Source organism: Squalius cephalus (assembly GCF_949319135.1).
Source record: "Squalius cephalus genome assembly, contig: scaffold_67, whole genome shotgun sequence".
NCBI classification, from domain to species: Eukaryota; Metazoa; Chordata; class Actinopteri; order Cypriniformes; family Leuciscidae; genus Squalius; species Squalius cephalus.
Window position 1 is genome coordinate 219,739 of NW_027645789.1, and position 72,089 is coordinate 291,827.

At 38.1% G+C, this 72,089-nt stretch overlaps 1 protein-coding gene across 1 annotated transcript; it reads right to left on the reverse strand.

The window, feature by feature from the left end:
• Positions 1-12,655: 12,655 nt before the first annotated feature.
• LOC307154251 (mycocerosic acid synthase-like polyketide synthase) lies at positions 12,656-37,964 on the reverse strand (the record flags this gene model as incomplete). Its single annotated transcript, XM_079899023.1, has 6 exons — positions 12,656-18,217; positions 18,315-18,496; positions 23,534-23,740; positions 25,354-25,514; positions 37,662-37,815; positions 37,907-37,964. 6 exons carry the CDS (start codon positions 37,962-37,964, stop codon positions 12,656-12,658), a joined length of 6,324 nt encoding a protein of 2,107 aa, XP_079755149.1.
• Positions 37,965-72,089: the final 34,125 nt, after the last annotated feature.

A 72,089-nucleotide genomic window follows, 5' to 3' on the forward strand; every position in this document is an offset into this window, starting at 1 on the left:
CATGCTTTCAATATGGAACTAGGCAAAGCTAGACAGACTTTCTTCTCAAATATTATAAACAGCAATTTAAACAACACACGCACTCTTTTTGCTACTGTAGAGAGACTGACAAACCCCCCAAGCCAGATTCCCAGTGAAATGCTCTCAGACAACAAGTGCAGTAAGTTTGCTTCTTTCTTCTCTGAGAAAATAATATCAGAAAGGTGATCAGCACATCCTTGAGTTGCACTGGGGTGAGACAGATCAAACCACCTGAGAAAGTAGTTACTATGTCTGACTTCAAAGAAATTGATGGCAAAATTTTGGAAGAAACCGTACAGCACCTTAAAACATCAACATGCGCTCTTGACACACTCCCCACATCATTTTTCAAAAGTGTGTTAAACAGTTTAGAAGCAGATCTTCTAGAAGTGGTAAATGCTTCACTTCTCTCTGAGAGTTTTCCAAACTCCCTGAAAACTGCAGTTGTCAAGCCCCTCCTGAAAAAGAACAATCTGGATAAGACCATATTAAGCAACTATAGGCCGATCTCAAATCTTCCTTTCATAGGCAAGATCATTGAAAAAGTTGTCTTCAATCAGCTGAACAAATTCTTATGCTCGAATGGATACTTTGACAATTTTCAATCTGGTTTCCGACCGCACCACAGCACAGAGACAGCGCTCATAAAGATAATAAACGATATTCGCTTAAATACTGATTCCATGACATGCGGAGTCCCTCAAGGCTCAATTCTTGTGCCACTCCTGTTCAACCTGTATATGCTCCCAATGAGCCAAATAATGCGAAAGAACCAAATTCCTTACCACAGCTATGCAGACGACACACAGATTTACTTAGCCCTATCGCCTAACGATTACAGCCCCATTGACTCCCTGTGCCAATGCATTGATGAAGTCAACAGTTGGATGTGTCAAAACTTTATTCAGTTAAACAAAGACAAAACTGAAGTCATTGCGTTCGGAAACAAAGATGAAGTTCTCAAGGTGAATGCATACTCTAGGGGTCAAACAACTAAAAATCAAGTCAGGAATCTTGGTGTGACACTAGAGTCAGACCTTAGTTTCAGTAGTCATGTCAAAGCAATAACTAAATCAGCATACTATCATCTGAAAAATATTGCAAGAATTATATGCTTTGTTTCCAGACAAGACTTAGAGAAACTTGTTCATGCTTTCATCACCAGCAGGGTGGATTATTGTAATGGACTCCTCACTGGCCTTCCCAAAAAGACCATAAGACAGTTGCAGCTCATACAGAACGCTGCCGCCAGGATTCTGAGCAGAACCAGAAAATATGAACATATCACACCAGTCCTCAGGTCTTTACACTGGCTCCCAGTTAAATTTAGGATTGATTTTAAGGTATTATTACTGGTATATAAATCATTCAATGGCCTTGGACCTCAATACATTGCAGATATGCTCACTGAATATAAACCCAACAGATCACTCAGATCACTAGGATCATATCAGCTAGAAATACCAAGGGTTCACTCAAAGCATGGCGAGTCCGCTTTTAGCTATTATGCCAGCTGCAACTGGAACCAGCTTCCAGAGGAGATCAGACGTGCTCCTACAATAGTCACTTTCAAATTCAGACTCAAAACACATCTGTTTAGCTATGCATTTAATGAATGAGCACTGTGCTAGTGTTCGTCTGACTGTTTGCACTGTACTGTATTTTATTTTTTATTTTTCTAAACTGTTTTAATTATTCTTATTTCTTTTTATTATTTTAATTTGTTCTATGTAAAGCACTTTGAATTGCCATTGTGTATGAAATGTGCTATATAAATAAACTTGCCTTGCCTTGCCTTGCCATATGGCGTAATTTAGATATATTTTTAAGATGGAAAAATGCAGTTTTACAGATACTAGACACGTGTTAGTTAGAAAGAAAGAAAGAACTATTAGTTAGAAAGAAAGAAAGATTAGTTAGAAAGAAAGAAAGAAAGAAAGACAGAAAGATTAGTTAGAAAGACAGAAAATTAGAAAGAAAAAAGATTAGTTAGAAAGATTAGTTAAAAAGAAAGAAAAAAGAAAGAAAGACAGATGCATTAGTTAGAAAGAAAGAAAGATTAGTTAGAAAAAAGATTAGTTAGAAAGATAAGTTTGAAAGAAAGAAAGAAAAAAAGAGAAAGACAGATAGATTAGTTAGAAAGAAAGAAAGATTAGTTAGAAAGAAAGAAAGAAAGAAAGAAAGAAAAAAGATTAGTTAGAAAGAAAGAAAGAAAGAGAAAGAAAGAAAGAAATATAAATTAGAAGAAAAAACTGCTATTAAACTGTGTGTGTGACAGGCTGTGGGATGGGGTTTGGCCAAGGAAAAATTTTCAGTAAAAATTTTTTACTTTGTTTATGACCGTCAAATACTTGAATATAAGGGACTCTGTTGAGGTTTCATTGAACATTGATTTAAAATTCTTTCACTCAAACTAATCCCCTCCCTTTTTGCCTGTGAAAGCCGGTTGCCGTGGAATTTTCATGGAAGGAAATGCCACAGGAGAAGAGGAAAGCGAGGGGGCGTTGCGGCTAAACTTAAAGGTGTTATAGGACATCTGGGAAAATGCTAACTTTAGCCTGATAGCAGTAAAGCGTACGTCCCACACTCCCTGCAAATCGCCGTCCAAAGCCACGTCTCCTGTTAAGCATAAACGCACACAGCCCAGAAGACCGGAGACAATGTCATGTGTCATTCATCGTGAGAAAACTTTAAAGAACAGTTAGTAACACTACAATGCCAAACATAAACACATTTTTAAAAACAGAATTAGATTCGGTTTCTTTAGCTAGCAAAACTTGTCAGTGTGTAATAATATTTATTGCATGGTAAGGGTTTCGATGCGGGTCTGCTTGTTGTTGCTGTTTGCCTGCAATTCTTGCTGTGTCTGACAGCGTACGTGAACGCGGCGGATGGTGTATGATGTGTGTGTGTGCACAGTGTGTATGCAAACACACATTGACTGACAGGGAACACATGCTATAGGACCGTTCGGACCGAACGATACGATTGAACGAACATTCTATTGTCCTACGCCTTCCACAGACTAAATATATTTATAAAAATATATGTAGACCGCTTAACAGAGTGATTGGTATCAGGATATGAAGAGACTTTCAACCAGCATAACAAAACATGTTTCTGCAGAGAATCACCTACGGCACCTTTAAGTTAAGTTAGTGCATCAGCTGAAATTCCGTCATGGCCTGGATCGTTTCAGCTCAGCCCTGGATCCGATCGCTTTGTTATGCAGCGCTCACTTGAAGTGGCTTATCAATGGATTTTACCTGTGACCCAGGTGTAGCATCTGGACCAATCAGACACACAAATTATTCATTATATTTCATGAATAATCCAGCAAACTCACTCTCCCAACAAAGGTCTATGAAACTTCCCCCAAAACTAACATCCCAAACGAAGCTAACACACTGGCAAAACCCGGTGTCCAGTTACAGGACACATTAAGACTGAGAAGACTTTTTATGACCCCAAAAGGAATTTTTATGACCCCAAAAGGAATTTTTATGACCCCAAAAGGAATTTTATGACCCCAGAAAGCTGTGTCTCTCTCTTAATTCTTGCTGAAAAGGAGAAATAAACCCTTTTAATCCTATATATTCTATATATAACCATTTGATAAATGTATAAACATGTATCTAATTTTCCCATCTCATGGTCTTCCTTTTATGCGGTTTGGCCTATGTATTCTTTTAAACTCTTTTGGATTAATGTTTCAGACTTGCATACTATGATAACCAAGATCATGTTTAGTCTCTATTAACTCCAATGTTCTTCCCCATTTGTTAATTTACATTAGATTTTGCTAAATTTGTGACTCATTAGTATTATAAGAAGCTTGTGTTAAACTTCCAATCAAATGACGTTCAAAGGCCTGCTTGAACAAAAGGTCGTAAAGAAATTCCCTCCAAAGGGAACAACTTCTTATTGGCTCAGAACCAATATGGTTCTACATAGATGTGAGGGTGTGACATCTTCACGCTTTAAAAATCACTGATCACAAGATCACGCCTCTTAATCTCATAGTCTCTTACTCTCGTAGTCCCTTTCTGAAATGCTGACGTGAAGATGATGCTGAACTAGAAGTTTCTAAGGACCCCCAAGCTTGTGCCAGGCTGCGGCCTTGTCTTTCCATTCACCAAAGATACCCTGACTTCCACTGGTTCTCACACATCAAGACCACATCAGCAAAGATCAACTGGAGCCTCAACAGATTGCATCAGGACAGTTTAATTCAAATGGGCGAGACGTGCAAGTATCAAACTTAGTCTCATTATTTGATACATTAAGTATCCTGCCTCCGTGCACTCTTTATTTATTTATTTATTTTTCTCATGCGCACTCGCGCAGGGCCGGCCCGCGGCATAGGCGGAATAGGCAAATGCTAGGGGCGCCACTCATCCATGGGGCGCCAGAATGAGTGAACGAGTGAATTTTTTAAAACTTTTTTTTATTTTTTATAATACTATTTTAAAACCATTAATTCGAAATACTACCAAATAAAGCAAAAAAAGTCAGGCACATCAATCTTCCCCCGCCCAGCGAGTGCTTGAAGTGCATCAGAAACAGAGCGCATGCGCGATAAGTTGTTGGTAATTTGTTGTGTAGCGTGCGTGACTTTTTAAGGGGGGGGGGTGTGTGATATATTATTACAATTTAAAATAATTGGTTTTCAATTTATTATTCTTTAAATTATCAATTATTTCTGTGATGCAAAGCTGAATTTTCAGGATCATTACTACAGTCTTTAGTGTGACATCCAGTCTATCACATGATCCTTTAGAAATCATTCTAATATTCTGATTTATTATGAGTGTTGGAAACAGTTCTGCTGCCTAATAAATTTGATGAATAAAAGGTTAAAAAGAACTGCATTTATTCAAAATAATAAAAAAAATATTTTCTAATAATATAAATCTTCTTTACTATCACTTTTTATGAATTTAACACATCCTTGCTGAATAAAAGTATTGATTTATTTAAAAAAAAGAATGAAAAAAAATTACTGACCCCAAATTACTGACCAGTAGTGTATATTGTTGTTATAAAAGATTTCTATTTTTAAAAAATATGCTTCTTTTTTTCTTTTTTTTTTACTTTTTATTCATCAAAGTATCCTAAAAAAATGTCACAGGTTATGAAAAAATTGTCACAGTGTGAGACTGTGTTTTGTGTTTATTGTATTGTATTAGTGTTGTTCCCTGAGTTTCCACCAGATGTCTCTTCCCCTCACTGTCATATGTATCATGAACTGCATTTCCCATACTCCTGTCTGTTAATCATTGATCATTTGTCACCAGCTGTTTCCCAGTAACCTGCATATATAAGCTGTGTCTTTGTGTGTGTCTTTTGCTGGTTCATTGTTTGATGTCACTGGTTGTTCTGTTGCCTTCTCTGTGTCACCTGTTTGGATTATCATTTTGTGTACGGCTGTGAGTTTTATGTTTTTATTAAACACTGTTAACCTGCAAATCCTTCTCCTCATTTGATACCGTGACAGAATGAACCAGCCATTAAGGAAGGAGCGTGTTATCAGCCACAGGAGTTATTTGTAGCCGGAGTTATTTTTGTATCACTGCTATGGATCTGACACAGGAGAGCAACTTGGAGCGGGTGAGAGAAGCACTGAGTACCAGGGTGGCGGATTTGCAACAACAGCTCCTGTTGTTGCAGAGTGGTTCCGTGTCGCCCACACCATCCATTTCCCCCAACCCCACGGAGTCGAGTGGTCAGCCGGAGCCTAGCACAGACTTCCCTGAGAGATACGCTGGTGAGCCTAAGTTATGTGAAAACTTTATTAATCAGTGTTCTCTGCATCTAGATATGCATCACAGGACTTTCGAAACTGAGGAATCAAAAGTAGCGTTCGTGCTACTGCTGCTGACCGGTCCAGCAGCCACATGGGGAACAGAGGTGTGGGAGAGACGGGACCCATGCTGTGCCTCTTTCAAGGCACTTACCGGGGAGATGATTCGGGTCTTTTCCAAGACTAAGGTGAATTCTTTTCGGAGGTCAGGGAGGAGACCCCGTCCAAGCAATTTTTTGAGGGGAGGTAGTGCGCACCGGTCGTTGTGTGTTGGGACTCTGGGCCTGCGGGAATACACACCCGAGTCATATCACAAGATGGCTGCCACACCTGAGCCTCTTCACAAGATGGCTGCCACACCTGAGCCTCTTCACAAGATGGCTGCCACACCCGAGCCAATTATGGATGTAGCGAGTGCTAGAGACATGATTGTTTCACTCTTTCCCGAGCGTCGGCCACGAGAGAGGGAGATGGAGAGGAGACCCAAGCCTATTCACAAGATGGCTGCCGCACCAGAGCCACTTCACAAGATGGCTGCCGCACCAGAGCCACTTCACAGGATGGCTGCCTCACCTTTCTCTCCTATCCATGCCAGAACCCAGCGTCTGAGGTCTAGTCTGGCAGAGACTCCATTAAGGTCAGTGCGGAGGGCTGGCCTTCCAACCCCGGTGCCGGTTTTCACGAGGGCCACTGCCAAGCCTGCACCCGTCCTCAAAATGGCCGCCGCCAAGCCAGCAGCAGTACCCAAGATGGCTGTCACTATGCCTGCACCTATTTTTCAGACTGCTGGGGTTATACCTGCCCCTACACTCCAGATGGCTGTTGTCTCAGCGTCACCTGTTCTAAGGAGGGCTATCATCACGCCTGCACCTGTTCTCAGGAAGGCACCAGAGGTATGTTCATTGGACTCAGTATTTCCTGTGTTTACCATGGCTCTGTGGTGTGTGTGGTCTGCTTTCTGCTCTTCTGTTCAGCAAGATGTCTCTCAAGCCCATGAACCTGAATCGGCCGTTCAGTCTGAATCGGAGTCTCTTGAACTTCCTGTCACGGCTGAGAGGTCTGAGCCTGAGTCTCTTGCACTTCCTGTCACGACGGAGAGGTCTGAACCTGAGTCTACTGTACTTCCTGTCACGACTGAAAGTCTCTCCGTCCTGCCCAAGATGGATGACTCCGAGGTCTCTGAACTCTCTGCCTGGCCCAAGATGGCCGATCCTGAGCTCCCTGAACTCTCTGCCCGGCCCAAGATGGCCGTCCCCGAGCTCCTTGAACTCTCTGCCTGGCCCGAGATGGCCGACCCCAAGCTAGTTGAACTGTCTGCCCTAGCTAACCTGGCCCATAGGGCCTCTTGTGCTTCTTTGCCCAGGTTCCTGTTACCGCCAGCACCACCATGGGTTGCAGCTCGGCTCTGGTGTCTGGAGATGCCTGCAGCACCACCCTGGTCTCCAGCGCCGTTCTGGTCTCTGGTCCCGCCTGCGGCCCCGCCCTGGCTCCCTGCACCGCCTGCGGCCCCGCCCTGGCTCCCTGCACCGCCTGCGGCCCCGCCCTGGCTCCCTGCACCGCCTGCGGCCCCGCCCTGGGGTTCTAGACCCTCCATCCCTCCCCCAGATCCACCTCCGTTCCTCCACCCACCTGAACTTTTGTGCTTGGTCTTATGGAGTGTCTGGAAGCCATTCCTTTTAGGGGGGAGTACTGTCACAGTGTGAGACTGTGTTTTGTGTTTATTGTATTGTATTAGTGTTGTTCCCTGAGTTGCCACCAGATGTCTCTTCCCCTCACTGTCATATGTATCATGAACTGCATTTCCCATACTCCTGTCTGTTAATCATTGATCATTTGTCACCAGCTGTTTCCCATTAACCTGCATATATAAGCTGTGTCTTTGTGTGTGTTTTTTGCTGGTTCATTGTTTGATGTCACTGGTTGTTCTGTTGCCTTCTCTGTGTCACCTGTTTGGATTATCATTTTGTGTACGGCTGTGAGTTTTATGTTTTTATTAAACACTGTTAAAACCCCTTACCTGACAGGGATCACTGGTGATCCCAGATTATTTTAGTTCAAAATATGTTTGAGCTTATATATCTCAATATTAATAACAGTCTGGTTAATTTTGAGTCTTGAACTATAAACTCTCAAGGGTTGGCTTTCTAAATGTATGTGTGTTATGTTTCTATTCAGAATTACTTATGAGCAGTAACCTTTTTATTTTGGGCATTTCATGTATGCAGCACTTGCCAAAATTAGGGGTGATGAGCAAGGGGTTAACCTGCAAATCCTTCTCCTCATTTGATACCGTGACAAAAATATTAAGCAGCAGAACTGTTTCCAACTTTGATAATGAATCCTCATATTAGAATGATTTCTGAAGGATCATGTGATAGACTGGAGTAATGATCCTGAAAATTCAGCTTTGCATCACAGAAATAAATGATAATTTAAAGTATAATAAATTGAAAACCAATTATTTTAAATTGTAATAACATATCACAATATCACATTTTTTTCTGTATTTTAGATCAAATAAATGCAAGCTTGATGAGCAGAAGAAACTTCTTTCAAAAACATTAAAAATAGTAAAAATAGTAATGTTTCCAAACTTTTGCACTGCAAAAAATGCTTTCTTAATTAGTATTTTTGTTTTGTTTCCAGTCCAAATATCTAAAAATTCTTACATCAAGAAGCGTTTACTAGAGAAGTAAAATGACATAAGAAATTCTATTTTGTTTTAAGATAAAAAGAAAGTAATTTAAGTAATTTTTGCTTAAAACAAGCAAAATTATCTGCCAATGGGGTAAGAAAAAAAATATTGGTTTCCATTTGAATTAAGATTTTTTTTCTTGTTTTCCATTCGAATTCATATTTTTTTTCTTACCCCATTGGCAGATAATTTTGCTTGTAAAATTTATTTGCCAAAATTAGTAATATTTATTTACAGGTTTATTAAAAATAGCAAAGTTCACATTAAATCTGTATTGTAAAACGCGCTATAAAAGATAATGGGGACTTGACTTGAATGCTAGATGTAATGCTCTTGGTATTTGTGTTTAGGCTGTAATGTGTGTGTGTGTGTGTGTGTGTGTGTGTATATATATATATATATATATATATATATATATATAGGCTAAATAATCATGAACACAATGACGGGGTGAAATGGGCTGTGATGCATGGGGCACGTGGTAAAATCTTGCCTAGGGCAGCAAATTGGTCAGGGCCGGCCCTGCACTCGTGCCTTTTACGAGTTCATCAAACAACTTAGGTGAGTAGGAGTCATGTCATGTTCTCCTCTAATTATTACTTGCACCTCATGCAACATGTTTAGCATATCCTTCTCTGTCAGCATAGGATTTACATGTGATAAATGCAGGGAGATAGTAAAGCTGACGGGGGAAGATTTCAGAACTAGAGACACACATCCAAACTTTAATCGAGGTTAATTGTAAGAGTGCAAGGGCTTTAGATGCTGCTTTGGATGTGACTAGGTTAGTGAACTCTGTACACTGTTCGGTTCCGGCTGAAGTAGAGCCCGTGCAGCAGGGCAACTGGGTGATGGCGAGGCGCTGTAATCGCGGGACAAAACACCGCTCTTCCGTTCCAATTACAACATCAAACAGATTCTCCCCACTCAGTAAAACACCCACTGAGAATCCTGTTGATTGTGCCCTAGTAATTGGTGATTCTATCACACGGAACGTGAAAATAGAGACACCAGCCACCATAGTCACATGTTTGCCGGGATCCAGAGCGCCTGACAACAAAGCAAATTTAAAAGTGCTGGCTAATGCTAATCATAAATTCTCTAAGATTATTATTCACGTCGGCACTAATGATGTTCGACTCCGCCAGTTGCAGATCACTAAAATTAATTTTAAAGGGGTGTGTGAACTCGCAAGTATGATGTCAGACACTGTAATTTGCTTTGGCCCCCTTCCTGTTCGCAGGAGTGATGAGATAGTTAGTAGATTGTCCTCACTCAATGGATGGCTGTCTAAGTGGTGTCCACAAAATAATACAGAATTCATAGAAAATTGGAAAAGTTTTTGGGGCAGACCTGACCTGTTGAAAAGAGATGGTATTCATCCCTCCTGGGATGGTGCTGCTCTTCTCTCTAGTGATATGGCTCATAGTCTTAGAGCTCAAACATGACAATCTGGGGCTCAGGTCAGGAAGCAGACAGACTGGCTAAACCGACCGTCTGTGTTTTTTAACAAGTGGTTTAATCATAGCTAGCTTAAAAGTTTTTGGTACATATCCTAATGACAAAGATGAATTAATGATATTAAGAAGAGGATCTATGACCTCTGGAAGCATCTATTTCAGTAGCTTAGTCGGTATAGGGTCTAACATACATGTTGTCGATTTAGATGATTTAACAAGTTTAACATATTCTTCCTCTTCTATAGCAATGAATGAATAAAAAAATTTCTTCAAGGAGACTACAATGCACTCCCTGATGTGATACTGTAGTAAGGCAAGGCAAGGCAAGGCAAGTTTATTTATATAGCACATTTCATACACAATGGTAATTCAAAGTGCTTTACATACTATTAAAAATAATCAGAAGAAATAAGAATATACAAAACAGTTTAAAATAAAGAAACGAGAAAGAACTAAAAATAATTAAAACAGTTTAGAATAAAGAACAGTTTAAAATAAAGAAACAAGAAAGAGCTAAAAATAATTAAAACAGTTTAGAATAAAGACTAAAATAAGACACAGGATAAACAGTCGGACAAACAGTGACACAGTGCTCATTCATTAAATGCAAAGTTAAACAGATGTGTTTTGAGTCTGGATTTGAATGTGACTACTGTAGGAGCACATCTGATCTCCTCTGGAAGCTGGTTCCAGCTGCGGCTGGCATAATAGCTAAAAGCAGACTCTCCTTGCTTAGAGTGAACTCTTGGAACTTCTAGCTGATGTGATCCTAATGATCTGAGTAATCTGTTGGGTTTGTATTCCGTGAGCATATCTGCAATGTATTGAGGTCCTAGGCCATTAAATGATTTATATACTAGTAATAATACTTTAAAATCAATCCTATAAGTAACTGGCAGCCAGTGTAATGACCTGAGTACTGGTGTGATATGATCATATTTTCTGGTTCTGCTAAGAATCCTGGCTGCAGCGTTCTGTATGAGCTGCAAATGTCTTATGGTCTTTTTGGGAAGGCCAGTGAGGAGTCCATTACAATAATCCACCCTGCTGGTGATGAAAGTAGTAGTAGACGGTTGCATAGTTATAATTTTCTCCCTGATGTTATCAATCTTATAAGTGAAGAAGTTCATAAAGTCATTACTGCTGTGCTGCTTGGAAACTTCTGGGCTTGATGCTTTATTTTTCGTTAGTTTAGCCACTGTTTCAAATAAATATCTAGGGTTTTGTTTATTGGTTCGTTGGTGAGTTTCTTGTTCACGTTTAAGTTAAGGTTTTTACCAAGTCAAGCCAAGTCTTTGTTTATTTTGTATAGAATGCCATCACAGTTGTCACAGATTCACGTTTTTGTAGTTTACACTGAGACAATAACGGTATAATTTTTAAAAACTTGCATTTTGAAACCAGTTTTCAAAAGTTTGTGTTTTCTGGCCACTATAACGCCGTTGTAGTGTAAATGAATGGCTAAAATGCATAAAAAGTCTTCCATTTTTAATTGAAAATGGTTTTGTGTAAACAGCCCCTAAAAAAGCAGACAATTAAACAGTTTAGCATCATTGTATAAAAATAGCTGAAATCAGAATGCAATGGCTAATCAGAACTAGGTATATAGAGAGCTGTAAAAATCATGAATATAATGGAAATGTAAATAAAAGAGATGACTTTCAACATTACATTTATTTATTTCTCAGATATTTGCTTTGGGTAACAAGGTTGCTGCATTTATACCCACACATCATATACTCTATTACAGTCACATCCAATTCCCAATCACAACAGTACTTCACTGTTTATTACTTATTATTAATTATAAGTTACTCCTTTCATTGTAGTTTTACTGATAAATGATCATATCACATTGACATCTCATTTTGTACTACTGATTCAGCATTTGTTTTGTAAAATATTATGATATTAGTTTTTATTACAGAAAGTCTCAATTTATCCATAAAGTACAACCATTGAATAATCCATTAACATATCTTTACAATTGTCATTGTAGACAGTATTTTAAACATCATTCAGCATTCAAACCATAATGTATTTTGAAATGACTATAAATCTTACTATTGTTTGGATCGATTCATTCTTTCAAATTTATTTCATACCTTCAAGGATTTCATTTAAAAATCCTTCATCCTTAAGACAAAATAATAATCATAATAAAACAAAATCATCATCATCATCATCATCGTAATCATCATCAGCATGTCAGTATGTGCCACTCATTCAGTTTTGGTTTCAAGTTCATTAAAATAGATAAAGAGAGCAATATACAAACTGAATTGAAGTGCTGACTGTGTGTCTAAATCTAGTGTGATCTCAAGAACAAAACTTAAATTAAAACAATGATAAACAATGTTAAATCCACAGTCTACAGAACCTCAATTTGTTATGTTAATGATATGTGGTTAAAACACCGTAGTTAGAGTTAGATAGAGTTGCCTCTCTAGTTAATATTTTAATAGACTGGAGGGACTTTTAGTAAAATGTATTCATATTGGTATATCTGCCTTATATCAATCTTTTTAATCTAGATGAATTTGAATGAATTGAATTATTTAATTAACTACTATATTACTAACTCTACCCCATTTCACATCAAATGTCATGAATTTCCAAGAAAGTCCTTGTTTTGAGGTTACAACAAGACTGCTTTGGAGAAATACAAAATTCAAATCAAAAGTATGTGGAATTGCTCTCGTTTTCACTCTGATATCCATCTACACAGTTCTCCTCCAGTATTTTAGTGAGAGTTGCCAATGTGCTATTTGGATCCAGCAGAGTCACTAGAGGGACATTCACACCTCTATCATTGAAGATAAGATTCTGCAGAGTCATGGCTAACATTGAGTCAATGCCTAAATTGAAAAGATGAACATCATCATTCAGCTCGTCCATCTCAACACCAGTTGTTTCGCTAATCATGAACCTCAGATAATCACGTGGTGAGGATGATTTCTTGGGTTGTTCAGGTCTAGATAAATTCATTCCAGCTTTACTAAAAGCTTCCTGTACTATTTTGAACAAGCGTACCTTCAGTGATTTGTTCTGACTGAGAATGTTATTAAAGCTGTTTTTGAAATTGAATTTGCATACAACCTGTTGAGGTTTGTTGATCAAGAGGCACTGCTCAAGACTTTCATGGATTTCTGGAATCTCCAAAAGCATGATTCCCTTTGCCTCCAGAAATCTTTGGAAATGGACTTTGTTCAACAAAAGACCAAGATTCAAAGCCCCCCAATTAATGGACTGTCCAGAAAGCCCAATGTTTCTGCGATATTGACAGAAAGTGTCCATGAATGTATTAGCCGCAGCATAATTAGTTTGTGAGGCATTGCCAATGAAGGCAGAGATGGAGGAATAGCACACAAAGTAATCCAGATTGCACTGTATGGTAGCACGGTGAAGGTTAATCACTCCATTTACTTTTGGCCTCATAACTTTCTCATAAAGAGATTTGTCAAGACGTTCAATCAGCCCATCATGCAGGACAACTGCACTGTGAAATACCCCTTTGATGGGACTGGATGGAAATAGTTTTCCAATATTAACAATTGTCTGGTCCACTTGTTCAGATACAGAAACATCACATGGCAGAGACTTAATGACAGAACCATAATTTCTACTGAACTGACTTAACTCTTGTTGCATCTGAGGGTTTGGATTACTCCTAGACAGAATGACAATGTTCCCTCCTCCTTTCTGTGCAATGAACTTTACTGTCTCAAAGCCCAACCCAGTTAGACCACCTGTGACAATATAGACAGCATTTTTCTTGAATAGACTGTGTTTGGGCATTACTGGAATGTGAGACAGCTGGTTCTTGGCTTCACTGTTCAGGAAGATAATGCGTAGGATCTGGCATCTGAAGTATGACTCAGATTCTTTTACAGACAGGAGATCAGTGCTTTGAGATTTCACTCTTTGAACAGCTGTCATGTCCAAAGACAAGGACTTTCTGTCCAAATGCATGGATTTCAGCCATCGGTAGATTTGTGGCATTTGCATTTGCAGAGACCCTTTTTGCATTATCTGGGACATGAGGAGGGCATGGAAGTGGACTTCCTCATTTGTACCTCGGAATGTTGTAGTATTGAATGGAAATTCTGTCTGGTTGTCATAGACAAGAACAATGTCTTTGATGCTGCTAACACTGCTAGCTATTTCAACGGTTTCTACATTAAAAGGAGGTAGAAGAACAGCTCCCACAACCTCACTAAAATCACAAGACAGCTGATCAGCCTGCGTGCTCACTCTGACATTCCAACCTAATCTGTTTGCAATAGTAATTAACACATTCATCAAAGCTGAGTCAGCAACAGTGGAGAAAATGCCCAATTTCCATTGCTGTTTGACTTTGGGTAAAGCCTCATGCAAGATCTCCCAAGCCAGCACCATATAAGAGACACAAGGCACTTCATTCAGGAATGAAAGCCGTTTTGCTTTGCAGCAAACAGCTGCTGGGAGAACTACTTTAGATGTGGCAGCCACAGGGTAACAAGACACAACATGATCACCAACTTTAAATTTGCTGACATCTTTACCCACAGCTGTGACAGTACCACTGAAGTCAAGGGCCAAGAGCTTATGGTTTTCATTTGTGTGCTTGTTCCAGTACAATGTCTGGCCATACTTCAGGTCAGAAATGCTGACTGGAAAGTAATCTGATGAATGAACACAGATTTTACTGAGATGAAGCTCAATATTTTTTCCTTGAATCAGTTCAATGGAATTATCCATTTGAGTCGCTGACACATTTGTCATTATATATGGATCAGATGTTTGCAAGATGAAGACTTCTTCATCCAACATGTGGAGGTTTCTTGAAGAGATTGCCATGGTTGGCAAAGGTGTGTGGGTGATTTCAGAATTTAGAATTTTGCCCTCCTTCACTACTAGCTCTGGATATTTGTTACAGGGATATGATCTGATGACCTGAACCAAAGCTTTGATGTCTTCAAAAGTGGCAGAGCCCATGTCAATCAGCTGGAAGGAAAGTTCAGGCAACTCAGCTGCACATGCTCTTGTCATGCCCGACAGAACAAACCCAGGGTTGATATAATCCACTATGGTCTCAGATGACCTATAGGTTATTACTCTGATATCACCTGGGTAATTAAGTGACTTGAGATATCTGACAAGCATTCGGAAAATCTCACAACACCCTGCCATACTGTCCAAGACGTTCTCTGATTCGAGAGAGGTGAGGTCTGCATCACCCCACATGAACAAAATGTCCTGGAAGTTTTTCTTTACACTTGAAATTTTCAGTTTTGACAAAAGAATTTCAACTCCATCTTCTAACAGTGTGTTACCATTTGAAGAAGACACATATCTAGATGTTGGGTCCAAGAACTGTTGTAAAGCTTTAGAAATCCCTACCTTGTCAGAAAAGACCAGTGCCTTAATCGGTGTATCAAACGTGCCAACTTCAGAGATGATACTGAAATTGTTATGGTAGAAGTACTCCTCGACTACTTGGGAACGACTTCCTAGCATTCTGATCTTCACATGCCTGAGTTCAACTAACACCCTACCCTGTTTGTTGGCCAAGCAGCCACAAAGGTCAAAATCATCTTCTCCCACATGTACTGTTCTCAGATATACAACCATCTCCTCTTGCAATGGTTCAAAAACAGCCAGGCTTCCTATTTGTGCAGGATATTTGGGTCTTGTTGATAGCTCATGCCCTAAAGTTGCAGGAACAAGCTGCATGACATAATCCAAGATCACAGGGTGAACATGATAGTCGTGTAATTGAGGCAGTAATTCCTTTGGGACCTTCACAAAAGATATAGCCTCTCTAAATTCTTCCCCACAATAAACATCTGCATTATTTCTGAAGACAGACCCATACTCAAATCCTGCTTGACTTAGAAGTTTGTAGAGATCTTCAGTAGTCATGTGGAATGTGCATCTTTTGGAAATACAGTCTAATGAAATGAACTGCTCTTCAGCACTTCTACCTGGTTTTGCTTCTACTGTGCCAAACGCATAGACTGCAGAAGTAGACTGTATTTTGAAGTTACATGTGTTATCAGCCTGGTCAGATGGATCCAGCTGTACTTTTATATCTGGGGCATTCTGGGAGAAAACTAATGGACTCTGGAATGTTATGCTGAGCTGCAGATAACTTAGTGGAAACTTGGGTTTTGCATATGCCATATAAGTTGCTAAACCCAACTCTGCATAAAATGCCCCGGGAATGATGGCAACCCCACTGTGCTTGTGGTGCTGCAGGAAGGCCACTGATTCAGAGGATAAATCACAGCTGAAAACTGAACTGTCTGTACCCATTTGTGTAACTACTGGATGGTTGCCAGTGGGAACGATCGACTGCAAACGAGAAGCGAAGACATCGCTCTTCACGTCGTCAAACTGGTACCGTGGGTAGGGAATTGGTTTAGTCTCAAAACCTTTGTAGAACGCTTCCCAGTCCACTTTTATCCCAAGCTCAAACAGTTTGGAAACAACAGCAAGCATGGTCTCGTGATCTTTATCAGGCTGCACTGAGGGAATGACAGTGAAGTCATTTCCCAGAGTCTCAGTGATGTACCTTTGCAAAGATCTTCTTGGACCAATTTCAACAAATATCACACTCCTTTTGTTTTTAGCTGCAGACTTTACAGCTTGTTCGAATTCAACTGGCTCTCTGATATTCTTTGCCCAATATTCACCAGTAAGAAAATCTGAAGAACACAAACTAACACCTGTCACTGTTGAGAACAATTCTGTCTCCAAATGATGTGCCTGCAATGAGCCTACACTCTGTTCCACTTTGGATAAAATAGGATCCATCTTGTGACTGTGGTATGCTGCAGGTACATCTAAAATGCGAAGGAACAAATCTTTTCCACTGGCTGAGTTACTCAAATTCTGTTGCAGTCTGTCAATGTCATCTGCATCTCCTGAGAGGGTACAAGACTGAGGGCTGTTATAAGCAGCCAGACAAACCTTTCCTGAATAAGATGGAAGGCTTTTCAAAATTTCAGAAACAGCCATATTACTGACTACCAGCATCTTCCCTCCCGTCACAGTGCTTTGTAGAGAACTGCGGTAGTGGATGACTTTCACTGCATCTTCAAGTGACAGCAAACCAGAACAATGAGCTGCAGCGACTTCTCCAATAGAGTGCCCCAAAACAGCATCAGGACTGATGCCCCAGTGTTTCAGGAGTTTGACAACAGCAACCTGAATAGCAAACAGAAGAGGCTGGACAATCTTAGGATCAGATGGGTCTGTACTTTTCTCAGATTCACTTTCCAGCATCTCGATCAGATTCAATTTTCTATAGCTTTGTAACAGAGTTTCAATCCTCATGATTTCCTCTCTGAAAATTGGCTCTTGTTTTAGGAGTTGCTTGCACATACCCTGATAGGTAACACCATTGCCACAAAACACAAAAACTACTTTGGAGTCTGTCTTTGACGGTACAAGCTTTTTCTCCATAGCAGCAGTAAGTTTCCCTTGCAGATCTGCCAATGATGATGTTCGAAATACTTTCCTGTACTTGTGTTTCAAGTGACTTCTTCTGCATGCAGATGTGTGCAGTAAAGACTGTAGATCTGATATTTTCCCTGCACTGATCTGTTCTGCCGTATCTTTAATGATATTTTTCATGGATTTTTCTGAGGCTGCAGAGACCACAAAATACTGTTGGGATTTGCTGATCTGCTGAGCTCTTGGCTGTTTTGACTGCACATATTGTCTGACAATTGCATGTGCATTTGTTCCACCAAACCCAAAGTTATTGATTCCTGCTGACCTCCCTGCTCCGCAGTCACTGATCCATTTTTCTGCAGTGGTGGGAATTCTCATATTCAGAGATTCATTGTCTATGCTGGAGTTTTCCACTGAGTAGAACAATGATGGCACAATGGTTTCATTCTGCATCATCAATAGGACCTTTATGAGCCCTGCAACACCTGCAGCAGATTCTGTGTGTCCAATATTGCCTTTAACAGAACCAATTATGAGTGGCCCTGACTTCTGAGGTCTTGCTTTGGCAATGACTTTTGAGATGCTACCTGCCTCTATTGGATCTCCAACTCGAGTCCCAGTCCCATGAGCCTCAATGTACTGGACACTAGTCAGGTCAGTGTTTGTTGAGTAGATTTTTCTAAGCAGCTCCTCCTGCTGTACCATGGATGGTTTAGTGATTGGACTAACGGTGTGGCCATCTTGATTTACTGCAGTTTTGCTGATGATACCCCAAATATGGTCATGGTCTTCAAAAGCCTGTCAAAATACAGACAACATATGGGTGTTTCTTGCAGTAGTTTATCATTAGGTACATTGTTGTCATAGTTTATATGAGACAATCTTTTTATTTTACTTTTTTCAGAGGCTTTAATAGAACAACCCCGCATCCTTCACCTCTGCCATATCCGTCTGCTTTGCTACTGAAAGGTTTACTCGTTCCATCAGAGGAGATCATTTTTGCCTTGGAAAGAGTCACAAAAAGGGTCGGCTCCAATATACAGCTCACACCACCACACAAGGCCATATCACAATCTCCTGTTGAGTGAAATACAGATGGAACACACAACTTAGGGGGATGGGGGCAGCCTAATTTGTTTGATTAATTCAATAAAATTTAGGAACAAGGAGCTTGTTAATGCCAAGCTATAGCTTGTCTAGCTTCATCACCATTGAACCAGATAGTCTCAAATGAATTGATGGAGAAAAATAAGTGTACTGAAAGATGATTTTTCATCGTATTTACTTTCCAGACACACCAGCATAGATAGGTTTGTTCCATGAACCTTGACAATGTTGCCACAGTTCTGCTATGGATTTAGGCTTAACCCCCTGAGGTCGGCTATCGCGCCGGCGCGATAGGCTCGTTTTTTTCCGTATGAGTGCAAAAAAAAAAAAAAAAAAATTTTTTAATTTTTATCTTATATGCTTGTGTTATACATCAATCGATCCTGTTTAGTGTGTATTTTTTTGTGTATGCTCATAATAAAAACAAAGTGTTGTGCTTTTCGCCAAATAAAGAAAAATAAACATGATGCGAGTTCTGCCTACTCTCCGTCAGTGAAGTCAATTCTGAAACGCGTCCGAAAATGAATTGTAACTCAGCGAATACTCAGTCAAACAGGCATACAGTCACACAGGCATGAAGCTTGAATTCTCATCTTTCAAATGAAGTAATTTTTATAAAAAACAAATATTCACAGTTTATATAATATGTATGTAAAGAGAGAGATGTCAGTCGTTCTCATCTCAGCTAATTAAGTTTTAATGTGACTCCGCCTACGGAGACCGCGCTATTCAAACGCAAATGTGAGGCGATCCATACAAACCTGTGAAACGCCCACATCCGCTAGATAAGGCCGGTGAAACACTGGATGCGTGGCGTAAGCGTCTCAGCTGCGTGGCGTGTCCGTTTTTATTTCGGCTCCCATCCATGTTAACAGTTTAGAGTTTGCATACTGCCTGTGTGAGACGCGCGTCTCAGGCGCGGCACGAGCCGCGTGGAAAACGCGTGCATTCTAGAAATAGAACCGACGCCTATTTTTCACGCGACACGCAAGCGTCTTGGAAGCGTTTCCATGCAAAATTGAATAGGAAAATCTGTTTATTTGTCATTTTGACACGAATACATATTAATAAATGTCCTTTTGATGTTTAAAAGTGTCTAGGTTTTGACATAAATGCAAATATAAATGTAATTTTACAAAATATGATCGATTTTCAAATACTGCTGTATTGAATGAACAGCTTTTAGCAAACTCTATTGCTATACTGAGATGAGGAATATATACTGTATGTGTTTTGTCAAAAATAAAGTCATCAACTAACTAATGAATCCTTTACTTTGAAATACGTATGATAAAATGTATACTTTAGTTTTGAAAGACGTTGACTAGTTTTGAAAAGATTATAAAGTATGTATGTGCATGCATATATGTGTGTGTGTATATGTCACGATGTGGTTTTGTGTCCTGTCATGTTTAGTGGTTCCCTGTTTGTCTATTAGTCATCCCAGGTGTTTCTGATTAACCACACCCCCTTGTTATCTTGTTTAGCTTGTTTGCCTGTGTATATAAACCTGTGTTTCAGTTGTTGGTTGTCGGTCGTTGTTTGCTGTAGCTGTTGCCATGTTTCTGTGCTTGCATATGGATTCTCTCTCCGCTTCATTCCTGCCTCATTACAGAACGACCGACCAAACGATGAATCCAGCAGCAAAGTCTGAGTCTCTTCGCGTCATGCCTGCAAAGTCTGAGTCTCTTCGCGTCATGCCTGCAAAGTCTGAGTCTCTTCGCGTCATGCCTGCAAAGTCTGAGTCTCTTCGCGTCATGCCTGCAAAGCCTGAGTCTCTTCACGTCATGCCTGCAAAGCCTGAGTCTCTTCGCGTCATGCCTGCAAAGCCTGAGTCTCTTCGCGTCATGCCTGATTTTCACAGCCTGACCCGGGAGTTTGCTGGACAGATCGCGGCCTTGGCCCTGGATAGCCTCGATCTGTTCCAGTACACCTGGGGATTTGTTCCTCTCGCTGCCTCTTGCTCTCTGGGTGACGAGGCAATTAAGGTGTGTTACCGGCTGGGGGCTAGGGAGGTTGACCCGAGGGAGCTCCCCGATCTCTCCGGTCTGGATTGGAGAGAGGCACTCTCCAGATGTCTGGAGAGCTTCCTCCCGTGGCACGCAAGGTCAACACCTGATCTTCACGTCCCGTCCAGTTATGCCGCATCTTCGCCGCCGCTAGTCCCGTCAAGCTCAGAGCGCACTTCTGCTGATCCAGAGACTGCTCACGTCGCTTCTGCTGATCCGCTCACGTCGCTTCTGCTGATCCAGAGACTGTTCACGTCGCTTCTGCTGATCCAGAGACTGTTCACGCCGCTTCTGCTGATCCAGAGACTGTTCACGTCGCTTCTGCTGATCCAGAGACTGTTCACGTCGCTTCTGCTGATCCAGAGACTGTTCACGTCGCTTCTGCTGATCCAGAGTCTTCACAGCTTTACGTCTCGTGTGCCCAGCCTGAGAATCTTCACGTCATGCCAGCCACCGGATTGGTCTATGGCCGTCAAGGACTGGTTTCCAGCGTGGCCGATTCCCCGCTGATGTCAGCACGTGCTGCCACGAAGGCCATCGTTCCAGGGTCTCGTCCCGCCGAGCCAGAGCTTCACGTCAGTCCTGCCGAGCCAGAGCTTCACGTCAGTCCTGCCGAGCCAGAGCCAGAGCTTCACGTCAGTCCTGCCGAGCCAGAGCCAGAGCTTCACGTCACGCCTGCCGAGCCAGAGCTTCACGTCACGCCTGCCGAGCCAGAGCTTCACGTCACGCCTGCCGAGCCTGAGCTTCACGTCACGCCTGCCGAGCCTGAGCTTCACGTCACGCCTGCCGAGCCTGAGCTTCACGTCACGCCTGCCGAGCCTGAGCTTCACGTCACGCCTGCCGAGCCTGAGCTTCACGTCACGCCTGCCGAGCCTGAGCTTGTGCACGTCACGCCTACCGATCCAGAGCCTGTGCACGTCACGCCTGCCAATCCTAAGCCTGTGCACGTCACGTCTGCCGATCCAGAGCCTGTGCACGTCACGTCTGCCGATCCAGAGACTGTTCAGGTCACGTCTGCCGAGCCTGTGTCCCCTGACAAGATGGCCGCCGCCGAGCCTGTGTCCCCTGACAAGATGGCCGCCGCCGAGCCTGTGTCCCCTGACAAGATGGCCGCCGCCGAGCCTGTGTCCCCTCACAAGATGGCCGCCGCTGAGCCGGTGGTGTCTGTTCCTGAGCCGGTGGTGTCTGTTCTTGAGCCGGTGTTGTCTGTTCCTGAGCCTGATCCAGTGTCTGTTCCAGTTCCTGAGCCGGTGGTGTCTGTTCCAGGTCCTGAGCCGGTGGTGTCTGTTCCAGTTCCTGAGCCGGTGGTGTCTGTTCCAGTTCCTGAGCCGGTGTCTGTTCCAGTTCCTGAGCCGGTGTCTGTTCCAGTTCCTGAGCCAGTGTCTGTTCCAGTTCCTGAGCCGGTGTCTGTTCCTGTTCCTGAGCCGGTGTCTGTTCCAGTTCCTGAGCCGGTGTCTGTTCTTGTGCCGTGGCCGCCCGAGGGGTCGTCTCCGCCGTGGCCGCCCGAAGGGTCTTCTCCGCCGTGGCCTCCGCCGTGGCCGCCCGAAGGGTCGTCTCCGCCGTGGCCGCCCGAAGGGTCTTCTCCGCCGTGGCCGGCCGAAGGGTCTTCTCCGCCGTGGCCGCCCGAAGGGTCTTCTCCGCCGTGGCCGCCCGAAGGGTCGTCTCCTCTCTGGCCGCCCGAAGGGTCGCCTGCACAGTCTGCTCCGCCCTGTCCGCCCGAGAGAAAGTCTCCAGGCCCTCTGCTGCTCCACGGGCCTGGCCCTCCATCCCACCCCCGAGACCGCCTCCGCTTCACCGCCCTCCTGAACTTTTTTGTTTTTTATGGGCGTCAGGAGCCGCCCATAGGGGGGGGGGCTATGTCACGATGTGGTTTTGTGTCCTGTCATGTTTAGTGGTTCCCTGTTTGTCTATTAGTCATCCCAGGTGTTTCTGATTAACCACACCCCCTTGTTATCTTGTTTAGCTTGTTTGCCTGTGTATATAAACCTGTGTTTCAGTTGTTGGTTGTCGGTCGTTGTTTGCTGTAGCTGTTGCCATGTTTCTGTCCTGAGTTGTGTGTTCCATTGTTTGCCCTGGTTTTCCTTGTTGTTTTATTAAATTTAGTGCTTGCGTATGGATTCTCTCTCCGCTTCATTCCTGCCTCATTACAGTATATATGAAGAGTTCAGATGCAAAAGCCTCTAAATGCCATCTGAAATTTTCTCCTAGAATGATCATTTTTATGAAGCTTGTATATTTAAGTTAGCTATAGGTGACACACCTGAATGAATGGCTCATTAAGTATGCAGGGACGTAGTCTCACCAGGTGTGAACTACTACATATGCATGATGCTGTTGGAGCGTTTACGCCCCATCCGCATATTGGCTTTCCAAACTAAAAGTGTTTCACAAAACTAAAATCAATGTATCGTTTTTTTGTGAATGATTAGGCAGGATGATTTTCATATCATTTTGAAGAAAAAACACTAGGCGATGAAATCCATTAGTCAAAAGTCTTATTGCCACATATTTAGTATGTGTTTTGTGGCCTTATTTCAGAAACTTTAATTTTTAGTTTTTTCGATAACCATGCATAAACATTATTCTCTCAAAAATGAAAACATGTACATACATGTGGCTCACATATTATGGAAGTCCTGTTTGTGCTATATAGAGTGAATTTACACCTTTGCCATTAATATGTTTATAAGCAACTGAAAAAAGCACAAATGTCAGGGCATGTCAGAACATCTCAAGGACCCCAAAAACACCCCAGACCCCAGAGGGTTAAGTATCAATTGCTCCTGTCTCTGTCTCAGTAATTGCAGAATGTTTGAAAATCTACAATTCATATTTCTAATGGCACACTAAAGCAAAACATACATGAAACATGTGCATGTGTCTGATGTATTTAGCACAGTACTGTATATTAGGACACATACAATATACGGTCTATGGACAATCTTCTTAAAATATGCAAATAAGTTGATCCACAGGGTTTAAATACATTGAAGACTACCTTGTTTTATGGCTTGACAAGCTAAGTGAAGGGCAACGAGGGATGAGGAGCAGGCACAGTCAATGGACAGTGAGGGGCCAGTGAGGTTGAATATGTATGAGATGCGGTTGGCAGCTATGCTCATAGCGGCACCAGTGCCATTGGTGTGGTCTATGTATTTTGGATTAATCCTCACATTTGCTAGCTCAAAGTCTTTGTTCATTAGACCTGAAAAACAAGCAAACAAAAAACATGTTAGACATGTTAGCTGGCGATATGCTTTAATCCATTGCCACTTACTGTACTGTTATTACAGTGCAACCTGAGGTTAAGTGCCTTGCTCAAAGGCAACAATCGGACAAGCAACCAGCCCTTAGCTGTAGCCACCTAGTGTGCTGTTTGTGCTGTGGCACAAAGGAATTAAAGCACACGTGCACATACTGAGGTCAGGACAAGTTAGATCCCTCTTGTTCACCGGGGAATTACAGAGATAATCTATGTGCTATTTAGCAACACATCTTAACCAGAAGTTGCTCCCTAGGTACTTCCCATGCTGTTAGTGCATATACTTTTTCCACTGGGATTAAAATACATCGGTAACACTTTATAATAATGTTCAGTTGTAAGTCATTTATAAGTGATTAGTTAATGATGAACTAATCATTTACAAAACATTCATAAATGAGTAGCAAGTGACATACTAACATTTTATGTATGTTTTGTAAATTGTGTTACAAGTCATTTACAATTGATTAGTTAATGATTAATTAATCATTTAAAAAACATGACTAATCATTCATAAATGATTAATTAGTGATATGTTCATTATATGTTTTGTAGATTCAGTTATAAGTCATTTACAATTGATTAGTTAATGATTAACTAATCATTTACTAAACATGACTATGTGTTTCATAAATGTTTAATAAATGATGTTACATTTTTTTTGTATGTTTTGCTCACATCAGGTGCACAGTGGTTAAAGACTCCATGTGTTTCAGAGAAGCTGTCTATACCCTCACCAGTCAGCACTTACACTGCAGTACACACTACAGTGTTCAACACCTGTTATAGATGTGTAAACGCATGAATAAATCATTTACAACACTTTCTGCATCCCCTAATCTAGTGTAAACTATTCATCACTTGTAAATGTCTTACACTTCATTTGTAGATTACCACTTCAAGAATCAAAAAGGCATAAGGTCTGTGAATGTTATCTACGAATGTATATGTAACACATTTACAAGTGATGAATAGTTTACACTTTAGATTAGGGGATGCAGAAACTGTTGTAAATCATTTACAACACTTTCTGCATCCCCTAATCTAAAGTGTAAACTATTCATCACTTGTAAATGTGTTACATATACCTACAAATGAACTGTATGTGTATTCAAGGCATTTACAACACTTTTTGCACCCTCTAATTGCTACATATATACAAAAAAACAAACATTTATTAAACATTTATGAAATGCATATTCATGTTTTGTATATGACTAGTTAATCATTAACTAATCAATTGTAAATTACTTATAACTGAATCTACAAAACATACATACAATAATTAACATATCACTTATTAATCATTTATGAACGCTTAGTCATGTTTCGTAAATAATTAGTTAATCATTAACTAATCACATGTAAATGACTTGTAACGGAATTTACAAAACATACATAAAATGTTAGTATATCACTTGCTACTCATTTATGAATGTTCTTTAAATGACTAGTTCATCATTAACTAACCACTTATAAATGACTTACAACTGAACGTTATTATAAAGTGTTACCAATACATCAAATGTAACTTTTTTATTTAGCTCATATGTTACCCAAAAATACTCCTGTTCGCGTTCCACTGGCCTTTTCCATTGGTATCCCAGCATCCTCTAGGGCCCTGTAGGAGCACTGCAACAGAAGTTTGTGCTGAGGGTCCATGGTGATTGTTTCAGCATTAGTGATGCCGAAGAACTTGTGGTCCAACTCATTCAAGCTACAGAGAATAAAAGGTAAATGATGGGGTTACTGCTATTGGAATTCAGATATTATAGGGATAGTTCACTCAAAAAGGATAATTCCATAATCACTCATCCTCATACGATGTAATTCCAAACCTGCATGACTTCTTTTCTTCAGTGGAACACGAAAGATGACACTTTGAAAGTCAGTGGGCTCCAAACAACATTGAACCTCATTGACTTATTTTATTATATTATTAACTATATTCAAAATAAACTACAAACAAGAATATATATATATATATATATATATATATATATATATATATATATATATATATATATATAAATTTTTTTTTTTTTTTTTTTTTTTGTCCTCTCTTTCTTTCTTGTAGTTCCTTCTCAGTCACATTCCTTACTGAAAGGCTATTTAGGGGAGGGGTCTTTATCTCCTCAGGTGTGAATCACATGAACATTCATGCCTCCATGCATATGGCCTTTCTAAACAAAAAGTGTCTTACAAAATTTAAATCAATATATTGTTTTATGTGAATGAGTGGGCAAGATTATTTTTAACAGTTTTAAAGAGGAAAAAACACAGTTCAGATTCAGATCTTAAAAGTCTTGTAAAAAAAAGTTTAGTGTGTGTTATACAGCTTTATTTCAGTGACTTAAAGGTGCTGTATGTAACTTTTTTACTCTACTAAAGCATAAAAATACCTGTATGTAACTTTTTTACTCTACTAAAGCATAAAAATACCATGATATGTTTGCAGATATTTAGGAAACATAAGTTCACATTCTCCTTTCTCTGAAAAAACACTTCTACAGCCAGTTATTTTACACGTTCCATGTTGTCAGTCAGGTTTTGTTTTGGTCTGTGTGATCTCTCCCACTGCCAGTTCACCCAATAGTGTTTCTTATTGTCTGTATTTTTGAGAGAATAATGTTTATGTATGGTTATTGAAAAAAAATAAAAATTAAAGTTTCTGAAATAAGGCTACAAAACACATACTAAGTATGTGTCCACAAGACTTTTGACTAATGGATGTTTTTGCCTAGAGTTTTTGCTTCAAAGTTATGTCAAAATCATCCTGCCTAATCATTCACATAAAGCATTAACCTGTTAAGCTGCAACCCCACTTTTTAAAAATCCCCAGAAATGACATACCCAAACTGAAACAGATACAGTTCATGAACCCTTTGTACTAAAAGCACAAGTATGGTCTCATTTGAAAGCTGACACCTGGCAGTTTATTGTAAATGTAGAATTAATTATTGTCATAATGACAAAAATTGTTATAAATAGCTTCAAAGTTTTGTAAAGTTATTAGAAATTAATTTTAATGAAACATCCTCATGAAAATAAAATTGAAGTTGGCACTGGAGCAATCTAGAAATGCACTACAGCTAAAGCCACATGTCTAAACATTTTATGTTTAAAATCTGAAGATAATAAGTCCAAAACTCTGTATTTAGTTACATGTTTTTCAAGACCATGTCAAATTACTTTATTTTGATTTTTACACTAAAATGCTGCTGATGTTTAGTCATCTTCTAAGTCATCCATTCAGTCTTATTGTCTCTATTGTTTTGTGGTGCAGACGAGCCCCATTCAGTCTCAGTCTCCCCCTGCACACATTCACACCTCTCCAGACTGGTTATGGCTCGAAATATGCATTTCTTTTGTCTGCATTATAGTTACTAACGACTGGCTATTCACATGCTATTCATAGGGTTTCAGTCCCTAATTTCTTTTCTCAAAGTTCACCTCACATTTTAAATAAAGAATAAAGAACATTCTTGAATAAAGAAACTTTCAGTAAGCATTCAAAAAAACATAAAAGTATAACTTCTAGGTTGCAGGTGCACCTAGGGCTAGCTAGCATGTTAGCTTAGCACACCATCAATACACGACAATTTATGAGATTAAAACCATGTTTGTGCTCCAAACTTACTTTAAAACGCAAGATGAGTGTTTTAAATAATCTTCTGTGATCTAATTTGGCTTCAGATAAAAAAATCAGACAGAAAATATACTATTGTATACTGTTCTGCACAATGATAGTCTATATAGATTAGCATTACATTATAAATATAATCTATTATTATGAAAATACCTGGCATGTCTTGAAAAACACAGGTAACTCAAATATCATTGCAATCATGTTTATTATCTTCAAAACATCTGTATCTGCATTTTACAGCGCGATCTCTGTAGCTTTGTGTGTATCAGTGACGTCCTGGAATGTCACATGATCATGGCTCTTCTTCATGTTCCATATATGGACAATTATTGTGCATATAGCGCCCTCAGGCTGTTGGTATGGATTGAAAACACAGTATCAGAGTATGCAAGCGCTCATAATGATTACATCGACGCATTTGGTATAAATTCAATAAATATTATTCCTGTCTATAGAAATATGATGTGAATCTATGAGAATATATCAATATTTCTCCAAATCTGCACATTTTTGAGCTAAAGCCCTGAAGGACGTTGTTTTGTGTATCGCTGTCATGACGACAGCACGGGAGTTTTTTATGAATGAAAGCAGCTGACGCGCATAATTCATATTAAAGGTATCGACTCATTTTTTCATTTCATAACTCCTGACACAAATTAAGAAATAACTGTCGCTATAAGTTTCTCAGAATACAATAGTGGTCAAATACTGAAACTTGAGTCTTATATCTTTTTAATGATGTATAGTTTGTCGAAGTATAACATTAAATCTGATAGCAACTTTGAGCTATATATAAAAAAAAACGCTTCAGTGCACCGACGCACTGGTGAGGCTTAACAGGTTAAATTGATTTAAATTTTGTAAGACACTTTTTGTTTGGAAAGGCAATATGCGTGGGGGCGTGAATGATCATGAATAATGCTGTGGTTCACACCTGAGAAGACAATGACCTTCATAATGAGCCTTTCAGTCAGGTATGTCACTGAGAGGGAATCACAAGAAAGAATGCGAGAACAAAAGAAATATATATATTTATACATTTATATTTATATTTATATATATATATATATATATATATAGCTTTTCATTTTTTTAGAAAATAGTTAACAATAAAATCCAAATATAAATGAAAGTCAAAAGCACATTTTTAGTACACAGTCATACTTGGAAACAAATCCTGTTCAAATAGCCTATATGGGCCATTCTACAGAATTGGTTTAAAGTTAGAGTTGGAAACATCTTGAAAAATATGTCTTTTTCCACAAATTCTGTATGCATGCAAATTGTGTAATATCTAAGGTAAACATTTCTAGTAATTCTTCAGTTAATAATAATAATAATAATAATAATAATAATAATAAATTCGTTACATTTATATAGCGCTTTTCTAGGTACTCAAAGCGCTTTACATGAAATGGGGAATCTCCTCAACCACCACCAATGTGCAGTGGTGTGTAGTTATATTTCATTCTGTGTTGATAATGTGATTGATACTAAGGTTATTAACCGACATTCGAATAATAAGCCCTGGTTTAATGCAGAATTGAAAAATCTTCTTAAGGAAAAAAGTGTTGTTTTTAAAAGTGGTGATAAAGTTGCTTATTCTATTATTAGGAAGGAAGTAAGAGCAGCTATTGTGAAGGCAAAACATAATTACAAAGAAAAAAAAGAACACATTCTTAAAGCAACACTATGTAACTTTTCGACCTTCATAATATATTTCCAAAACCCTTGTGATGGTACATCGACTTACAATAGGTTGAATGACACGTCTGCCATAGCCTGACGGGGTCTGTATCGCTTTTACTGGCACTACGTAACTTCGAGGTTCAGGTAGTAACCTGAGCACAAAAAGAACTACAAAATTCGACTGCTTTACGGCATATGTCACTTCCCCCATCACTTCCTCAAATTTGGACGCGAGAGGCCAACCAGCGTTTGTTTTCCGGCTTTCGTGCGTATGTTTTTGGGGCTGTTTACACCTGGCCACTTCATGCGTTTTCTCAATTCGGATAGCTATCCGATCGTGAAAAGACCAGGTGTAAATGCCCTCCGAAACGCATTCGAGACGGATTTGAAACCGATCGCTCAAAACCACTTCAGGAGGAGGTCTGGGCCGCACTCCAGACGAAACTGGACAAGTGTAAATGCATCTGGTTGTTGAAACCACATATGTAAATTGTACTCCTCCCAAAAATGCTAAAAAAATATATAAATAAACGCGTTATAGGCTATATGTAATGTGATAGCCAGATATGACGACGCTACTGGAATCACCGCAGATGAGCAGCTGAGCATCTATTTATCAAACCAACGTGCAAACTATCGCAAATCAAAGTGAAAGTAAGTCGCAGACGCTTAACACACAATCATCATAATTAAAAGTAAAGAAATGAAATGATCTTACCAGGGATGTTGCCGCTCTCATTGCGGTCTTTGATTTTGAAAATTAAGCTGATGATCAATAAAATGCAGCTCGTATCTGTTGCTTTCGGTGATGTGCACTCCAATAAATATGCATATAGCGCGGGAATTGAAGATCGGATTTGAATCCGTTTCGCAAAAACACATTTATGTGACCAGGTGTAAATGGAATCGTTTTGATAAATCAAATAGCTATCCGATCTGAGAAAACGCATGAAGTGTCCATGGTGTAAACAGCCCCATGGCCAAAGCAGCAACGGACAAAAAAAAAAAAAAAAAAAGGTCAGAAGTAAGCCTATGTCTAAACGGCGTGTCCAAGTTTGGTAGGGGCTACATTCTTGCAAGTAAATAATGCATGATTAGACAGACAAAATCATATTTTAGGCTAACTAGCCTAATGACTGCAGGCTGATAGTCATGTTTGTTTATTTATTTTTCTGGTGAAAGTGTCTTGCCTCAGGCTATAATGCAAATCGATTTTTCAACTTTGCAGATTCATCTATGGTAGCTTGATATTATAATGTTGACGATATGGCTATTACCTCCCACACAAGCATTGAATTGAATTAGAATTCTGTAAAACAGTAGCCAATAGGCTACTATAATGACGCTGGCTTGTAAATGTGAGCTACGCGATCTTTTGGCGCTTGAAAAAAATAAAACCCATGAAATTATATTCATTTGACATGCTGAAATATATGCCACTGTACCTGGGTTGAAGACATTTCACACGCAACGCAGGCAGTCTGCCCAAGACGTGAGAACTCCTTCTGCAGAGTTCGGGTAATGGCTTGTCAACAAATGCACGTGTTAACCATGTAACCATGACAGATTTTACGACAGTAGTAGAAGACAATACTGTTTCCCAACTGTAGGGGGAGCCCGAGAGCAAAAGTTACTTAGTGTTATTTTAAATGCTGATCAAAAGGCGGTTTGGGATGGAATGAAATTAATGACAGGTTTACAGGAAAGTAATAGAACTATGATATATTTAAATGGGCATACATCTAATGTGTGTTTAGCGAATGAACTTAACAAATTTTATTTAAGATTTGAAGTATGATTCTTGGCAAACTCGGGGAGGTACAAGATAATATCGTTAAGATATTAGTGGAGAAGATGAGTCAGAATACAGCTGTTCTCAATCAAGAAATACAGCAAAACCGAGAGTGTGTTAATTCTTTGAAGGAGGCTACAGAATTTATTTTTCAATAACTGAAGGATGTAAAGGCAGTCATCTCCAGTATGAAAACGATGGGTGAAGATCATCAGAAACGGATAACTGAACTGGAGGACAAGCTCAACGATACGGAGAGGTACCAAAGACGATGGAACTTCAGGCTGTATGGACTGGCTGAACAGGAAGGCGAGGATGTTAAAATACGGGTGGTTGAAATCTGCCGCTCTGTCATCCCAGAAAATGAGGAGGCCTGTCAACAGCACGTTGATGTCAGCCACAGGGTTGGCAGATTTGGAAGAACGCCAGAAGATCGTAATATTTGAAATCGAGGAAGTTGCGGTTTGGGGAAGACCTGACGACAAAAGATAAGGAGGCTCGTAACAAATTGTGGCCGCAAATCAATGCAGCGCGCAAAGAGGGGAAAAGAGCTTTTTATGTGGGAGCTAAAGCAATAATCGATGGAAAAGAAGTTCGAGTGTAGTGTGAGCAATAGCTGCTTGCTACGCTGTACGTGATTGTTAATCACCATCTCTGTTTGAGATATTCATATTTATGCTCTTTTTCGTTTTGTTTATGAGAGCGTTGGACTCTAAGGTAAATGACATTTATTATGTTTCACATTTCTTTGATAGATTTCTTTAAATGTACACACAGGACTATTGATTGACTTTATTTTTTTAGTTACGTTGTTCTACAGCGTTTGATGTTTTTCTTCACTGCTCGTTTTTCTGAATTGACTTTTGGCTACTGTCTAAAGAACTAGCACAAAAAGTTAAGGAAATTGATATAATACCTTCCATTCTTACTGACCATAAGATGATCCATGTTATGTTTGGTTTTGATAGTTTGGCTGAAAAAAGATCTGGGTTTAATTATTGGAAGTTAAATAACTCTCTCCTTGGAAATGAACAATTTCAAAAAGTTGTTAAAAATATTATAAATGAGTCTTATAGTAAGGCAAATGCTTCTAAAGTGTATGGGAAACATTGGGAATTTATGAAGTATTCAATAAGAAAGTTTGCTATCAGGTTTGGAAAAGAATTGGCCAGAGCCAGAAGGGTTAAGGAGGATTCCATCATTAAACATATTATTCTTATATATGAAATTCAAATACTAAACTCAAATAGATAAAAACATGTTAGTTAAATTACAGTTAAAATTGGATCAAATATTTGAGAATAAGGCAAAAGGAGCATTTGTGAGGACAAGGCGTAAATGGTTGGAAGAGGGAGAAAAGAAAATATTTTTTTAATCTCGAAAAGAGAAATACTGAATTGTCCTCTCTTAATAGACTTATGATTGATGCTAAAGTTTCAACGGACCTAAATGAGATCTCTCAGTTTGTAACAAATTTTTATAAAAAATTATACACAAAAGAAGTTATTGTAGGCGCAGGGACCTTTTTGGAATATATTAAAATTAATTCTACAGAAACAGATGAAAATTCAAAAAAAAATTATGATAGGGGAATACCATTGGATGAAATTCATAAAAATATTGCCAAATTGAAGATTAATAAATCACCGGGTAATGACGGTTTAACCACCGAATTTTATAAAACCTTTCAGGAAGATCTCTCTGTGTTCCTTTTACATGTTTTTCAGGAAATATTGGAAGCTGAGAAAATGCTGCCTACAATGAATCAGAGTTTAATAACCCTTATTCCAAAGTCGGGTAAAGATCCACTTAGTATTGAAAATTGGAGGCCCATATCTTTAATTAATAATGATACTAAACTGTTATCGACTATATTTGCAGAGCTGAAACTTTGTCTGGATAAAATTATTGATGACTGCCAGTCTGGCTTTATGCGTGGCAGATATATTGGAAATAATATTTGTCTAGTTTTGGACCTAAATGATTATAATTTCTTAATTCAGGATGAAAGTTATATATTATTCATTGATTATTATAAAGCCTTCGACTCTGTGGACCATGCATTCTTGATGGATACTCTTGTTTTTTTTGGCTTTGGTAATAATTTTATTAGAGCAATTCGTACAATGTATAGTGATTACAATACTTCTATTAAATTGCCTTTTGGAACAACTCCCAGATTTAACATTTCTAGAGGTGTAAAACAAGGGGACCCTGTAGCTCCTTTCTTATTTTTATTAGTTATGCAAGTGTTGTGCCTTCATGTTAAAAAGAACCCATTTCAAGGTATTTGTTTATTTGACAAAGAAATAAAATGTTCACAGCTTGCAGATGATACAACCATATTTTTGAGAAGTGACAAAGAAATAGATGCAGCACTTAGGTGTTTAGATATGTTTTCGTCAGTCTCTGGCTTAATTATAAATATTAATAAATGTGAATTGTTCCCTTTGAAAGACATACCTGATGGTGTGGTGGAATTGTGTGGAATAGCAGTTAAAAACCAAGTCTCTTATTTGGGGATCAAAATTTGTAAAAATCAAAAGGAAAGAATTGCCATAAATTATCCTCCATTAATTGATAAAGTGCAAAAGAAATTTAATATGTGGTTAATTAGAGATTCATCTTTGACTGGTAGAATATTGCTATCAAAGGCTGAAGGGTTGTCTAGATTATCTTATACAGCAATGGTTTTAGATGCTCAATTATTAGTTTAAGTCAATTATTAGTCAAGTTAATAAGAAAATGTACAATTTTATTTGGAAGAATAGGCCACCCACATTACTTAAATAGAGATATATTAGGCAATTTATTTCATCAAGGTGGTTTAAATGCCATTGACTTTGAAGTTTCTGATACTGTCTTTAAAATGAAATGGATTCAGAATTGTATCAAATCTAATAACAAATTGTGGTATTATATCCCAAATTTAGTTTTTAACCAAATTGGTGGTATTAAGTTTCTCCTCAATTGCAACTTTGATATTAATAAAGTCCCCATTAAGCTGTCTAACTTTCATAGGCAAGCTCTGTTATCCTGGTTGCTGGCGTACAAACACAATTTCTCTCCCCATAGATGTTTGATATGGAATAATAAAGATATTAAATATAGGAATAAAACACTTTTTTTGGAATATTGGTTTAGAAACAATATTTTATTGGTGACACAGCTGCTTCGCCATGATGGTCACTTGCTTTCATATGGAGAATTTCTGGATAAATTCAAACTTCCGATATCTGCAAAGGATTATGCAGTTGTTTTTGACGCAACACCTTCTGGTCTCCTTCAGTTGTTGCGCTCTGCTAATGCTGTTGATTTGAATATAACTATTGATTTCAACTTGAGGTTAGAGGGTATTAATATTGTTGATAAAAAATGCAACAATAATTTCCTTTGGCAGATTTGTTGTTCATTTAGAATTCCTCCAGCTAAAAGTTTCTGGAATTCACGCTTCCAGGACATTAAGTGGGAGGAGGTTTTTATGGTTTCCAGGAGATACTGTGTCATTAATAAGATTTGTAAGGTTTCATTTAAAATTATTCATTGTATTTATCCAGTTAATCAGGTCATAAAAAGATTTAAGAACAATATTGATTTGAAATGTCTATTTTGTAATTTAATTGACGAGACTATCTGTCATCTTTTTTTTTTTTTATTGTATTTGTACTAAATTGTTTTGGTGTGACTTAAAGATCTTTTTTATGGAGATTTCTGGAATTGACATTACTCTGGAGGATAAGAATATAATATTTTTTTACGATAAGCCTTTAGAAAAGAAAATTTGTTTTGTTCTTAATTTGTTTATTAGTTTAGGGAAATATCACATTCATAAATGTTGATGGGCAAAATATGCACCTAGTTTTATACAATTTAAATCCGAGCTTTGACAGTATCTTAAATCATTGGAGGGTGTGAGGAACACCAAGGCAAAAAAGACTATAGACTGTTGTAAAGCCTTAATGTTATCCTTTTTAAGGACCTTTGTATTATTTTGTAATTAGAGAAATGGATTTGATTTCAGTACCCCTGTATATATAGTTGTTCACATTTGTGTTATATTGCTTACTTTTTTTATTTACTTGTATTATTATTAATATCGGTATATTATACATTTTATATTTTTAATTTTCTTATTGGTTTTCTTACTGATATTATTGTTTTGTATTACTATTATTTTTTGTATTTAATTGTTGTATGTTCTGTTTCTGAATAAAGTCTCATGTGCAAAAGGCCCAGAGGGATCACTGTGGACACAGCTGCCATGAGACCTATGTAATGTCCTGACCTAGCCAGATGTTGCTTTAGGGAGTTTAAAATGGTCTTGACATGAGTGGGAGACAGTTCCTGTGTTGTGGCAATATTTCTATGTGAAAATTTGCGTCCTTAAGATCGACCGTGAAGAACCAATCGTGATGTTGTATTTGCAACAAGAACTTCTTGATAGTTAGCATCTTGATCTTGAGCGTTCTGACAGAATGGTTCAAGCCTCAAAGATCCCCCATTTCTTTTTTGGGCTCCCCTGCACCCATGATAGTCTAATAAGTTGACGTTGAGGGCAAAAAGACGCGCAAAGAATATGTTTTCTCCATTAACGAGTTAACGTCATGGACATCCTCAAGGAGGGCAGTTTAGCTGTAATCTGGCCACTGCACGAGTCACCACCTCGAGTAACCTCTCATTCGCATTATCATAATGAGAGAAGTTTTAATTTTTTGTATAAATTATGACTATTGATTCTATGTGGGGTTTTTTTGGTACTATTTGTCTTTTTAGTTATTCACTGTACAGCACTTTGGTCAGTTTTATGCTGTGTGTAAATGTGCTTTATAAATTAATTTAACTTACTTTACTTAAGTGCTCAGGGGCGGACCTCTCAAAGTCCATAATTTTTTAGATGGCTTTTTCAATATTTAATTCAGAATTAAATGTGGCCAAAGAACAGCCAGACAAAATATTAATACAAGCATCTGATTATTATATTTGAATTCCTCAGCAATAAATACAGCCAGATATCAATCAGACAAGCAAACAGACATTGCACAGTGTATGCCTGCCTTAACTGAGAGACTTAAACATGAACAGAACACAAAACGTGACAATAACATAGTGTGCCTTTAATCTTGACATAATTCCATATTTATTAAATAAATATTACTTTCACCTTCAAAAAAAAAAAAAAAAAAAAAAAAAAACACAATTATTCTATTTTGTATTTTTTACATTAACAATATAATTAATGTTCTATTTATACAAACCAAGCAAATTTCTTATCACGTTAGTGCCTATTAGTAATTTTTACATTTATTTCATCTAAATTTATTTTGATTTATTTTATTGGTGAACTAATGTTCCGCGTTTCTTTTTAATAGCAAACTTATTTTTGGATCATCATCAAAGTTCATCATCAGGAGATTTGGGAAAATTCACAGTGGGTCGCTCATAATTTGGGCCGGCAATACCACTAACTGCCATTGAGGCAGTTTCAAACAGGACACTAAAAGCGCAAATCTCTAGGTCATGTACACCCGAAATCCCTTTGCTTGTGCGTGCACAGCTCTTCATAGAGGTTAAAACTATTATAAATGTTATTATATGGTGTAAATATTATGCTAGGTTTCTAAATGTTCTTGTTTGAATTATCTGTCTGTTTTATAAAGTGAATGAGTGAACATTTTTGTGAGGCAATCAATCGTTTCTTCCAAATAAAAAAGTCATCAAGACAATATCAAGGTTTTTAGCTGGTGGTGTAATATGACATTTTATAGATGAGTCTGATATAGTCTGATATTTGTTTTAATTTTATTTCACTTTTTAATTTGAATGTGCAGATTTTTTCAGCTGTGCTTATCAATAAGATTGATTCTAAAATGTTTGCTTAGAAAGTTTAGTATGTTATTTGTCATTTATCTGAATGTTCTTGTTGAAACATGAGTAAAAGGGGATGGGAGGTCCTGTTGGGGCTGGTCTTGGGAAGTAAAATCCTGGGCTCAAAATGGGTCCCACTCTGGCTCTGATTGAAGGTGTCATGATGCTCACAGACACCAAGCTGATTGCTCACTAAAAATCCCCTCACTGGTCGAGTTTTCATGTCAGGTTAGATTTTGACAGGATATCTAGTGTATGTGGGTGAGTTGATGACTTACTTTTTAATTAGTCTTCCCATTAACACAATTATATGTATTTATTCAGTCTGATGTATGGATGTGGAATGGAGGCAGGATTTATCGCGTGAGCAGTGTAATAGCTCAGACATAGCGTGACAGAGGCATTGCCTCTTCTCATGTGACTTTGCCTCGTTCTTTCTCAATTACCCCCCAGCAAACCCATGTTATGTTTTAGAGCAGGGTTCCTAAAATCTGACCTTAGAAGGCAGAGTTCAGCTCCAATTCTGATCAAAGGCACATGAGCAAGCTAATCCAAGTCTTCAGAGTTACTCGGAGATTACAGGTAGGTGAGTTTGAGCTCAACTCTGCCAGGGTGGATTTGAGGAACTCTGCTTGAGAGGTTTTATTAAAACTCAATGAGGCCAGTGAGACGCTGCCTCCCACTGTAACTTTGTTTCTAACTGGCTGTTGGACAGTGTCACTTTAGAAAAATAAGTCATTTACACATTTCAGAGGCGACCATATCAATAAACGCTCATGTATTATCAAATTTGGACCGTTTTTGAACTTGACAAACATAAGTGAACATCATAAGTTATTTTTATGAGAGCAAATGAATTGAAGACTTACCCATCAATAAGTGCTGCCTTTGCTGTGTGCGTCTTTCCTGCCTTACTCTCATCTGGGTCGTACCATTGAGAGAGATTAAACCTGTCGTCTGGGATCTCAACTGCACAGTTCTCTCCATGAAGGAGGACTCGCCAAAAGTTTTCAAGTCCCTCGCCTAAAATAGATGAGAACATACAATATAAATACAATTTAGGCCAAAATCATAACATGAACAAATAGTAAAATAATAAATTGTAAACAATTACCTCCAGGAAAATGGCATCCAATGCCAACAACTGCGATTTCTACATCATCATCCATCATGATTCAAATGGCGTGTATGCAAAATACATTTGATTTTTCAATCTATAGACAGCAAAAACAAACACTGAGGCAGATAACTAAATATTCATCCATGGCATTTAATATCTTCTCCGTTTATGCTTTTGTTTCAGCAGAAAAAAATTAAATAAAGGAAAAAAAAAAAAAAAATCAGAATCATTTTTAGCCAGGGACCTCTGGTTGAGTTGACACAGAATGGACAATTATTACTAGTCAACCAGAAAAAAAATTCCTCCTGAAAATATGATAAAATATGGAATCTAATTTGAGCTTTGGCTATTGAATAAATAATGGTTAAAAAAAGCTTTTTAAATGTAGAAATAGAATTTAAAATATATATTGATAAGCTGAAGCTGTCTATAATTTTCTTTTGTTAAAATGTTTTTCAATTTGGCTCAGAGAACGAGAAAAAGATATTAAAAAAATTACATTAAAAAAAATGTACTTACCTGGATATTCATGTTGAACCTTGTCTTGTTGAAAATGCTTCCATGAGGCTGAATCTGCCCAATATTTATTTACTGTAGTTAAAGGAGGAGTAAACATAACAATTAGCTAATGATTGACTAGTACAACATTTCATTTAGCAGAAAATCATTATCTGTTGTTCAACCTTTTCACAAGATAAAACAGTTTCTTAAGAATAATCCTTTGACTGTCTCTTTTGTAAGATGTTGTTATTTACACTGGAATAGATAGCTGACTCAACTTTTTATCACATGTTTGATATTTAGATATAACCCAACTAAATTCAGCTTTGAATTTGCCAAGTTAGCAAAATGTATAAGTGATATCAAAGACTGAACAGTTTGTATTTTTCTTCTCAATCCTGACTAAACAGACACATTAGTTATTGGATCTAAAAACTCAGAACATTAGAAATTGGGTGTTACGTTTGATATCAATCTGAGATGCTTATCGCTGAACCAATTTTTTGTCATAATTGATGGATTTTACAACATTGACACTATGATTAACCTGAAGCAACACTGACTTGAGCTGAATAATGACACTATTGTCTGTATTGTACTGAATATGAATTTGCATCGATTATTATTTTCCTGTTCATTACTGTGAAACTACTTTGAAACAATCTGTTCATTATAAAGCATTATAGAAATAACGGTGACTTGACATGCTGTCGGTCTCTGATATTGAAAAACGTATTAATAAATTCATGACATTAGATTGGTGTGATGTGTTATTAGATGGATGTCCTGCAGTCTCAATAAGCTTCAAAATGCAGCAGCTAGATTGATTATTAAATCTAAGAAATATGATCATATCAGACCAATACTATTGTCTCTACACTAGCTACCAGTCAGGTTTTGTATTAAATTTCTGATAATTATCAAAGCTTTGAATGGTCTATTCCCCTCATTATTTATGTTGCCTTCTATTTTGCTAAAGTCCTTCACGTTCATTTTAGTTTACATCACGAAATAGTAATTGTGACTGAAATTATTATATATTTTTGTCTCTATATCAATAGAGCTGTTCGTGAATGTAAAAGGTCGGCAAAGTTTTAAAGATCAAAGTACATGATAAAGTTATTGTTTCCCAAAAGCTTTAAAATTTACCAGCACCTAGTTAAAAAAAAAATTACATCAAAGAAATCCCTTTCATCTAAGGCTATAAATGTCACAATCAGCTGCTGGGTCATTATTTAGTTCAACAAGATAACAAAATGATGTAATTCACTCTGATAAGCAGTTTAAATCAGTGCATTGTCTGAGTGCTATCAGTCGCTGCGCTGTAAAAATAAATAAATAATTATCACACCTTTTCACACATCTTTAATTAAATTAGCTTAAGTTCACACATGTTGTTCAGATAACAATATTTAGAATTTCTGTTTAATAAACTAATCTCTTTCTTTGTATCAGCTAAATTTTTTAGTTTAAATGAACTAAAAAATGTAAGGCAACCAGGTTAGGCTACTTTAAGTTAAACAAACAAATAATTTTGACAGTGTGATTGTGTATTTAATTATTTCTGTGCATTATGTTAATCTAATGACACATTCACAATAATACATTTTAATTAAAAAAAATACGTTTTCAAATGAAAATTTTTCTAAAGTATGTCTTCAGGTTCTGTTTTTGCTGGAGGAAAACAGTAGTGCGATGAGGGGTGAATGCAGTGAAAACTTTTAAAAAAAAATATTATTTAAACGGCATTTATGACAAAGAACTGTCATGATATCACGACAATATATTGATAAACACACACCTTGTCTTCTGACGCTGTGCCGCAGCGGACTGAGGAACACACTGAATAAGCTTATCACAATGAGGGGGTGGGTTGCTGATAGGAAAAGGGCATAGTGACCCTCTGAAGAAATAATTATATATATATATTATATATATAAAATGTAAAAATTTTCCTCAGGGAGACTACAATGCACTGCCTGATGTGATACTGTAGTAGACGGTTGCATAGTTATAATTTTATCCCTGATGTTATCAATCTTATAAGTGAAGAAGTTCATAAAGTCATTACTGCTGTGTTGCTTGGAAACTTCTGGGCTTGAAGCTTTATTTTTCGTTAGTTTAGCCACTATTTAAAATAAATACCTAGGATTATGTTTATTTTCTTCTAATAGGGTTGAAAAATAAGCAGCTCTAGCAGCTTTTAAGGCCTCTCTGTATGCAATTGAGCTCTCTTTCCATGAAATGTGAACTTCCAGTTACGCCCCATTTTTCTGGCTGCTCTCTTAAGGGTCCGAGTGTGCTCGTTGTACCACGGCGTTGGACTATTTTCTTTAATCTTCTTTAAGAGCAACAGAGCAACTGTGTCTAAAGTGCTGGAAAAGAGAGAGTTAAGTTTCTGTCACAATATCTAGTTCTTCTGAGCTATATGGGATGCTGAGATGATGAAACTGATCAGGAAGATTATTAATAAAGCAATCTTTAGTGGCAGAAGTGATAGGTCTAAGATATTTGTAACATGGAGTCGGCTTTGCAGCCTTGGCTAAATTAAGTTTACACGAGACTAGATAATGATCTGAGATGTCATCGCTCTGCTGCAGAATTTCAATGGCATCAACATCTATTCCATGTGATAATATTAGATCTAGAGTATGATTACGACAATGAGTAGGTCCTGACACGTGTTGACTAACTCCAGTAGAGTTCAGAATGTCTCTAAATGCCAATCCCAATGCATCTTTTTCGTTATCTACATGTAAATTAAAATCACCAACAATTATGACTTTATTTGAAACCAATACTAACTCTGATAGAAAGTCCGCAAATTCTTTGATAAAGTCTGTATGGTGCCCTGGTGGCCTGTATACAGTAGCCAGCACAAATCTAATATGTGGTTTATTATTTACACTAGATAGTGTTACATTAAGCACCAACACTTCAAAATAATTATATTTGAAACTAGACTTCTTAGTAATTTTGAAGATATTACTATAAATCATAGCAACACCTCCCCCTTTGCCTTTCAGACGAGGTTCATGTTTATGACCGTAATCTTGCAGGGTGGACTCATTTAAAGTAATGTAATCGTTTGGTTTTAGCCAGGTTTCTGTCAAACACAGCACATCTAGATTATAGTCTGTAATCATATCATTAACAACGAGTGCTTTTGAAGTAAGGGATCTAATATTCAGCAACCCGAGCTTTATCATTTGTTCATTCGTATTATATCTTTTTTTTTATTTGCTGAACATCAGTTCAATTTTTACCCTTAGATGGGTTTAGGAGTTTTTTGTATGTCCTAATTCGAGGAACAGACATAGTTTCTATATGATGATAGCTAGGTGAAAGAGGCTCTATGTGATGGGATTTATCTGACCTTGGTGACGCGAGGCCGCTAGCAAACGGTCGGTTTAGCCAGTCTGTCTGCTTCCTGACCTGAGCCCCAGATTGTCATGTTTGAGCTCTGAGACTATGTGCCATATTACTTGAGAGAAGAGAAGCACCATCCCAGGACGGATGAATACCATCTCTTTTCAACAGGTCAGGTCTGCCCCAAAAACTTTTGCAATTGTTTATGAATTCTATATTATTTTGCGGACACCACCGAGACAGCCAGCCATTGAGTAAGGACAATCTACTAACTATCTGTCACGGTTCATGAATCGGCTGTCTCATGCTGATGTGTCTGTGTGAATGTAATTGTGTGGGTGTGGTTACTCGTTGTGTCGATTAGTGTCGCCAGCTGTCTTCAATCCCAGTTCCCTTTATATGCCCAGTAATTTTCCCTCTCATGTTGTCAGATCGTTGTGGTTGTTCCTCGGTGTGTGTCCTGTTCCTGTGCCTCGTCTGAAAAGTTCTTCGTCTGGATTTTCGTCAGTTCTTCGTGTCGTCTGATGTCCCACGGTTCCTGGTTGTTTCACTCGAGCACGCTGTTCACCGCACCACCACCGGATCGCCATCTCGTCCCTGCTTCATCTCCACCTGAGTGTTTGTCCCCGACCTGTGTCTTCATCTGACCGCTTTCAAATAAACTGAGATTTTTACTTGCATTTGCATCTTCCCGTTATTTCTTCACAGAACGATCTGACCACATCATGGATGCAGCAAGCACGTCCCAGATCAACGATTTCATCGCCCACAGTATCTCACGTATGGACCAACAAGAGGAAAGCATCTCGGGCACAGGTCGTGCGGTGCAAGCACTCGTGAAGCAGGTGTCTGAGCTCACCCAACAGGTACAACTTCTACGGACTCCCACTGCGCCCCCCACGCCGCCCGTTCCCCCACCACCAGCACCTGCTGCAGCTGATCGCCCAGAGCCACGCCTACCCACACCTGAGGGTTATTCCGGCGAGCCAGAGTTTTGCAGAGCGTTCCTCACGAGATGTTCCATGCATTTCGCTCTACAGCCACGCACTTTCCAGAGTGAACAGGCGAAGGTGGCATTTGTTTTGACCCTGCTGTCAGGGAGAGCAGCGCTTTGGGGAACGGCGGTGTGGGAGAACGGAGACAACTGCTGCACCTCGTTCCAGGCACTCTCCGAAGAAATGAAGAGGGTATTCGATCGTGCTGTGGCGGGTAAGGAGGCGGCCAGATTACTCGCCGAACTGAGACAGGGAGAAGGCTCGGTGGCGGACTTTTCCATCCGGTTCCGCACCCTGGCCGCAGAGTGCAGTTGGAACGAGGAGGCGCAGTGGGATATGTTCCTGCATGGGCTGGCTGACCGCGTTCAAAGAGAAATTTATGCTTTGGATTTACCCGAGACGCTAAATGGATTGGTGGAACTTGCTTTGAGAGTAGACGCTCGACTGAATCGTGTGACCAGATTGACGCGTACCAGCCATCCACAGCCCAGCACGGAGGATTTCCAGCCCAGTGGCACGAGCGCGGTCAGCCCCGCATTCGATCATGAGCCCATGCAGGTGGGGAGAGCTCGGCTTTCCCGGGAGGAGAGGGAAAGGCGGAGATCCCAAGGACTCTGTCTGTACTGTGGCCGGGCGGGCCATTTCATCCATGCCTGCCCGGTAAAAGGGGTAGCCCGGTAGTAAGTATGAGGCTACTATCGGGTGGGATCTCCGCCGAGAAGACCTCATCACCATCATCGACCCTCCTCCCGGTAAGACTGAGATGGCGAACGTCGTCGCACTGCACCAACGCATTACTGGATTCGGGAGCAGAGGGTAATTTCATGGACTTCAAACTTGCACTTAAGCTTCAAATCCCCATCACTCCTCTCTCACACCAGATTACTGTCAACGCACTCAATGGTCAAGAACTCCCCCGGATTACTCATTCCACTGAAAGTATCACCCTCATCACTTCTGGCAATCACACGGAACTCATTTCATTCCTCCTCATGGACTCACCACTTGCACCAGTGGTTTTGGGACACCCGTGGCTTTCCAGACACAACCCCCGTGTCGACTGGTGCACTAACACTGTTTCCACATGGAGTAACCACTGTCATGAGTCCTGTTTAGTGTCTGCCTGTCCTTCTGTGTCTGGTTCTGTGTTTCAGAGTGAGGCGGCGGATTTGTCTAACGTGCCCGCAGAGTACCTCGACCTGAAGGAGGTGTTCAGTAAGTCTCATGCTGCTTCTCTTCCTCCGCATCGTTCCTATGACTGTGCAATAGATCTACTGCCAGGTAAATCTCCGCCTAAGGGCAAACTTTACTCTCTTTCTGTTCCCGAGAGGGAGGCCATGGAGAAATATATTTCTGATTCTCTAGCCTCTGGGTTCATCCAACCTTCCTCTTCTCCTGCGGGGGCGGGGTTCTTTTTCGTTGGAAAGAAGGATGGTTCTCTGCGACCTTGCATTGATTACCGAGAGCTGAACAACATCACGGTAAAGAATTCTTATCCTTTGCCGTTGATGTCTTCAGCTTTCGAGAGGTTGCAGGGAGCATCTATTTTCACGAAACTGGACTTACGTAATGCATATCATTTGGTTCGCATCAGGAAGGGGGATGAATGGAAAACCGCTTTTAATACCCCTAGAGGACACTTTGAATATTTGGTTATGCCCTTCGGGCTTTCCAACAGTCCAGCGGTTTTCCAGGCACTCGTTAATGACGTGTTGAGAGACATGGTAGATCAGTTCATATATGTTTACCTGGATGACATATTGATTTTTTCTTCGTCTCTCCAGGAACACGTTCAACACGTCAGACGAGTGCTCCAGAGGTTGTTAGAGAATGGGCTTTTTGTCAAGGCGGAGAAATGCGCGTTTCATGCACAGTCTGTTCCTTTCCTAGGGTACATCATCTCTTCTGAGGGAGTGCGCATGGATCCTGACAAGGTTAAGGCTGTGGTAGATTGGCCAAGTCCAGATTCCCGTAAGGCCCTACAGCGGTTTCTGGGGTTCGCCAATTTTTACCGGCGTTTCATTCGCAATTTCAGCCAACTAGTCGCACCTCTGACTGCCTTGACCTCCCCCCGAACGACGTTCAGGTGGTCGAACACTGCCGAGGCAGTGTTCAACAACCTCAAGAGTCGCTTCGTTTCGGCTCCCATTCTTGTCACCCCTGATCCCACACGTCAGTTTGTGGTGGAGGTCGACGCGTCAGAGGTGGGAGTAGGAGCAGTGCTTTCACAACGCGCTTCCTCAGACGACAAGATGCATCCCTGCGCGTTTTTCTCTCATCGACTATCGCCTGCCGAACGTAATTATGACATTGGTAACAGAGAGTTGTTGGCAGTCAAGTTAGCGTTGGAGGAGTGGCGTCATTGGTTAGAGGGTTCGGGGGTACCCTTTATCGTCTGGACCGATCATAAGAATCTTGAGTACATCAGATTGGCTAAAAGACTCAACTCCAGGCAGGCTCGGTGGGCTCTTTTTTTCGGACGTTTTGATTTTGTTTTCTCGTACCGCCCGGGTTCTAAAAACATCAAACCCGATTCTTTATCTCGTATTTTTGATCCATCCGAACGCCCGGTGACTCCCGAGTGTATTTTACCTGAGAAGGTTGTCATCTCCACTCTAGTATGGGAGGTCGAATCGAGGGTCAAGACAGCCCTAGAAGGGGTAACGCCTCCGCCTGGTTGCCCACCGGGTAGTTTGTTTGTTCCGGAGGGGTTACGGTCCGACGTTATTCGATGGGGTCATTGCTCCAACGTGGCTTGTCATCCAGGAGTGACGCGAACCAGTTTTTTAGTTAAACAACGATTCTGGTGGCCATTAATGGCTCGCGACATTCACGATTTTGTGTTGGCTTGCTCAGTTTGTGCCACTGGTAAGACATCTAACCAGCCCCCAGATGGGTTACTTCGACCGCTGTCTGTCCCTTCGAGACCCTGGTCCCACATCGCTCTAGATTTTGTCACCGCCCTCCCACCCTCCAGAGGCATGACGGTTGTTTTAACCGTAGTGGACCGGTTCTCGAAGGCGGCACATTTCATCCCCTTGCCCAAATTACCTTCAGCCAAGGAGACAGCGGTCACAGTCATAGATCACGTCTTTCGGTTACATGGCCTCCCGATGGACGTGGTCTCTGACAGAGGTTCCCAATTCGTGTCCAAATTTTGGCGAGAATTTTGTAAGTTACTGGGGGCCACGGTCAGTCTGTCCTCGGGCTATCACCCCCAGAGCAATGGCCAGTCTGAGCGAGCCAATCAGGACCTCGAGAGAATGTTGCGATGTTTGGTTGCCAAGAATCCTTCGTCCTGGAGCCAACAGCTTTCTATGGTGGAGTACGCCCACAATTCGTTACCAGTGTCATCCACGGGCCTCTCGCCATTTGAGTGTAGTTTAGGTTACCAGCCACCAATTTTTCCTAGTCTGGAATCCGAAGTCGCGGTCCCCTCCGTTCACGCATTCGTCCAGAGGTGTCGCCGTACTTGGACTAGAGCCCGTGAGACTCTACTCCAAGCAGGGCGGCGCATGAAGGCCAAGGCCGACCGCCACCGGTCAAAGCCTCCCGTTTACGTCGTGGGTCAAAAAGTGTGGCTTTCTACCAAGAATATTCCGCTCCGCTCCGTGTCTAACAAGTTAGCTCCCAAATTCATTGGCCCGTTTCCTGTCACCAAAATTATTAGTCCGGTGACAGTCCGACTCAAACTTCCTCCTGCGTACAGGAGAATTCACTCCGCCTTCCATGTGTCTAAAATCAAGCCCGTGTTTTATTCTCACATTAATCCGCCTGCCCCGGTTCCCCCCCCGCCGCGACTCGTAGATGGGGAACCCACCTATTTGGTACATCGCATTCTGGACTCGAGATGGAGGGGACGCGGATTTCAGTACTTGGTGGACTGGGAGGGTTACGGTCCGGAGGAGAGAAGTTGGGTACCTGATAGAGACATTCTGGATCACTCCCTTATCGATGATTACAATCGACAGGTAAGGTTGTCTGGGAACGCCAGGAGGCGTTCCTAGGGAGAGGGGTACTGTCACGGTTCATGAATCGGCTGTCTCATGCTGATGTGTCTGTGTGAATGTAATTGTGTGGGTGTGGTTACTCGTTGTGTCGATTAGTGTCGCCAGCTGTCTTCAATCCCAGTTCCCTTTATATGCCCAGTAATTTTCCCTCTCATGTTGTCAGATCGTTGTGGTTGTTCCTCGGTGTGTGTCCTGTTCCTGTGCCTCGTCTGAAAAGTTCTTCGTCTGGATTTTCGTCAGTTCTTCGTGTCGTCTGATGTCCCACGGTTCCTGGTTGTTTCACTCGAGCACGCTGTTCACCGCACCACCACCGGATCGCCATCTCGTCCCTGCTTCATCTCCACCTGAGTGTTTGTCCCCGACCTGTGTCTTCATCTGACCGCTTTCAAATACTGAGATTTTTACTTGCATTTGCATCTTCCCGTTATTTCTTCACACTATCTCATCACTCCTGCGAACAGGAAGGGGGCCAGAGCAAATTACAGTGCCTGACATCGTACTTGCAAGTTCACACACCTCTTTAACCCTCTGGGGACCAAGCTGTTTTTGGGGTCCTTGAGATGTTCTGACATGCCTTGACATTTGTGCTTTTTTCAGTTATTTATAAACATGTTAATGGCAAAGGTGTAAATTCACTCTATATAGCACAAACAGGGCTACCATAATATGCGAGCAACGTGTATGTAGATGTTTGTATTTTTAAGAGAATAATGTTTATGCGTGGTTATTGGAAAAAATTGAAATGAAAGTTGCTGAATTAAGACCACAAAACACATATTAAATATGTGTCCACAAGACTTTTGTGTCCACTAATGGATGTTGTCCCTTTGAGTTCTAGCTTCAAAATGATGTGAAAATAGTCTTGCTTTATCGTTCACAAAAAAAATACATTGATTTAAATGGTGTAAAACAGGTTTTGCTTGGAAAGCCAATATGCGAGGGGGAGGAGCAGTTTACACCTTAGATTACAATGTCCCACCCACTCTGCATAATGACTCTGCCTAATGAGCCATTCATTCAGGTGTGACACTGACTGAGCCACAATGCAAAGACAAAAGATGTATTTAGAAGAAGACTTATATTGACCATTTAAGATTTCGCTTACATCTCTCTTGTAAATATGTTTTGCTATTTTATTAAAAAGGTTACAATTACAACAATAATTACAATTTCAACAATATTTCAAGTGTACTCTTTCTTTGTAAAAAAAAAAAAAAAAAAGATTATAGGCCTACATTTTATCATATGTATTCATTAGTTTGAATATAGCCAACATTGGAACATCTAACATCTTAGTCTATGACTTTATTTTTGACAAAAATAGTTTTTTTTTTGCAGTTTAATACGTTGCTTATACAAATACATTTTATTTCAACATATTCCAGTCGATTTTTACTCATCTCAGTAGGCTATAGCAAAGCAGTTTATTCTTTCACACACAGACGCGCGATTCATATTTAGGCTAAACAGTCTTTACAAATATGTCCCCTTCATTCATCTCACAGAAAGGCGAGTCATATTATAGAAATGCGATTCATCTTTTTGCGGTTTACATAGGCCTACACTAACGTTATTCCATAACGTTATTCCACACGTGAGAAAAGAAAACAGCCTACCTCACTCCTCAGCGGAATCTGCTCCTCATTTCAGGAGATATTGCTCCTCATCAGCACTGTTCTGAGGAATCTTTTCTCCATAAGGTAGGCTATAATGTCTCACTCGCGAGGAGTCGCGACGCGCTTTGTTTACAGCTGATGTGGATGTTTCACAGCTCTGAAATAGTTCTCAGAATTTGCGTTTGAATAGCACGCGCTCTCCGGGGAGTGGTCACATTACTGTGAATTAGCTCGTAATGAGCTCGACAGGAGTCGCTCTCTTTTTATACAGATTACAGAAGCTGAGAATATTTGTTTTTTATATAAATGACTTCATTTAAAAGATGCGATCTCAAGCTTTATGCCCGTGGGTCTGTTTGCCTGTTTGACTGAATTTTCGCGGAGTTATAGATCATTTTCGAACGCGTTTCAAATGGGAGTTTACTGACAGAGAGAAGGCAGAAATCGCATCATGTTAATTTTTCTTTATTTGTCAAAAAGCAAAACACTTTATTTTTATTGTGAGTATACAGAAAAAAAATAGAAACTGAACAGGATCGATTGATGTATTACACGAAAATGAAAGATCAAAATTAACAGAGCATTTAGTGTTTATTTTCATTGCTAAAAAAAAAAAACGAGCAAAACGCGCGGGCGCGTTTGTGGTCCCCAGAGGGTTAACCCCCTGGGGTCGGCGGTACCGCCGGCGATACCAGCTCGCGTTTTTCCTTATCAGTGCAAAAGAGACTCTAAATACTCTGTTGACTTTGATCTTCCATACACGTTTCATACATCGATCGATCCTGTTAAGTGTGTATTTTTTTGTGTATACTCACAATAAAAACGAAGTGTTGTGCTTTTTGCCAAATAAAGAAAAATAAACATGATGCGAGTTCTGCTTTCTCTCTGTCAGTGAATTCCATTCTGAAACGCATCCGAAAATGAACTGTAACTCAGCTAAATGCTCAGTCAAACAGGCATACAGACACACAGGTATGAATTCTCTTCTTTTAAATTAATTTGAATTTTTATAAAAACAAATATTCTCAGTTTATGTAATATGTGTGAAAAGAGAGAGATGTCAGTCGTTCTCATCTCAGCTCATTATGTTTTAATGTGACCCCGCCCACAGAGAGCGCGCGCTATTCAAACGCAAATAATCCGAGGCGATCCTGCAATCTTGTGAAACGCCCACACACACCGCGAGTTCACTTTCAGACTCATGTACTTTACGACACTGTGAGGAATAATACTATCTTAATAAAAATCCTGGAAAATTTACCTCAGAAGTGCTGGAAGTTTCATTTCGAGGAGCAACGGATCCAGCTGAGGAATAGGTCAGTTATATTTGCTTTATTCTAATCGCAATAGTGTCTGTACATGCAAAAAGACTGTTTAAATATGAATCGCGTTTCTGTGTGTGAATGAATGAACAGCTTTTACCAAACTCTATTGCTATACTGAGATGAGGAAAAATTGGATAGATTATAAAGTTTTTACTGTAAAATAGCCTACTGCCACACATCAAATAAGCTTATAATGTTGCCAATTTCTGCTCATGTTAAATATATATATATATTAGGGGTGTAATGATTCATCAACTACATCGATGTCTCGGTTTATATTCCTATGATCCAACTACATCGATCTGTGCTCGGCAAGTTGGCTTTCCGGACGACATATATCGATCTAACATCGTTTTGAAAGGTAATGAATCGATTGTATCGATACTAGGAAATAACGCATTGGATTTAAGCACGTCAGACTTTATATGGATGTTTTTTTCTTAGCACTTTTAATGATAAAGGCGTTAAATGTTACTCGATTCATCGCCATGCGTGACGCGCCAGCAGCAGCGCAAAGACAACAAGCAGCGCAAAGTCTCTCACCTCAGGAAAACTGAGAAAAACGGGCTTTCCTGTCCTCTCAGCTGCTATACTGCAGTAGCGCGCACTCTTCAATTGCACACGCAAATGCGGCGGAGCGCGCTGTAGGCCTATATCGCTTCACTATATATAAAGCACAAAATAAACTACAAGCATGCAACGTCGTTATGTTTTAAATTAGAAAAAAAAAAACGTGTTGTCCAGATTCAGTATCTGCAGTCAGATGATGTTGTCAGGCCATATGTCCGTGTCATTATTCTACCATTATTTTCATAACTTGTAACGAAATAAAGTCTCTCACCTCAGAAAAACGAAATTTCATGTCTGATTCTGTGCTCGTAGCGTGCACTCTTTAATTGCACGCGCAAATGCGCCGGCGCGCGCTGTATCACTTCACTAAAGCGCAAAAGAAATACGAGCATGCAACGTCGTAAATTAGTAAGTTACGAAATAAAAGTAAAATACCAATAAGTTACGTTATTGGTACGTCATGTGTGTTGCTATTTATCAGGAGCAGTTTCCATGTTTCTTTACCAGTTCAATAATCAAGGTAATAATCGACAATTATGATTTTTGTCATAATCGTGCAGCCCTACGTTATTCAAATAAAATGTGAATGCATTTGACATTAATTGTTGTTTACTTGTTTGTTTATATCCATAATTAATTGATACCTGATTCCCTTACAAGAATTTTTGGCTAAAAAGTCACTGAATCGATTTCAAGACACTGAATCGTTTCGGATCGTATCATTTTAAATGAACCAATATCGTCCTTGAATCATATCGACAACCACGAATCGCGATACGAATCGAATCTTTGTTAAAATGAATCGTTACACCCCTAATATATATTATGTTTTGTCAAAAATAAAGTAATCAACTAAGATGTTATTATAGTGTTCCAATGTAGGCAATATTCAAACTAATGAATCCTTAACTTTGAAATACGTATAATAAAATGTATACTTTAGTTTTTACAAAGAAAGATTACACTGGAAATATTGTTAAAATTTTAATTGTTGTTGTAATTTATTGTATAACCTTTTTAATAAAATAGCAAAAAAATATATATACAAGGATAGATGTAAACAAAATCTTAAAAGGTCAATATAAACCTCTTTAAATTATTTTTATTGTGTTTTATTAGTGACACATTTGGGTAGAGAATATATTCAAAAACTTTCTGAAAAAACAGTATGGGAACAATTAACTGCACTATTACTAGAAATGTTTACCTTGGATATTATACAATTTGCAAGCACAATTTGTGGAAAAAAAAACAACAACTGTGAACCAATTTTGTATATATATATATATATATCTATAGTCCTTGCATTCTTTCCTGTGGCTCAGTGACACACCTGAATGAATGGCTCATTATATATGCGAGCCATTGTCTCCTCAGGTGTGAACCACTCAATATGCATGATGGTGTTGGATCGTTGACGCCCCTGCGCATATTGCCTTTCCAAACAAAAAGTGTCTTACAAAATTTAAATCAATGTATTGTTTTATGTGAATGATTTTCAGATCTAGGTGACAAAATGCATTATTCAGAAGTCTTGTGGACACATATTTAGTATGTGTTTTGTGGTCTTATTTCAGAAACTTTCATTTTTAGTTTTTTCAATAACCATGCATAAACATTATTTTCTCAAAAATACAAACATGTACATACATGTTGCTCACATATTATGGTAGCCATGTTTGTGCTAAATAGAGTGTAATTACACCTTTGCCATTAATATGTTTATAAGCAACTGAAAAAAGCACAAATGTCAGGGCATGTCAAAACATCTCAAGGACCCCAAAACACCTTAGACCCCTGAGGGTTAACCCTCTGAGGTCTGAGCTGTTTTCTGGGCCCTGGAGGTGTTCTGACATGCTCTGACATTTCTGGTTATTTCTGTTACTTGTGACATTTTCATGGATAAAGTCTGATTACACTGTATTCAGCACAAACTCTGCTACAATAATATATCAACAGCATGTATGTAAAAGTTTGTAGTTTTGAGATAATGACATTTATGCGTGGTTTGTGAAAATACAAAAAAAAATTCTCACTGAAATAAGGCCATGAAACCCATACTGATTATTTCTTCACAAGACTTTTGAAAATTGTATCACGTAGCCTAGAATATTTGCTCCAAAACAATGTGAAAATCACCCTGACTGCTCATTCAGAGAAGACAATATATTGATTAAAAAATTTTACGACGTGTTTTGTGTTAGAAAGCCTTATGCGGCAGCTCATTAATATGTAAGCTTTTCTCACCTGAGAAAGACAAAGAACCTCCCCAACGGCCCTATTAGGAGCTATCCTAATATAGCTCCTAATAGCCCTGTCATTCTGAGCAACCTTGCACAATACTGTAAATGAGGAGATTTAAAAAAGAATGGCTTTTAAATTGTTTGGATTTATTTACAACACAACATAACCCAAAGATACACAACAAATGCCAAAAAAAACACTTCAAAGACAGACCTTTGTGCCATTCCTAAAAACATTGTAGGCTACATACCTTTAATTTCCAAGGTGTTTGATTTTCACTTTACCATGTTCATGTTCCAGAGACTCATGTGAATGTTGAAGTCGGCAGGACTCAGTGGCATCTGGGCCCTGAAAAAAGTGAACATACTGATATCAAGAGAAAGGCCTGCACGATTTTGGAAATAAATATTAGATTTTTCTGGTTAAAATTGCTTTTTAAAGTTCACAAAATACACACACACACACACACACACACACACACACACAAATGTTTCCAACAATATATAATATAATGAACACAAGGTTTGTTGTGCCTTGTAGGCATAAGCTATGCGCAGTGCTGGGTAAAATAATAATAACAATAGATAGCAGTATAAATCTTCCAAAATATTTCAGTAACAACCAAGCTAGAGAAAAATATATTGATTATCATGTTACTTCAAATGTTTCCATTCGTTATGATGATATGAAATGAGATAATAGTAAAAACATGAAGCCGTTTGGTGCGTTTTGCTTTTCAAATGTTCAAATGATACATTCAAACGCGATCGCGCTGCAAAATCTGATACATTCAAACGCGATCGCGCTCAAATATAAAACATTATGGTTACCATACATATCTACGTTTGACCAGATATCCACAAACACAGTAGGCTTAACAGTAAACACGGGTCTAAATATTATAATATTCCCCATATATCTAGCAACAGTTCAACTGCAATGTGACATTTATGCAACAATAACAAACTAATATGTAAAAATTTCTTACCTTAAATCTTTATTGTCTTCAAATCGCGTTCTTCTTCTTCTGAGGTAGCCTAAATCCAATGTAAGCTCTGGCGCGTCTTTCAAGGTCGTTTACAGGTCTGCGTTTCTCCGCATGGATCATTTGCATGTCAATCGCTCGTGCGCTCGTAGGCGTGTTCAAATTAAATTTAATGAGGAACTGTACATGCCGCTGCTTTCGTATGGATTACTTAAAAATAGAATATTTGTTTTTTATATTATTTACATACTTTAAAAATAGAGATTCCAAGCGTTGTATAGACATGCGTTTCAAGTCTGTGTGACAAACATTCGCTGAGTTACAGGTCATTTTCTGTCGCGTTTCAGAATGAGTTTCACATTGAGAGAGACGGCAGAACGCGCATCATGTTTATTTTCTTTGTTTTACGGAAAACACAACATTTTGTTTTTATTATGAGTGTACACAAATAAAAGACGAGATTTAACAGCTTTGAATGATGTACAACACAAGTATGTAAAATCAAAATCAACAGGGTATTTTGCACTGATAAAAAAAAAAACGAGTAGATCACGCCGGCGTGATTGCCGACCTCAGGGGGTTAATATTAATTTTTGTGATCTCTGACTGGCGGAGTCAAACATCATTAGTGCCGACGTGAATAATAATCTTAGAGAATTTACAATTAGCATTAGCCAGCACTTTTAAATTTGCTTTGATGTCAGGCGCTCTGGCTCCCGGCAAACGTGACTATGGTGGCTGGTGTCTCTATTTTCACGTTCCGTGTAATAGAATCGCCGATAACTAGGGCACAATCAACAGGATTCACAGTGGGTGTTTCACTGAGGAGGGAGAACCTGTTTGAAGTTGTAATCGGAACGGAAGAGCGGTGTTTTGTCCCGCGACTACAGCGTCTCACCGTCACCCAATTGCCCTGCTGCATGGATTAATTAAACTTGATAAAGTTGACGCAGTGACGCAATGACTTTTCCAATTGACGATTGGCTCTTTTATTTAGAAGATGGGACTTATTCCGCCACACAGCACTTTCACTAATTTTTATAATAATATTATGAAAATTAACGTCTTATTGTATTTAAAGACTTGGCTCAGAGAGCACAGAGATGATAGCACATAAGTAATGGTAACGTCAGCGGCCATGACACTGAACGAGCAATCAATCGTTATTATAGTTCAAAAGGGCAAACAGTCGAAGTTATAATGCGAGTTGACTCAAGTCGAGATGCAAAAAAAAATAAAACTGCAAAGTCACATTTGTCATCCATCACCGTCACATTAAGTGGTCTTTTGCAGCTGTAATAATGAGGGGATTAAGCAAGCTCTTGGCAAGAGTTTTATTTTTGCAACTTGTTTATTGACTTGTTATTAACAACATGCTGTGGAATATGAGACAATCAGGTCCAGTCAGGTCTGTTTCTCCCTGCACTGCAGATGTTGCCCTGGAGGTGTCCTGGTCTGCTGGCACCACCCTGGATGCTTCCTAGCCTGCCTCCACGGCCCACCATCCCTCTACAACCCTCTTGGACTTTCTTATGTCCACTTTTATTTTTTTGTTGGGTGTCGGGAGCCCAACAAATAGTTTAGTTTTGGTTTTGTTTCATGTCCCATTACAAGTTTCCTAGTTTGCCATGTGCTCCCCTATGTCATGTGATTCCCTTGTCCTCATCTGATCATGTCATGTACTTATAAGACTCATGCGTTATGTTGTCATTGGTTTATTGTCTTGAATATGTCCACAGGTGCATCTTGTTTAGTCACTAGTCCTTGTGTATTTAAGCCCTCATATTTGCCAAGCGTCTTGCCTAGCATTGTCCGTGTAACCCGTTGGTGAGTTTCTTTTTCATGTTTAAGTTAAGGTTTTTACCAAGTCAAGCCAAGTCTTTGTTTATTTTGTATTTTGTTCATGTTTAGAGTTAATAAACTGCACATGGGTTCTTCTGCAACTCGCCACAGTGGACTACTTACACCAATAGACTAAACACATGATTTGCATGTGCATGCCATCACAGTTTTCACAGATTCACGTTTTTGTAGTTTACACTGAGACAATAACGGTATAATTTTTAAAAACTTGCATTTTGAAACCAGTTTTCAAAAGTTTGTGTTTTCTGGCCACTATAACGCCGTTGTAGTGTAAATGAATGGCTAAAATGCATAAAAAGTCTTCCATTTTTATTTGAAAATGGTGTGTAAACAGCCCCTAAAAAAGCAGACAATTAAACAGTTTAGCATCATTGTATAAAAATAGCTGAAATCAGAATTCAATGGCTAATCAGAACTAGGTATACAGAGAGCTATGTATTAAATAAAAATCATGAATATAATGTAAATGTAAATAAAAGAGATGACTTTCAACATTACATTTCTTTATTTCTCAGATATTTGCTTTGGGTAACAAGGTTGCTGCATTTTTACCCACACATATATTCTATTACAGTCACATCCAATTCCCAATCACAACAGTACTTCACTGTTTATTACTTATTATTAAATACAAGTTACTCCTTTCATTGTAGTTTTACTGATAAATGATCATATCGACATCTCATTTTGTGCTACTGATTCAGCATTTGTTTTGTAAAATATTATGATATTAGTTTTTTACTGCAGAACATCTCAGTTGATACATAAAGTACAAGCACTGAATAATCCATTAACATATCTTTACAATTGTTATTGTAGACAGTATTTTAAACATCATTCAGCATTCAAACCATAATGTATTTTGAAATTACTATAAATCTTACTATTGTTTGGATCGATTCATTAACATCAACTATTCATTAATTATTCATTAACTAACATCACTCTTCACGTCGTCAAACTGGTACCGTGGGTAGGGACTTGGTTTAGTCTCAAAACCTTTGTAGAACGCTTCCCAGTCCACTTTTATCCCAAGCTCAAACAGTTTGGAAACAACAGCAAGCATGGTCTCGTGATCTTTATCAGGCTGCACTGAGGGAATGACAGTGAAGTCATTTCCCAGAGTCTCAGTGATGTACCTTTGCAAAGATCTTCTTGGACCAATTTCAACAAATATCACACTCCTTTTGTTTTTAACTGCAGACTTTACAGCTTGTTCGAATTCAACTGGCTCTCTGATATTCTTTGCCCAATATTCACCAGTAAGAAAATCTGAGGAACACAAACTAACACCTGTCACTGTTGAGAATAATTCTGTCTCCAAATTATGTGCCTGCAATGAGCCTACACTCTGTTCCACTTTGGATAAAATAGGATCCATCTTGTGACTGTGGTATGCTGCAGGTACATCTAAAATGCGAAGGAACAAATCTTTTCCACTGGCTGAGTTACTGAAATTATGTTGCAGCCTGTCAATGTCATCTGCATCTCCTGAGAGGGTGCAGGACAGAGGACTGTTATAAGCAGCTAGACAAACCTTTCCTGAATAAGATTGAAGAATTTTCAAGACTTCAGAAACAGCCATATTACTGACTACCAGCATCTTCCCTCCTGTCACAGTGCTTTGTAGAGAACTGCGGTAGTGGATGACTTTCACTGCATCTTCAAGTGACAGCAAACCAGAACAATGAGCTGCAGCGACTTCTCCAATAGAGTGCCCCAAAACAGCATCAGGACTGATGCCCCAGTGTTTCAGGAGTTTGACAACAGCAACCTGAATAGCAAACAGAAGAGGCTGGACAATCTTAGGATCAGACGGGTCTGTACTTTTCTCAGATTCACTTTCCAGCATCTCCATCAGATTCAATTTTCTATAGCTTTGCAACAGAGTTTCAATCTTCACAATTTCCTCTCTGAAAATTGGCTCTTGTTTTAGGAGCTGCTTGCACATACCCTGATATGTAACACCATTGCCACAAAACACAAAAACTACTTTGGAGTCTGTCTTTGACGGTACAAGCTTTTTCTCCATAGCAGCAGTAAGTTTTCCCTTGCAGATCTGCCAATGATGATGTTTAAAATACTTTCTTTCTTTCTTTCTTTATTCGTTTATTTCAGGCAATGGCACAGAAAAGTACAAGGTAGACAAAATATAGTTAAGTCATATAGTGCAAAAACAGAATATACAGTATTTAAATATGACGATCGAATTCTGCCTGAAAGGGAGTGGGAAGAAGACAACTTATTTAATCCCACCCCAGTTCCCCATTTAGTGATTAATACATTGAGCTTCATTGTTACTTTGCTCACGGATTATTTACAAATGTTATATCATGGTGGCGTTACCACAAGTAACAAGTAATTATTATAACAACAGTTTATACCAACAATGTAAGAAGAATAAACAATGCCAACAATGGTAATGGACAATATACCAACGATGGTAAGGAAACATTGAGCACATGTTAACACTATGAGACAGAGTACAACAGCAATTTAAATTAAAGACCCTCATCTCTGTATTTTAACCAGACCCAATGTTTATATAACAGTTTGAATTGATGAATAGTTTGGCATTGCTTTTGTTGCAAGTCCAGTTTGTTCCAGAGTTTCACTCCGCATACAGACACACAATAATATTTACGAGTGGTTTGGGCTCTCGGTAATGAAAAATATCCAAAACCTCTCAAGTTATGAGCTCGCACTGGAGTTTTAAAAAAACGTAAGTTAGGCGGTAATAATTTGTTAAATGCTTTATATAAGAATATTGATGTATTATATTTTACAAGATCATCAAATTTGAGCAATATTGACTGCGTAATCAGATTATGAGTATGTTCTAGAAAACCAACCTTGTGAATGATCCTCACAGCTCTTTTCTGTAATATGATCAGAGGATTTATTGTGTTCTGGTAAGTATTTCTCCACACTTCAACACAAAACGTAAGGTATGGTAGTACCAGGGTGCAGTATTCATTTGTGCATTTTCATCAAGGTATAGTTTTGCTTTATTTATAATTGAAAGGCTTTTGGAGATTTTTGTTTTTATGTGTCTGACATGGGGTTTCCATGACAATTTACTGTCAATTATTACTCCCAAAAATGTATTCTCACTCACAATTTCAATTTGGATACCATCAATACTTATTCTCTGTTCAGACATTTTGTTGCAATTACCGAACATCATTACCTTAGTTTTATTTATATTCAAGGATAATTTATTTGTGTCCATCCACTTTTTTATGATCTTTAGTTCACTGTTTACCGTATTTACGAGCTCATTATAATCATCACTACTGTAGAATATATTTGTGTCGTCTGCAAATAGTATGAGTTTCAGTACTTTGGATGTATTAAAAATATAATTTATATACACATTAAACAGTTTTGGCCCCAATACTGACCCCTGGGGGACACCACAAACAATGCCAAGAGTATCTGATAAATACTGACCGATTTTTACAAACTGTAACCTCCCTGTTAAATAACTTTTTAACCAATCTCCAGCCAGCCCCCTAATTCCATATCTTTCCATCTTATTTAATAGGATTGAGTGATTAATAGTATCAAAGGCTTTTTTTAGATCAATAAAGATACCAACTGCATACTTTTTTTCATTTCATTTTCATTTCATTTACTTTATTTATAAAGCACAATTAAAACAACGTGATGTTGACCAATGTCCTGTACAGTCACACAATAAAAATTACATAATAAAATATTTCTTTTTCAGACAGGACAATGACTAACAAACATCTGAAAAGAGCCTCTTACTAGTTAACCTACTGAACCAAACGCTAATTCTAGCAAATGCAGTTTCAGATTTCGTTTAAAATAACCTAAGGAAGGAGCCAATCTGAGATGTAGAGGCAGGTTATTCCAGCGCTTTGGAGCTGCCACAGCAAATGCCCGATCACCACTCAATTTTAATCTAGTCCTTGGAATGTCTAGGATCATCTGATTTGCTGATCTGAGAGACCTTAGAAGGTTTGTGTATATGAAGAAGATGCGCAAGGTATGATGGGGCCAAATTATGCAAGGCTTTGTACACAAATATCAATAATTTATAATCAATTCTGAACTCCACCGGCAACCATTTAAGTGAGGCTAAAATCGGTGTTACATGCTGCTTTTTACGAGTCCCTGTTAAAAGTCTAGCAGACACATTTATAACCAATTGAAGACGATTCAGAAGTGCTTGGCTGACACCTACATATAGCGAGTTACAATAATCTAGTCGTACAGAAATAAAAGCATGAATAATCCTTTCAAAATCACTGGAGGACAAAAACGGTTTCACCTTTGCTATTGATCTTAAGTGGAAAAAACAAGATTTCACCACAGAATTAATCTGTTTGTCAAACTTCAAAGAGCTATCAAATTGGACGCCAAGGTTTTTCACTACAGATTTACAAAAAGGAGCTAACTCACCCAGATCAAAATAATTTTTAGTGTCAGGGGACCCGAACCAGATTATTTCAGTTTTACTTTCATTCAGATGCAGAACATTTTCAGACATCCAAGATTTAACTTCTTGTAAACATCTCAATAGTGACTCAAAATAATTTTTGTCCTGTTTCCGCAACGGTAGATACACCTGAGTGTCATCTGCGTAACAATGAAAGGATACTCCATGCTTGTGAAAAATAGAACCTAGAGGTAACATATATAATGAAAACAAAATTGGACCAAGAATGGATCCTTGTGGAACCCCACTAGACAATGGGGCCACTTTTGAATGTTGTTGACCAAAATTTACTGAAAATGACCTATTAGAAAGGAATGATTTGAACCAATCGAGTGCCATACCCCGAATTCCCACTGTCTTTCTAGGCGGGAGACTAGAACATTGTGATCAATGGTATCAAATGCTGCACTAATATCTAGCAAAACTAAAACCACTGAGCTACCAGAATCAATCGCAAGCAAGATATAATTTAAAACTTTCAACAAAGCCATTTCTGTACTATGCTTTGATCTAAATCCTGACTGAAAATTTTCAAAAATCTCATTTTGTACCAGAAAAGTCTGTAGTTGGTTTAATGCAACTTTTTCAAGAAGTTTAGATAAAAATGGCAATTTTGAAATAGGCCTGTAATTAGATAAAACATTTGGATCCAAATTCGTTTTTTTCAAAAGAGGCAGTACTAAAGCATGCTTAAATTCCATTGGAACTACTGCTGTTTCAAAGCTTCTATTAATTAAAGTCAATATACTAGGTCCAATAATATCAAAAGTCTGCTTAACTAATCTAGATGGAATAACATCACGGCTACAATTTGTAAGTTTTAACTGCCCGACCACCTCAACTAAAGAATGAAAAGAAATAGGTGAAAATCTATCAAACACAGCAGAGGTGAGGCAAGTAACCGTGGGATCATATGAACCAGGTACAACTTGTGTCCTAATATCATCAATTTTCTGCACAAAAAAATTCAGCAGATCCTCACATGTAATGGTGGACAAAACAGGACATGTAGTAGAGGGATTTAACACTGAATTGATAGTATTGAATAAAATATTCAGAGTACTTTGGTACCTTAAGATTAGATCAGCAAAATATTTTCTCTTAGATGACTTAACTGCATTCTGATAAGCAGATAAAGACTCACGTAGTATATCATAGGACACTTGTAATTTATCCTTCTTCCACACACGCTCTGCCTTTCTACAAGCACGCCTCAAGCCCCGAGTAACCTCATTTAGCCATGGTTCTGGTTTGGCCTTAACCCTCTTAACCCTCAAAGGAGCAATTGAATCCAGAATAGAAGAACATACATAATTAAAATCATCAAGTGACACATTCACATCTGAATACAAAGGGCTCTCCAAATTGTATGCAATTTTAAACCGCTCAATAGCGGCTGCATTTAAGTTCCGAACCCGGTGAATTGGTAATGAAGTATTACGAATGACACAAGGCAGAGTTACAGTACAAGTAACAGGCATATGGTCAGAGAGGGCTAAATTATGAATTCTAACATTCCCAACAGAGAGACCATAAGTTAATATTAAGTCCAAGGTATGTCCATGAACATGAGTGGATCCAGAAACATGTTGTGTGAGGTTAAAAGAGTCAATCATATCCAAAAAATCTTTTTCTAGCGCATTGGAAGGACAGCAAACATGCACATTGAAATCTCCCACAATTAAAAAAGAATCATATTTTAAACAAATCTCACCTACAAAGTCTGAAAACTCCTGTATAAAATCCTTGTTATATTTGGGGGGCCGATATATAATTGCACAAACAATTGGTTCTGTAGTGTTTAGTTGAAACAATTGCAGTTCAAAACTGGTAAACGCTCTGGTGTGAAGAAAACGACAATTAAAAGATTTCTTAAAAATAGATGCCACACCACCTCCACGACCAGAGGCCCGAGGGGAATTCAGAAAACCACAATTTGGAGAGAGTAATTCCGAAAACGGGGTTAAGTCACCAGTATTTAGCCAAGTCTCTGTCAGACATAAAATATCCAGGCTCTGAGTATTAAAAAAGTCGCTTAAAATAAATGTATTGTTTGCTAGAGATCGCACATTTATTAGAGCAAACCTTAGTTCAGTAGAGGCCTCCGTTACATCCAATTCGCGACGCAGTGGTCGTAGATTTTGCGAAGTCACTCTCCGTCTACGAAGCACAGGGGGCCGACGCAGCGGGGGCTGATCAACGATGTCTGAGACAGGTGTAATCCACTGGAACGGCGTCTCCATAGAGCGGACGGCGATAAAATAGTCCTTCTTCTTAATTAGATCACATAAGGGTGAATATGGTAAAACCATCTGGGTGGATAGGCTTGCCTTCAGTTTTACCAAAAGGCCGCCTCGATTTCCGCGTCTTCTACGACGCTTTCTCCGGCAAGGTAAGCAGTACAGTCGACAAAGATACTTCGGGAACGGACAGCGGGTAGGAAGGCGATGAGTGTCGCATCCTGGTATGATGGTATGCAATCCTTCCATCGAAGATTTAATGTCGAATAGAGTTTGACGATCATAGGTTAACACAGCTTGTAGACTCATAACAGTAGGACGTACATCAGCAAACAAAACGAAGACAAATACGCCAAGCAACAGACGGCAAGCCACATACACCGGCGCCATCTTGGATCTCTCTTGGATAATATCTGCTCCAATAATTTTTGCTCCAGTGCATTAGTAATTTCTTCAATAGCTTCAGTTATTGCCATTGAGGTAGTTCTTTTGGACCTAAAACCATAATGACCATCATTAATTACATGATGTTTCTCGAGAAACTTTTCAAGTCGAGAATTGAAGAGTTTCTCTAAAATTTTTGAGAACTGAGGCAAAAGAGAGATTGGTCTGTAATTAGTAAAAGTGTGTTTGTTATCATTTTTGAAGAGTGGAATTACTTTGGCGATTTACATTTTACTTGGAAAGCAGCCAGTCTGGAATGACAAGTTACAAATATAAGTTAAGGGTTTTACAATATTCATTATAACTTTTTTAATCAATGTCATGCTGATATCATGACAGTCAGTGGAGGACTTACTTTTACATTTCCACACAATGTTTGTCACTTCCTGCTCATTTGTAGCTGAGAGGAAGAATGACAAATAATTCCGTTCAATAGTTGATTTTGCAACTCCATTGTCTGGAATATCAGCGGCCAACTTAGGGCCAAACTTGACAAAAAAATTGTTGAACTTATTTACTACATTACTCATATTATAATCTTCACCATTTTCATCAATAAAGTGATCAGGATATGTCAACTTTGAGGATCCTTGTTTGATTAGGCTATTCAAAACATCCCAAGTTCCTTTTATATTGTTTTTATGTTCATATAGTTTTTTTTTTTTGATAATATAACCGTTTGCTTGTTCTTATAATATCAGTTAACTAGAAAAAAAAGTTTGAGACAAACTTTAAGTTGGCTTGAGAAAGCCGGACCAGAGAGTTTGAAGAAGTTTAAAGTAGTTAGAAGTTTAAAGTAGTTAGAAGTTTGAAGTAGTTTGAAGTTTAAAGTAGTTTAAATTTTGATTGATAAATTAGTTAGAAAGAAAGAATAGTTAGAAAGAAAGAAAAGTTAGAAAGAAAGAAAGAAAGAAAGAAAGAAAGAAAAAAGAAAGAAAGATTACTTAGAAAGAAAGAAAAAGATTAGGTAGAAAGAAAGAAAGAAAGAAAGAAAGAAAGGAAAGAAAAAAAGAAAAAGAAAGAAAGAAAGAAAGAAAGAAAGATTAGGTAGAAAGAAAGAATGAAAGAAAAAAGAAAGAAAGATTAGGTAGAAAGAAAGATTAGGTAGAAAGAAAGATTAGGTAGAAAGAAAGAAAGAAAGAAAGAAAGAAAAAGATTAGGTAGATAGAAAGAAAGAAAGAAAGAAAGAAAGAAAGAAAGATTAGGTAGAAAGAAAGAATGAAAGAAAAAGAAAGAAAGATTAGCTAGAAAGAAAGAAAGAAAGAAAGATTAGGTAGAAAGAAAGAAAGAAGGGAAGATTAGATAGAAAGAAAGAAAGAAAGAAAGATTAGGTAGAAAGAAAGAAAGAAAGATTAGGTAGGTAGAAAGAAAGAAAGAAAGATAGAAAGAAAGAAAAGTTAGAAAGAAAGAAAAAAGAAAGAAAGATTAGTTAGAAAGAAAGAAAGAAAGAAAAAGCAAGAAAGAAAGATAGAAAGAAAGAAAAGTTAGAAAGAAAGAAAGAAAGAAAAAAAAGAAAGAAAAAAGAAAGAAAGATTAGGTAGAAAGAAAGAAAGAAAGAAAGATTAGGTAGAAAGAAAGAAAGAAAGATTAGGTAGAAAGAAAGAAAGAAAAAGATTAGGTAGATAGAAAGAAAGAAAGAAAGAAAGAAAGAAAGAAAGAAAGAAAGAAAGAAAGAAAGATTAGGTAGAAAGAAAGAAAAAGATTAGGTAGAAAGAAAGAATGAAAGAAAAAAGAAAGAAAGATTAGCTAGAAAGAAAGGAAGAAAGATTAGGTAGAAAGAAAGAAAGATTAGGTAGAAAGAAAGAAAGAAAGAAAGAAAGAAAGAAAGAAAGAAAGAAAGAAAGAAAGATTAGGTTGAAAGAAAGAAAAGTTAGAAAGAAAGAAAAGTTAGAAAGAAAGAAAAAAGAAAGAAAGATTAGTTAGAAAGAAAGATTAGGTAGAAAGAAAGAAAGAAAGATTAGGTAGAAAGAAAGAAAGATAGAAAGAAAGATTAGTTAGAAAGAAAGAAAAGTTAGAAAGAAAGAAAAGTTAGAAAGAAAGAAAAAAGAAAGATTAGTTAGAAAGAAAGAAAGAAAGATAGAAAGATTAGTTAGAAAGAAAGAAAAGTTAGAAAGAAAGAAAAGTTAGAAAGAAAGAAAAAAGAAAGAAAGATTAGTTAGAAAGAAAGATTAGGTAGAAAGAAAGAAAGAAAGAAAGAAAGAAAGAAAGAAAGAAAGAAAGAAAGAAAGACAGATTAGTTAGAAAGCAAGAAAGAAAGATAGAAAGAAAGAAAAGTTAGAAAGAAAGAAAGAAAGAAAAAAGAAAGAAAGATTAGTTAGAAAGAAAGAAAGAAAGATTAGGTATAAAGAAAGAAAGAGAAAGATTAGTAAGAAAGATTAGTAAGAAAGAAAAGTAAGAAAGAAAAAAGAAAGAACGATTAGTTAGAAAGAAAGAAAAAGCAAGATTAGTAAGAAAGAAAAAAAGTAAGAAAGAAAAAAGAAAGAAAGATTAGTTAGAAAGAAAGAAAGAAAAGTAAGCAAGTAAGAAAATAAAGATTAGTTAGAAAGAAAGAAAAAGAAAAAAGAAAGATTAGCTAGAAAGAAAGAAGAAAGATTGGCTAGAAAAAAAGAAAGAAAAAAGAAAGAAAGATTAGTTAGAAAGGAAAGAAAGATTAGTTAGAAAGATTAGATAGAAAGATAAGTTAGAAAGAAAGAAAGAAAGAAAGAAAAAGATTAGGTAGAAAGAAAGAATGAAAGAAAAAGAAAGAAAGATTAGCTAGAAAGAAAGAATGAAAGAAAAAAGAAAGATTAGCTAGAAAGAAAGAAAGAAAGATTAGGTAGAAAGAAAGAAAGATTAGGTAGAAAGAAAGAAAGATTAGGTAGGAAGAAAGAAAGATTAGGTAGGAAGAAAGAAAGACAGATTAGTTAGAAAGAAAGATAGAAAGAAAGATTAGTTAGAAAGATAGAAAAGTTAGAAAGAAAGAAAGAAAGAAAGAAAGAAAAATATTAGGTAGAAAGAAAGAAAGAAAGAAAGAAAGAAAGAAAGAAAGAAAGATTAGGTAGAAAGAATGAAAAAAGAAAGAAAGAAAGATTAGTTAGAAAAAGATTAGGTAGAACGAAAGAAAGAAAGAAAGAAAGAAAGAAAGAAAGAAAGAAAGAAAGAAAGATTAGGTAGAAAGAATGAAAAAAGAAAGAAAGAAAGAAAGAAAGAAAGACAGAAAGAAAGAAAGAAAGAAAGAAAGAAAGATTGACAGAAAGAAAGAAAGAAAGAAAGAAAGAAAGATTAGTTAGAATGAAAGAAGACAGAAAAAAGAAAGAGAAAGAAAGAAAGAACGATTAGTTAGAAAGAAAGAAAGAAAGATTAGTTAGAAAGATTAGTTAGAAAGAAAGAAAGAAAGAAAGAAAGAAAAAAGAAAGATTAGTTAGAAAAAAGAAAGAAAGAAAGATTAGTTAGTAAGAAAGATTAGTTAGTAAGAAAGATTAGTAAGAAAGAAAGAAAAGTAAAAAATAAAAAATAAAGAAAGATTAGTTAGAATGAAAGAAGGCATAAAAAAGAAAGGAAAGAAAGAAAGTAAGAAAGATTAGTTAGAAAGAAAGAAAGATTGATTAGTTAGAAAGAAAGAAGAAATATTAGTTAGAAAGAAAAAAGAAAGAAAGAATGATGGATGGATTAGTTAGAAAGAAAGATTTGTTAGTTATAAAGGATAGATAGATAGATAGATAGATAAGGTTTGAAGATAGATAGATAGATAGATAGATAGATAGATAGATAGATAGATAGATAGATAGATAGATAGATAGATAGAAAAAGTTTGAAGATAGATAGATAGATAGATAGATAGATAGAAAAAGTGTGAAGATAGATAGATAGATAGATAGATAGATAGATAGATAGATAGAAAAAGTGTGAAGATAGATAGATAGATAGATAGATAGATAGATAGAAAAAGTTTGAAGACAGATAGATAGATAGATAGATAGATAGATAGATAGATAGATAAATAGATAGATAGATAGATAGATAGATAGATAGATAGATAGAAAAAGTTTGAAGACAGATAGATAGATAGATAGATAGAAAAAGTGTGAAGATAGATAGATAGATAGATAGATAGATAGATAGATAGATAGATAGATAGATAGATAGAAAAAGGTTGAAGATAGATAGATAGATAGATAGATAGATAGATAGATAGATAGATAGATAGAAAAAGTTTGAAGATAGATAGATAGATAGATAGATAGATAGATAGATAGATAGATAGATAGATAGATAGATAGAAAAAGTTTGAAGATAGATAGATAGATAGATAGATAGATAGAAAAAGTTTGAAGATAGATAGATAGATAGATAGATAGATAGATAGATAGATAGATAGATAGATAGATAGATAGATTTATAAGTACATTGAATGGTAGTTTAATTCAGCCTAATGCTTCAGAGAGTTTAGATTTGAGTTTTTGGCTTGTACACTAATGGGCCACCGTAGTCTTGGCTCAATTTGAACAGTTTGCAATGTAAGTCAATGGGATTTTTATGGTTTTTAATATTAATTTTTAAGAAAACTGAAAGTCAAATCAGTCTGAAAAGATATAGCACACCGAGTCAGAACAGTCTGAAGGTCTGACCTAAGTTTGGAGTTTGTAGAGTTAAAGCTCTAGGAGGAGTTAGAGTTGTAAATTTAGGGTCAGAAGAATAATAATAACTAGAAAAAAAAGTTTGTTGAGACAAACTTTAAGTTGGCTTGAGAAAGCCGGACCAGAGAGTTTGAAGAAGTTAAAAGTAGTTTGATGTTTAAAGTAGGTTAAAGTTTGATAGATAGATTAGTTTGAAAGAAAGAAAGAATAGTTAGGAAAAAAGAAACAGATTAGTTAGAAAGAAAAATAAAGATTAGATAGATAGATAGATAGATAGATAGATAGATAGATAGATAGATAGATAGATAGAAAAGGTTTGAAAATAGATAGAAAGAAAGAAAGAAAAAGAAAGAAAGAAAGAAAGAAAGAAAGAAAGAAAGAGAAAAAAGATTGATTAGTAAGAAAGAAAGAAAGAAAGAGAAAAAAAGATTGATTAGTAAGAAAGAAAGAAAGAAAGAAAGAAAGAAAGAAAAATTAGTTAGAAAGAAATAAAGATTAGTTAGAAAGAAAGCAAGAAAGAAAGATTAGTTAGAAAGAAAGTATGATTCGTTAGAAAGGAAGGAAGAAAAATTAGTTAGAAAGAAAGAAAGAAAGAAAGAAAGAAAGAAAGATAGAAAAAAAATTAGTTAGAAAGAAAGAAAGATTAGTTAGAAAGAAAGAAAGAAAGAAAGAAAAAGAAAGAAAGAAAGAAAGAAAGAAAGAAAGAAAGAGAAAAAAAGATTGATTAGTAAGAAAGAAAGAAAGAAAGAAAAATTAGTTAGAAAGAAAGAAAGATTAGTTAGAAAGAAAGAAAGAAAGCAAGAAAGATTAGTTAGAAAGAAAGTATGATTCGTTAGAAAGGAAGGAAGAAAAATTAGTTAGAAAGAAAGAAAGAAAGAAAGAAAGAAAGAAAGATAGATAGAAAAAAAATTAGTTAGAAAGAAAGAAAGATTAGTTAGAAAGAAAGAAAGAAAGAAAGAAAGAAAGAAAAAGAAAGAAAGAAAGAAAGAAAGAAAGAAAGAAAGAGAAAAAAAGATTGATTAGTAAGAAAGAAAGAAAGAAAGAAAAATTAGTTAGAAAGAAAGAAAGATTAGTTAGAAAGAAAGAAAGAAAGAAAGAAAGAAAGAAAGAAAGAAAGATAGATAGAAAAAAAAATAGTTAGAAAGAAAGAAAGATTAGTTAGAAAGAAAGAAAGAAAGAAAGAAAGAAAGGAAGGAAGGAAGGAAGGAAGGAAGGAAGGAAGAAAGAAAGAAAGAAAGAAGGATTAGTTAGAAAGAAAGAAAGATTAGTTAGAAAGAAAGAAAGAAAGAAAGAAAGAAAGAAAGAAAGAAAGAAAGAAAGAATGAAAGAGAGAAAGAGAGAAAGAGAGAAAGATTGATTAGGTAGAAAGAAAGAGAGATAGATTAGTTAGAAAGATAGATTAGTTAGAAATAAAGAAAGATAGATTAGTTAGTTAGTTAGAAACATAGATAGATTAGTTAGAAAGAAAGAAAGATAGATTAGTTAGAAATAAAGAAAGATAGATTAGTTAGTTAGTTAGAAAGATAGATAGATTAGTTAGAAAGAAAGAAAGATGGATAAGTTAGTTAGAAAGATAGATAGATTAGTTAGAAAGAAAGAAAGATAGATAAGTTAGTTAGAAAGATAGCTAGATTAGTTAGAAAGAAAGAAAGATAGATAAGTTAGTTAGAAAGATAGATAGATTAGTAAGAAAGAAATATAGATAAGTTAGTTAAAAAGATAGATAGATTAGTTAAAAAGAAAGAAAGAAAGATAAGTTAGTTAGAAAGATAGATAGATTAGTAAGAAAGAAAGATAGATATGTTAGTTAGAAAGATAGATAGATTAGTATGAAAGAAAGAAAGATAGATAAGTTAGTTAGAAAGAGATAGATTAGTAAGAAAGAAAGATAGATAAGTTAGTTAGAAAGATAGATAGATAGAAAACATTTGAAGATAGATAGATAGATAGATAGATAGATAGATAGATAGATTAGTTAAAAAGATAGATAGATAGATAGATAGATAGATAGATAGATAGATAGATAGATAGATAAAGGTTTGAAGATAGATTGATGGATAGATAAGGTTTGAAGATAGATAGATAGATAGATAGATAGATAAGGTTTGAAGATAGATAGATAGATAGATAGATAGATAGATAGATAGATAGATAGATAGATTTAGAATGGTAGTTTAATTGAGTCTAGGGCTTTAGAGAATTTAGATTTGAGTTTTTGGGTTGTGCATTAATGGGCCACCGTAGTCTTGGCTCAATTTGAGCAGTCTGCAATGAAAGTCAATGGGGTTTTTATGATTTTTAATATTAATTTTTAAGAAAACCATAACTCAAATCAGTCTGAAAAGATATAGCAACTCAAGTCAGAACAGTATGAAGGTCTGACCCGAGTTTGGAGTATGTAGCTTGAATGGTCTAGGAGGAGTTAGTGTCTAAAATTTTGCGGTCAGAAAAATAATAATAAGAAGAATAACTAGATGCAAAAGTTCGTCGAGACAAACTTTAAGTTGGCTTGAGAAAGTTTGGACCAGAACGTTTTTTGCTAGGTGGTTGCTAGGGTGTTCTGGGTGGTTGCTATGGTGTTGCTAGGCAGTTGCTAAGGTATTTTGGGTGGTTGCTAGGCGGTTGCTAGGGTGTTCTGGGTGGTTGCTAGGGTGTTGCTGGGCGGTTGCTAGGGTGTTCTGGGTGGTTGCTATGCTGTTGCTAGGTGGTTGCTAGGGTATGCTGGTTGGTTGCTAGGGTTTTCTGGGTGGTTGCTAGGCAGTTGCTAGGGTGTTCTGGGTGGTTGCTATGGTGTTGCTAGGTGGTTGCTAGGGTATTCTGGGTGGTTGCTAGGCTGTTGCTAGGGTGTTCTGGGTGGTTGCTATGGTGTTGCTAGGCGGTTGCTAGGGTATTCTGGGTGGTTGCTAGGCGGTTGCTAGGGTGTTCTGGGTGGTTGCTATGCTGTTGCTAGGCAGTTGCTAGGGTATTCTGGGTGGTTGCTAGGCAGTTGCTAGGGTGTTTTGGGTGGTTGCTAGGCGGTTGCTAAGGTGTTCTGGGTGGTTGCTATGGTGTTGCTAGGCGGTTGCTAGGTTGTTCTGGGTGGTTGCTAGGCGGTTGCTAGGGTGTTCTGGGTGGTTGCTATGGTGTTGCTAGGCGGTTGCTAAGGTATTCTGGGTGGTTTCTAGGCGGTTGCTATGGTGTTCTGGGTGGTTGCTATGGTGTTGCTAGGCGGTTGCTAGGGTATTCTGGGTGGTTGCTAGGCGGTTGCTAGGGTGTTCTGGGTGGTTGCTAGGTGGTTGCTAGGGTGTTCTGGGTAGTTGCTATGGTGTTGCTAGGCGGTTGCTAAGGTATTTTGGGTGGTTGCTAGGCGGTTGCTATGGTGTTCTGGGTGGTTGCTATGGTGTTGCTAGGCGGTTGCTAGGGTATTCTGGGTGGTTGCTAGGCGGTTGCTAGGGTGTTCTGGGTGGTTGCTATGCTGTTGCTAGGCGGTTGCTAGGGTATTCTGGGTGGTTGCTAGGCGGTTGCTAGGGTGTTTTGGGTGGTTGCTATGCTGTTGCTAGGGTGTTCTGGGTGGTTGCTATGCTGTTGCTAGGCGGTTGCTAGGGTGTTTTGGTGGTTGCTATGCTGTTGCTAGGTGGTTGCTATGGTATTTTGGTGGTTGCTATGCTGTTGCTAGGGTATTATGGGGGGTTGCTAGGGTGTTGCTAGGCGGTTGCCAGGGTGTTCTAGGTGGTTGCTATGATGTTGCTAGGCGGTTGCTAGGGTGTTTTGGTGGTTGCTATGGTGTTGCTAGGCAGTTGCTAGGGTATTCTGGTTGGTTGCTAGGGTGTTGCTAGGTGTTGCTATGCTGTTGCTAGGCGGTTGCTAGGGTATTCTAGGTGGTTGCTATGATGTTGCTAGGCGGTTGCTAGGGTGTTCTGGGTGGTTGCTATGGTGTTGCTAGGCAGTTGCTAGGGTATGCTGGGTGGTTGCTAGGGTGTTGCTAGGTGGTTGCTAGGGTATTCTAGGTGGTTGCTAGGGTGTTGCTAGGCGGTTGCTAGGGTGTTTTGGTGGTTGCTATGGTGTTGCTAGGCGGTTACTAAGGTATTCTGGGTGGTTGCTAGGTGGTTTCTAGGGTGTTCTGGGTGGTTGCTATGGTGTTGCAAGGCGGTTGCTAAGGTATTCTGGGTGGTTGCTAGGCGGTTGCTAGGGTGTTCTGGGCTGTTGCTATGGTGTTACTAGGTGGTTGGTAGTTGTCACAGATGGTTACTATGGAGTTTTTATAGAGTTCTTAGCATGATCTTGGCATGATTTAACACTTAACTAATCGCTATTAGCATGTAGCTATTCACTGCTAGCATGTGTAGCATGTTGGAAGTGCTGTTTGCTAGCATGAGTCAAAAGAGCCAAACCTCATCTCTATACGATGTTCTGATGCAGAGATATAGGTCTTGCAAAACGGTTGCTAGGGTACTCAAGTTTGGTTGCTATGGAGTTGCTTGGGAGCTGGGAGCTTTAAACGTAAGAAGTTTAAAGTGGTTTGAAGTTTAAAGTAGTTTACAGTAGTTTGAAGTTCATGACAGATAGATAGATAAATAAGTATAAATACACACACACACGCGCGCACACACACACACACACACACTAACTCGCTCACACACTCACTCAGACACACACGCACACTCAAGAGTTTATGAGTTTAGAGTTTATAAGTGTATCAATTGATGAGTTTATAAGTGTATGAGTTTTTGAGTTTATAAATTTAAATGAGTTTAGAGTTTATAAGTTTAAATGAGTTTAAGAGTTCAGAGTTTATTAATTTATGAGTTTAAGAGTTCATAAGTCTATGAATTCATGAGTTTATAAGTTAATTAGTTTATAAGTGTATGAGTTTAGAGTTCATTAGTTTAAATGAGTCTCATTGGCTGATATAGTATATAGAACGGCAGTTTGGTTTAGTCTTCAAGGTATTT